Source organism: Mobula hypostoma, chromosome 7 (assembly GCF_963921235.1).
Source record: "Mobula hypostoma chromosome 7, sMobHyp1.1, whole genome shotgun sequence".
Taxonomy (NCBI): Eukaryota; Metazoa; Chordata; class Chondrichthyes; order Myliobatiformes; family Myliobatidae; genus Mobula; species Mobula hypostoma.
Window position 1 is genome coordinate 75,560,914 of NC_086103.1, and position 72,089 is coordinate 75,633,002.

The 72,089-nt window shown below is 42.1% G+C and overlaps 1 protein-coding gene across 4 annotated transcripts; it reads right to left on the bottom strand.

The window, feature by feature from the left end:
- Window positions 1-4,767: 4,767 nt before the first annotated feature.
- On the bottom strand, window positions 4,768-32,938 carry emx3 (empty spiracles homeobox 3). Of its 4 annotated transcripts, none has more exons than XM_063052762.1 (4): window positions 32,541-32,895; window positions 31,477-31,982; window positions 14,974-15,158; window positions 4,768-5,670 (listed from the first exon to the last, which is right to left on the bottom strand). In XM_063052762.1, the coding sequence occupies exons 2-4, from the start codon at window positions 31,826-31,828 to the stop codon at window positions 5,503-5,505; spliced, it is 705 nt and encodes a 234-aa protein (XP_062908832.1). In that variant the 5' UTR covers window positions 31,829-31,982; window positions 32,541-32,895; the 3' UTR covers window positions 4,768-5,502. The 4 variants fall into 4 exon arrangements, with proteins under 4 accessions (XP_062908832.1, XP_062908833.1, XP_062908834.1 ...); XM_063052763.1 differs by lacking the exon at window positions 32,541-32,895 and adding an exon at window positions 31,983-32,129 and having other exon boundaries at window positions 31,477-31,851; XM_063052764.1 differs by lacking the exon at window positions 31,477-31,982 and having other exon boundaries at window positions 32,541-32,938.
- Between the last annotated feature and the right edge of the window lie 39,151 nt (window positions 32,939-72,089).

Below are 72,089 nucleotides of genomic sequence, written 5' to 3' on the forward strand. Positions count from 1 at the left end.
ACCCAGTTAAACTAATTTCATTTTCCAGCATTTGGTCTGTAAATTTTTATGCCTTGCTGGTTCAAGTACTTGTCTAGGTTCTTCCACTGTGAATCTGAGTGAGGCATTGTATTCTAGATTCCAACCACCTTTTGAGTGAAAAATAGTTTTCTAGATCTCTTACCTCCTTTACCTTAAATCCATGATCTGTGGTTTTGAGTACTACTATGGGCATAATTGTCCTACTAGCTACTCAGTCTATGCTCCTCCTAATTGTATCTTATCTCAATTAAATTCCTTCTCCAGTCTCTTCTGATCCAAGTCCAACTTATACAGTCTCTCCTCATAACTGAAATGTTCCTTTCTAGACATGTTCTAGTGAATCTCCTCCGCACCCATTCCAGTGCAGTCATGGCAATCAGAAATGAATATAGAATGAATACAGCACTCCAGCTGTGGTATAGACAGTATTTTATTCAGTTATGCTATAACCTCCTCGTTCTTTTATTCTAAGCCTGATTAATGAAAGCATATCTGTATGCTTTCTTCACCTCCTTATCTACCTGTGCTGCCATCTTCAGGGATTATTGGCCATTTGCACCAAGGTTTCTCAGTTCCTCAATTGAAATGTTATGCTGTAGCCTTACTAGTGCATCGTTACACAGGATGAAGATTAAATTCCAGCTGCTGGTGCTCTGTCCATCATACTAATTATTGTCCTGTAACCTATGAATAACACCACTAGTTCTTGTGTCATCTGCAAAGTTACTAATCACATCTCCTACATTCAGATCCAACTTACTTTGTATTCCTCATAATTCCTTTATTGCTTCTCAGGGAAGTTCTTCAGGTCACTCTTTCCAGGTGAAGAAGATGTCTGTATACATTTTATTGGTAAACAGGATGCAAGACCCCTTTAGCCTTCCGAATAACTTTTAGTATGTATACAACAAACAATATGGTCTCAACCCAGATCCCTGATCACAGACTTTCAATCACAAAGCAACATTCCACTATCATCCTCTCCCTCCTGTTACCAAGCCCGTTTTCATGCAGTTTTCCATAAAAAATCTGCTGGAATAACCTCCTATGTGGGACCTTGACAAAGGCTTAACCCATATCCATATAAACCATGTCAATTTTACTGACCTCATCGATACATTTTGTTATATCTTCAAAAATTATTATCAAATTGACTGACGGACTCTGTCACTACCAAAGTCATGGAAACGATGGTTGACTAATACCCGTCTTCTCAAGTGTAAATTATCCCTGTCCTTCAGGGTTTCTTCCAATTTCTTCACTACAACGAACAAAGCTTAAAATAGTCTGTTTTTTTTTCTCTCTCTCTGCTGCCCTTCTTGACTAAAGGTAGCACACTCGCTATCCTCGGTCATCCAGCACCTCACTGATACCAGTGAGGATTTAAAACTCTCTGTCAGGGCCCCATTGTTTTTGCTCTGCCTGGGACGCATTTTATTAGACCTGGGGATTTCTCTGCCATTAAGCCACTGTCACACCTAATGCCGTCTTTTTAATGATAACGTGTTTTGAATTTCAACATCCTCTTCCCTGAATTCTCCAAATACAATGTCCTCTGTAGTGAATTACATACAGGTGAGTGTTTTGGATACTGATGGGATGGATATGCTGGCTGCTGCAGGGCTCCAGGCATCTTCATTGTGGGAACTCAGCTTGTGGTTGCATTCAACTTGTGAACTATTGAGTTCACAATGCTTATAAATGCTTATAAATTATATATATGGCTTATAATGTTTTGGGGTATAACTTCATCCATCAATGATATTTCATGATCCTCTTTCCCCCATAATTTATTTTTAAGTACTGCCCTTTGAACTCAGTATTACTATTGGCCCCTCCTATTTCAGCACTCTAAATCAATCATATGCTTCTTTGTTGTTGTCGTTGTTTTCCAACCTTTGACATCCAGTTTTCCTTGGACATTGTCCTTATCCTTCACGCTTGTATGTTAAACCTGAGCTCTCACTATTTCATTTCTGAATGCCTCCTACTTGTCAGTTGTGGACCTTTCTGCAAGTACCTGCTCCCAGTCTACATCTGCCAGACCCTGTCTTATGATATTGAAAATGGTCTTTCTCCATTCAGAATCTTAACTTTCATCTTTATCTCTTTCCAAAATTACGTCGAAATTTATAGAGTTAAGTAAGTTTCTCCAAAATGCTATCCCGCGGAACTTCATACCACTTGTGTAGCTGCAATTCCCTAAGATTAGACCCCCTTCTCTGGTAGGATTAGCTATGTACTGGCTAACAAAAGCAGTTGAAAAATTGCACCCTTACTAAGCCTTTCACTAAAGCGTTACTAACTAGTGTAGGGAACGTTGAAATCTCCTACTAATATAAATCATCATTCTTGCGCCTCTTTGATTTATCTATATCGCTTTTCCTTAAAATCCTGCTCAGTGTTACACTAGGCGGCACGGTAGCGTAGCGGGGAGAGCAATCACTTCACAGTGATAACCATTTCCCGCCACTCTCTGTGACGAGTTCGTCTGCTTTCCGTGACCGCGTTTGTTTCCTCGGCTACTCCGGTTTTCTCCCACATTCCAAAGACGTACGGTTAGGGATGGTAAATTGTTGGCATGTCGTGTTGGCGACACTTGCAGGCTGATTTTCTTTGACGCAGACGACGCATTTCACTGTATGTTCCAAAGCAAATGTGAATTAAGGCTAATCTGAAATATGAAGATAATCTTTGAATCCACTTTTGATACACCTAATCAATGTGATTGTCCCTTGCTTGTACCTAAAATCTACCCATTCGGGCTCAGTTGAAGAGCCTTGCAGGCATCCTCCCTTATCTTCTGAATAGCGACTTCTTTCATCAGTATGGCAATGACACCTTCTCTTTCACATCACCACCGAACCCACTCACCCCACCCCACCACCACGAAATCCCCCTATCACAACTAGATTCTATACCTTTGAAGTCTAATTTGCTAGATCCGTGTCCGTTATATATTCCCGTGTGCTGATAAGTCTCTCGGATCATTAGGCTTTTTGCATTAACAATAGTTGCATTTTAGCCGCGCATTCCTCCCACAGCGCTTATCAAGCCTACATGCGCTGTGCCTACTGCGTTGACTTGATATTCCTTCTGCAATTGACTGTACCCTCCCAACTTTGCATATCTGCCCCCCTGCCAAATGAGCTTAAACCTTCCTCATCAGCATTAGCCCAACACATCCCAGTGTAGGTGTAATCCAACCTGCTTGTTCAGGTCGCCAAGAATTGGTGACCCAGCAATCCAAAGCCCTCTCAGTGACATTATCTCTTTTATTGCGTCCTTCAGTTCCAGTTTTCACGCTACACCTGAGATTAGACATAGCAAGAGGTCCCCAGATGGATCCAAAAGAAACATGGTATGTAATGAAGGACCAGGTTTGCACTGACTATGGCTGGGTAGGTAAGAATGGAACCAAGTGGAGTACTTTCCATCTAGTGGCTTGTTGACCACATCATTATCCTCCATCTTGAAGGAAGTCGGCATGATGGACTAAGTTAACGATTGTGGACGAATCAAGAAGGCCAGTAAAGAATAGTCTGTTATTGCAATCCAAGGGGGCGGTTTGCAGTTTTGACTGTTTTCGTGTTGCGAATGGGCACAGCCCTGACTGGGGAAAATGGAAACACAAGAGTCTGAAAAAGGAAGGATATGGAGCTACAGGACCAAGATCAATGGGTTTGGCAAACCGTTTGCAAGTTGAATACGGAGTGTCAATTTGCAGGAAAAGTGTCTCTGAGTTGTTTATTGAGAAGGTGTTGACGGATTGCTAAGATTGCACCTGAGGAGTGAACACCTTTAACAATACCCAGTAACATGAGAACCAGGAAGGTCAATGTACTGACATTAGGGTTGAGGACAATGGGAAGTTGATGGCATGAAGAAACTAGAGAACGTGCAAAATTGGAGAAGCCTTTTCTCACTCGGAAGATGACGTGTCATTTTTCCCCTATCACCAAGGGTTAAGTCGCCTTCTTTGGCCTCCTGACAATCTTTCACTGATCATGCTCCATCGACCATGTGGGACGTTTTACATTAAAAACGTTATCAGCATCTATTTTGATTAGATTCCGAAACATTATAATCATTTGAGCGTCGATGTAACTTTACAATGCGGAACACGCCTTAGGTGAATGAACTAGAATGGGGTGACTGACCTCTCTTAATACCTCTATTCCCCGGGTCATCTCCGTAAGGTTCATCATGCCTAAGTGTGCCATGCCTTCTAGACTGACTCAATGTACCTCTCCTCAACTCTTTATACCTATTCCCCTGCAAAATAAAATGCCTTGGTCATGTGTGTTAGTTAGGGCAATCCAAGTTCTGCTGTTCCTTTCTCTCGGTCCCAATTGGAGATGTTGTATTCATTCATCCCAGTATATTTCGCGCTACGATCACTGACCATCGGAATATGTTCCAAAACTGTAGATAGCGGATATTCCCCGAATGATTCACAACCACCCACCGTGTCAATTTTCCGCGTTTGTGTTCGTGTGTTCACTTACGTGAATGTGTGAATGCGCCACTAATGTACCAGAGGGAATATTAAAATTGACACGGTTTTATGACAATTGCGAGTGCCGCAAACCAGAGTTTGATGTTACAGGAGGTGTCAATCGGTCTGTGGTACTCTGACCCAGCAAAGCCCTCCACCGCCTGGCTATCGAGAAAACTTGTTTACCTTTATAAAACACGCTTTTTTCCAATATATTTTATTGTGGAAAAAATATTTCCTTATTATTCTGTAGTATGGACATGCCAGTGGTGACACACATTTATTTACAATTGACAAAGACCATTATAAAACAGATCTATGGGGAGAGGCGAGATGAGACATTAACATCAAGAAACGGGGATCACACGGTACCGTTCACGTACACCAGGTCCTCGGCGCTACACTCCTACAGACCATCTTTTTCTCAGTTTAAAACCCGTAGAAACTTGCAAATGAGTTTTTCTCTCATTCGCACACATCCCCTTGTGTTCAGGCTGCGCGCAAGGCCACACCGGGCCTTGCTGGTATTTTAATGTTTTTTTAAAAAAATCCTCCGACCTAAAACGTGAAAAAAAAACACCATCCCCGTAACTCTACCTGCAAAGACGCCGGACGCTACCAACTCCTCTGAAAAGAATTAAATTCTCAATGAGCGGCGTGGGGGCGGAGTGGGCTCTATCCCGACTAGCGTTCCAATCCCAAGGTCATCTTCAGCGAGGACGATCCGCTTTCAACTTGCTGCACTCGAACAGATTTCTTAACAAAGATTCTCGTTAATTAAACTATAATCACACTGTTGAAGTTTGTTTTTAAGTCCACCTTTGTGCCCTGTGACTTGATCAGAAGTGGAATCGGTAATTCCACAATGGGCCAGTATAATTAAGCGTGTGAAATTAATAACCTCAGTCCATCTGTCAGGCTGCTCGCAGTCATCATTGCACGAATTATACTGAAACATTTGAATGTTTTAATCCAGGAGGCCTCTAATCTTCAGAAATCACATCAATGTCCTCCGGGCTGGTCTGTCTGGTGGCCATTCTCCACCTGTTGACGTGCTGTGTCCCTTTCCTTTTCTGCTGTGTGTCGGGGCTCTCCTCCTCCAGTTTCTGTCGCTTGTATTTAGTCCTTCTGTTCTGAAACCAGACTTTCACCTGGTGGGAAAAGCAGGAAAATAGTTAAGTGTTTTCCTACATCCTATTTCAGTTCGAGTTTAGAGCCGCTCATAAGTACGGTGAGCTCTGGGTACAATAAAAAAACTTGCTTGCAGCACCGTCACGGGCGCGTAAATTCAAACATACATGACATAAATTATACAAGACATTGGAGAATAAGACCGTGCGAAACAAGACATTGATGCAAAATCCATCTAACTTAATATTACATAGAAATCAGGATAGCCCGGGGATATTCCCAGACCCTGGGAGAATCCAAAAACCGGCACGGTATGCGGGAGAACAGTATTGTGTGGTATACTTACCTACCCTGGGTTTGCACAACTATCTATTTCAATCACTTTTATCGAAACCGGCTATAGTGTCCTGAGCTGAAGGGAGAGATGGACAGAATTAGCCGCATTTTCCACCCCTCTCTTCCCTGCTTCCCTGCCTTCTCCTCCAGGTGTTTGTACGAGCACGGGATCTTTATTCTAAATACCGCCCATCCTCTCACTTCTTTAAAGAAAAACAATCTTCGTGCTTTTTCTCGACTGCTATTCAAAGCTGTGCAAGTTCCAATACACTGACTTCTAATATCCACACACTAGTCGTGTTGATTTGAAAAGCTAAATGTAAATCGTCCTGCTCTTCCTTCTCAAACCCGAGTAAATTAGCAGAATCTGGAAATCCAAAGCAACACACGCAAAATGCTAGAGGAACTCAGCAGGCCAGGCAGCATCTATAGAAAAGAGTACAGTCGACGTTTCGGCTGTGTACTCTTTTCCATAGATGCTGCCTGGCCTGCTGATTTCCTCCAGCATTTGGCTACTGTTTCTTCCCTCCAGCTACGACCCTCAGTTCTCACTCTCCCCGCGATGTTCATGGATCACGGCGCCCTTTTGGGGTCAGCTACCTCTATCGGCAGCGAACTATATGCAACAGTCCACATGTGCAGGGTCCTCGTACTTTGACGGGGGCAGGATGAACATTATGTGTCTCTGCAGCTGGGCATCGGTAAATTCAAGTGTCCCTTATCGATTTTCTTTTACATTTGCGTTACCCAGTTAAACCTGCCGTGTCTCTATCGGTTCCATATTCCGAGGCAAACCGCTTTAATAAATATCAAATTGTCCTTCAGGTGCCCGCAAAGTCTAATGTTTTGATATATTGGCCGGCAAGATGAACGCTGCTTTTTTTTCCATTTTATCTACAGGAGTTTCCTTGAACTGTATGGATTTGCATTTATATGGCGCTTTTCGCAACCTGGGGACGATATATGTTCAACTAGAAGGAAGAAAGGAAGCGACGTTTGCTCTCTGCGAAGCGCATTACCATCAATGCAGTTCTTTAGAATTGTAATCACACTTTTAATGTAGGAACCTCAATAAGTGGTTTGGATACAGCGAGGTTCACCTGGTAGAAATACAGAAGGTTACAGCCTGGGGGGGGGAAAAGTCATTCCGCTGGTTGAGTCCGTGTCGGCTTTACACAAGAGCAATCCAGTTATTGAGGACCATTTATCCAGAGTCCTCAATAAGGCAATTGGACAGGTGAATGTTTGCATGGTCGTTGTTCGGAAATTTTTAAGAAAAGCCTGTGGAATACTAATCACATCTTGACCATCAATCCTGTTCCAATTCCATCCTTGGTCCTTACTTCCCCGTTTCTCATTTTCCTTCTCCTCCCAAATCTATTTAAAACTCCGCATGTGACGACTTTGTAACTCTGCCCGTTATTTGAGATATCGTTGCACAGAGGATTCCATCTGGAATTATCTGCGTTTTTATTTCTGCTCCTTCTTGAAGCTTGACTTTCTCCGCTCGTAAAGTTCGTGACCCCAAAGTATCAACTAGACTTCGCAAACGTGGATTGGCCTCTCTTCGGGGTGGAAGTGATTTATAAACGTGAACTCCACATGGATATGCACATCCAGTTGCCAAAAACCAATAAAACTACTACTATGTTCATTTTCTGACTTACTTGTCTAAAAGTTTCTATCATTACTGAAATTATTTACTAAAAATCGAAGAATTACAAAAACCTTTTTTATTGTGATGTTGCTGCTTGAGTTAACGCCAAATTGTGTTTTTTTGTATGAATTCCGTTTCATCTCATTGAAATCTGCTCGGATCTCCCTAGTTATCCAAATACGTTGACTTTGCTTGTTATACTTAGAGTCATGTCCGTGTTCACGTGAACTTACTCGATCTACATCAGCTCAATTTCCCCACCCACGCCTCCCCAGATCTTTTCCCAAAAGAGTGGTAATATATTAGCTATTCTCCAGCTGTCCTCTGCATAACCCGACTTCTCTAACGGCACATAAAAAAAATTATGTATTTCTATAAAGCCAAACAAAATGTGTTCCTTAACCGGATAGTTTTATTTCGGAAACCACGCTGGATTTCGGAATTTATGACAATTTCAAGGTTTTCCGTGCCATTTCTCCGGTGATGGGCCTGAGCTACTTTGGAAGCAATTAGTCAATACTTAAACATTGAGAATGGAAGTGTCAATGCAGTTGCCAATACATCAGTCCAGGAGGATCCGATCTGACTAAATTTTACCTACGATGTTCACAATGTTCATTTGTATTTAATATTTGGGATTCTGGAGCATGGCGTAGGTAGAGTTCTCTTATCACGAGAATAATATTGAATGGGAAATGCGCTGAGATTACGAATATACGCTTCTATCATGCCAGGGTGACATTAAACAAGACCCCATTCTTAGCGTTTTAACTATAGTGTTAATCGAATTTTAAAACCGAGTACAGAGGAAATATCAATGTTTATGTTCTGGAATAACCAAAACAAGGTGTATCATACAGTTCATCTAAATAATGAGTTATCAGATGAACATTGTAGACAAGCATGTATAAAATGGCAGCGCTAACAGAAATGTAAGGATAGTATTTTTTATTTGGCAGTGGGTACTGGCGATTCACGATTCTCCTCCGCAGGAAAAGTAAATATCTAAGATGAAGAAGGGAGTTCAATGCGGGTTGATGAAGATCGTCGTGGGCTGCGGTCGGTTTGGCGAAGGAAGTCCCATCTTTTTATCGTTTTAATCCCAATTGCTTTGATCTCCAAATCAATATCAAAATAAACGGAACATGACACCCCGCCCGCTCTTCTCTCAGAGCTTTGCTTGTTTGTTGCCAGAACGGCCTGACTGCGGTTCTACTTACGCTCCATGGCGCCACATTCAAAACTTAATCCAAATATCATTTCATCGGCAGCCTACTGAGAGACGATGAGTCCTTCCCTCTGGTTAATATAACCAGGATTTGGTCTGTTTAAATACTGCAAAGGAAATGTGCTGTTAATCCCCGCTGTCAAATTGGGTTTATTGTCATGTGAGGGACGCGTACACCTGTACTCCTGCAGGAGAACCACAGGCTTGGAGAAAGGGAAAGCGCGAGCTGTAACTAAAAGAAACGGAGACTTGATTTCCTAAAACAGAATAAATAGTTGATCTTTTGCCTGGACACGCATACGGAGCCCGCAAGTACGTTTTAACGAATGGAAAACATTTGTTTTTACTGCTTAATTTGCGCACAGATTCCCCAATCCAGAGAGACAGAAAAAAATCCTGGCTGAGAATTGCCCAATATGACAGCAGGATGAATTAGGAGAAATATTTTTAGTTCTGTCACAATGCAACGAATTCCTCCTGGTTCTTCTGGTTAATGGCGATACTAACTAAACAGGTTGCCAGCGCTGTTTGTGTTACGTGTATGCTTGTGATATATAAAGTATTTCCCACTGTATCTGTACATCGATGGGCTAAGGAATTCTATTGCATAATAACGCTGGACATAAACCACGTTGGCCTTGTTAGTTTTCTTTACTCAAAGAACTTCGAGCTCATAATATGTGAAGAGATTTTGCAACATTTATGAGGGATGTTACGTTTGTATAAAACTCTCCCTGTAAGAATATTCTAGCTGAAAATGATTGTTTTGTGTTGAACATCGAAACACAGAATTGATACAAACAAAATGAATTTATTATTTTCAGGGGATGTGACGGGTTTTCACATTGAAATCCACGGGTACAAGCTGAATTTAACCACAACTCACAGGGGATATCCTGTCCTTGACAATGGGTCGGGGCAAGATGGCAAACTATGGTTTGGGGCATGAAATTATACAGAAACCCAGCAAGGAGTGGAAGCTAATATAGGGAGCAGAAAAACGGAGCAGTAGCAAGAGATTTGATTCGGCCCCTTTAACTTCATTCGATTCACTGCAGACATTTTCTATTAAATAATTTTAATGATACAATAAATATATCGGACAATTTTCCACCAAACCGAACCCAAAATACATTCTCACTTCTACTACTTCGCTTCATCCCATTCATCAATAGGGTCTCCACACCCACCAATCTCCTTCGTGCCCGTGTTACAAAGAAATGGAACTGTGGGGGACCCCGGCGTTTTATTTGAAGAAGGCCACATTACCGTTAAATCGAGTGAATAGTGGAGGGGATTAGCCACATCCCCGTCTTACTTTCATTCCAGAATAAATCTTTATCTCACACTGCACCGACAAGCTCTTTGAGTCCCCGGCGCTTACACGCGATTCGAAAACTTTTTATTGTCCTAAAATTGATCGGACCCCACAATTACCCAAATCTAGGGCGCATCGGCGGCTCGTTTTGTTTATGGTTGTCTGGAATTATGGTATTGTGGAACAGATGAAATGTAAACGGGTTAGTCGTCAGTGATGAGAAGTGCAAAGTGCTTGTCAGCACCCTTGGCATGACCTCTGGTGATGGAGTACAGTACACAGTGGTGAGGAGATTTTCCATCCTCTTCGGCTCCGTAAAGCGGAGGTATATTAGTTCCAGGCAACGTTTCTATCTTGGCCCATTAACTCCATATCCACCAGAAAACATTCAAGTTGATCATTAAAACGTAACCTGCCTCAAACACAAATCGGATTGAAAGACCAAGAATATAAATAAAAGCTAATTTTCCTCAAGAAAACTCTCCTCAACTCAACTAACGCAATATCCAGCTGCATTTCGAGGAGTGAATTCACTGAGATATTTTCCTCGGTGGTCGTGTTGCATTTATGTAATATATGATCAAATATGGATCTCAGATCATTTATAGACATTGCAATTTGAAACTAATGTTGACAGACATTATAGTTGTGCCTGTTAAAACCAGTGATCTTATCGCAGTGTCGAAACACAGTGTAATTTACTTTTAATTTATACTCTCTGAAAGTTTGGAAGTATGTGTTCATTTTTTGTGATATGTCAACAATCAGTCGACATGGTGAGAAGATGTCAAAAATAAAATAATTGACTGCGGTGAACGAAAACCTGGAATAATCTGTCTATTTTGGCCACAGGAGAAAATGTACTTTTCGCATACTTATGTTTCTCAAATAGAAGGGGGTCGGGTCTCTGGATCTGCGGCTGTACGTACATGACAGCGATCCATTTAAAGGGGATTAGGAGATGTGCTCAGAAAATACTTGACTAGACCAGGCCAGGCATGTAATAACCATCGATGCTTTAACACGCCCGAACAATATTAAGTATTGGGAGCTTAATTCCTCTTAAAACAAAACTCCGAAGACATTCCCTTTTATTTAAATCTAACGACGACAGAAATGGAATCAAATTTACACGAAGGCACGCACGCATCTCCATCATCGAGTAACAATACCTTTCCCTTTGGCCCTTGAGCCTGTGGGATTGGTGAGAGTAGGAATGTTCATTATATTTACGGTGTATTTAAATATAATCTTGTCTCCCGGTGTTTTAGTATACCATTATAGTTTAGATGCTTTCATTCTAGTATACAGTACCCTGAGCCAGGAGGACTCTTTTATACTTGGGCAACAAATTCATTCATTACTTAGCTGGATCAATTTCAATGGGCAAAATCTAATACGACTAAGGAAATGTCAGAAGCATTCTCCCGTCGACACTGGGACGCATTACAACTCCTTGACTGCTCCACGCAACACTGGACTCCGTATGTCTGACTTTGATCCTGTACCTCTATAATCACATCAATATTTCCTTGCGTCCGGGCAAAGCGTGTCTCAAAGAACTATGAGGACGAATTCTTCCCTCTTATTTTGTAAAATTTAAGCGATCCATTAATCGTGACACTGTCAATGGGGAAAAAATTACGGTCAACCCACAAAATCTTAAGTACTAATGGGTAAATGATTGGATTTGTAATTCTCGATTGAGAGATACGTATTTGATTCGTTCAGCCATGGAAAAGAGGAGGCGTGAGCGTTTACTAGGAGGGGTTTGAGAGCCTGGGTTAGATTTTCTTCCAATCGGTGGTTATCTTGTTCAAGATGAATATTGAATGATTTGGGAGTTAGTTTCGTTTAGTGCAAGCAAGGAAAATGGGCCGAACCTCTAATAATTATCCTATAAAAGACGAGGGCAGCAATGGCCGAAAATTTGATAAAAATTCTAAACCGATATTCCACACCACATATAACAACCTGAATTGATGATTGTACTGTAATTAAATGCATTCTCTTGCTTACTGAATATGTTTATAAACGTACTTAAAGAAATTTAACTTCTCTTAAGCATGCGCATTGCTCATCTGATTCCTCCAAAAGTATTTTATTCAATTAGGAATCGGATATAAAGTGACTGGATGTTATAACCCTGTATAGAAACGACAAACAGCAAACCAAACTTAATCTCCTTCCGCCCCCCTCCACCTCTCTCTCCCTCTCTCTCTCTCTCTCTCTCTCTCTCATCTCTCTCTCCCTCTCCCTCTCTCTCTCTCTTTCTCCTCTCTCTCCCCCTCTCTCCCTCTCTTTCTCTCTCCCCCCGCTCCCTCTTCCTCTCCCGCTCTCTCTCCTTTCCCGTCTCCCTCTCCCTCTCTCTGTATAAGTATAATGGTAGGCTGATTGTGTGTTTGTTTGTATGGACGAATGTATATTTATGTGTGCGTGTCTATAAGCCTGTTTGCGTGACAGTTTCTCTCGCGTCTGCATTTGAGGCTTCGTATGTGTATGTGTACCAGAGTAGTTCTATGAAAATGTCAGTTTGTGTCTATGAATTTGCATTCTGTTCCCGTACGTACTCAGCTAAATGGGTCCATAGTGTTTGCTATATACGTCTGAGTATGACTCGCCGTGCGGGAAAACATATGCAAACATTTACTTTGGTGTGTGGAAAAAAATATATTATTTTGGAACCCTCTCTAAACTGACGCAAATGATGACAGGAAATTTTAACCATTTTTTTCTCCATAGATGCTGCCTAAACTGTTGAGAATTTCTGATCCAGAATCTTCTGTTTTACTGTCAAAATGTGTACGGCCTTCTCGCGTTACCCAGCGTCAACCTGATATCCGTAACTGTACACTTAACCTCTAAAACGTTTTATTAGGTGGGTCCTGCATCTCATGTATCCGCTAGGAATAGTGTAAAATATCTAAGAAAAGATATATTCAGATTATATGAACGACTTACAAGGTCCCACTCACATGAATCTAATTGTCGGTGATATATACTTTTATAGAGCAGTAACTAATTGCTATGTGCTTGAGACATTCTATTATCAAAGGATAAACAATTAGAACGTAAACATGTGATGAGCTTGACATTATTGTTGCTTCATTGTGAATGGGACGTGGCTTTTAAAGCAACAACTGGAATCAAGTAACTAATGGATTAAATTACCAACGCAGATTTGCATTTTAGAAACTGACTTCAAAAGACAACCGTGTTAAGCAGTTTGCAGGATTGAAGACCTCACATCCTTCCATTTTAAAACAGTTTCCTTGAAGTAGCGTGCTATTCGATCTAACTATCATTGTAGTAAGAGTTGTCAGGGGAAAAAAATTACATCCCAGATTTATAATGTATCAAAACTTTAAATAGAAATCCAACTGTCATGATGTTTTGGTCAGCTTCGTTCACCCCAGACGCAGTGAAAAGCGATATCAATACAGGGCACGGTACCTTTAATTAAGCAAATTCCTAATGCATGATAAAATGCAGGATTTCAGGGCAAAGTTAATTTGTGTATTGAATTCCAATACATGTACCGCATCCATTGCTGCTAACCAAGTATTTAAACATGTATACAAACAAATTTTCTGATTCGTTATGCCTACAGTTCTCGGCACAACGGATATTATTGTCCTCACCACCCCTCAGGAGTCGGCCCGTTTCAAAGCCTTCTGTACACCACATTTAAACATTACCACCTCTGCGAGTTAACCTCTGGTAGATCATGTTGACGCACTACGGGTATAATTCAGATCTCACTGCAGTATCGCAGCTGATGCAGATTAAGGAGTGCATCCTAACACATATATTTGTTCATATGCAGTCTGTCCAAACGCCAAGCCAACTGACAATTACTAACGTGTCTTTTGTCAACACTGTATATTTCTATGAGCCTCGATCTATCTGCACCTCTCCGTAATACTCCTCCCTGACTGATTCTGATGATTCGTTCTTAATAAGATGTGACTCAATCCTGCTTGTTAATTTTTGTTGCTAGTGCTCTTATTTAGAAGCATGTGACCTGTTACATTAGTAAAAAGTGATAGTTTCCATTTTACACCAGACTGTGTATGGGGATGGCACTATAATGACCAAAAAAATCATTCTACGGCAACACTCGTGCATGCCGACAGAAGATTCCATTTATTACCACCTCCTAGTTATGTGCCTTTCGTGTTTGTAAAGACAAAAGCGTCCGCAGTTAAACATAATACAGCCTTCTCTTCCTAATTAAAACCTGAGTCGTCTTTACCACCGATCTATTTCACGGACTTTTATTTTCTTGTTTTTGAACCACAATCCCGAAGGCCCCAGAAACCCAGGTACAACAATAAGCTGGCGGCCTAGCATTTTGTCAAAATATTGTCGGATTGAAGGACAGTTCAATGCCGCGATATTTTCCTTCAGCCTTTCCTTCTGATCTTCCACCGAGCAGAAATGTTCTGACGATTTTTGATTTTTTTTCCGCTCTTAGCCCCTACCCCACCATCCACCGCCCCCCCAGCTCTTCTGTGTGTGTGTGTGTGTGTGTGAGCGAAAGAGTCCAATCGGCCTTTTGTGTTACGTCAACTAGAGTTATCCAATTAGTCCTACTCTCCCGCTCTTTTCTCACAGGCCCACAAACTTCCCCTTACCGAGCATGCATGTACTCTCCGGAATTATTGCTTCTACAGCACGGCAAACCGTTGCATTAAAAAAAACATTCCCCTCGCCACTCCGCGCCACAACTCCCAGTCGTCCCGTGTTTCCTTTGCCAGATGCAGGTATTCCTGCATTCTTACCTGCGTTTCCGTGAGACACAAGCTGCTCGCCAATTGTTTTCGCTCGGCTCCCACCACATAGTGATTTTTCTCGAAGGCTCTTTCTAGTCTCAGGAGCTGGGACGGGGAGAACGCTGTTCGAATCCGCTTAGGCTTCCTGGTGAAAGGGCCGTGAAGCAGGAGGCTTTCGGCTCCTCCCTCGCCGCCTGGAAACAGAAAAGAACAGGGGTGCATTTAATAGCAGGAATCGTTTCCGCTTTAATACCCCAGTATTTTAGCTTGATAGTTTTAAGTTGCTTTGAAAATACGATCAGAAATAACGATTTTATATTGTGAGTTCATATATAAACTGGCTGTAATTATACAGGCACGGCTGTTATTACACTTTAACATATTGGTAGCTGTACACTAGCAAAATTCTCACTTTAGCCAATATGTTTTTTCTCCGTGCCAATACTCGTGATACTTTTAACTTATCACTTCAAATTGTTCCACAGCCATCCTTAACGATAAACCTGTTAACAGCAATACATCACCCCCGCGCTGTACAGTTTAAACTGCTTTCTCCAAACACAAAGCACATTTTGAAAGACAACATTACCGAATCTTTTACCGGACTGTGTTAAATGGACATTATCGTTAATTTTCACGCTTCTGCTGCAGTACCACGCTGTATAACTACCGTACAAATATGCTTGATGTCAAAATGTAAATTTGAACTTTAAAAACCAGTATGTTTATTCAATATATTTAGCTGCGCTTATCTATCGGGTGGAAAGGAAGCGGTCCAAGTAATATTACTTTTGCAAGAAAACAGTTAGCATTAACGAAAAACGAATATTAATTGTGTAGTTATTAGTATATGTGCGGTCGCTGAAACGTAAGAAAGTGTTATAAATTAGATATGCACAGTGTAATTAAACACTATTACTCTGCAATTTGCCAACAAAATTCACACTTTAAAAGGAAAAGAAAAAGAACACTGATTTTGGCACAATTCCCATTTAATCAACAACATCACCATCGAAGTGGGTTCAGTAAAAAATGCTCCAGACTTATTTTGGGACTAACTTAATTAAACTCGCAATCTTTTGTTTAGATGATATGGTTAAGAGTCGGTTGAGGGTTTTCTGTAAATTATCCCCTCATTTTTTTTGAGTTTAGGATTATTTCGGCTAGATTTATGGAGGACGAAATGAGGAGTGCAAACGATAGACTTGTTCCGAGTTTGTTAGGCTTCGGTTTAGGAGTTGTAGAAAGTGTAGTTTTGTGTTGAGAATTAAATTAGGATTAGAATTAGGTTCAGTTTTTTTAGGTTAGAATTTGATTTAAGGATTAGGGTTCGATACAATGCTGATGGATTGGTTTAAAGATTAGGTTTATTGTTTGGCTTGAGACGTAGGGTTTGATTAGGGGTTAGAACTAGACATTGTATGGAGGGTTGGCTGGGGATTTGGATTTGGGTTTACGGAGTTGAGCTCAGTTTTAATAAAGTCGTGTAAGTTTGTCGTTTAAGATTTGGAGTTCGCGCTTTGTTTGACGTTAACAGAAACTGCAGAATGTTCCGCTGTCAACAACTAAAGACTGGGAACCAATGTCTCTTCCAGCTCCACCCCCCACTTCCCTCCTCCGCGCTCTCTCTGATGCCTCGTCCTTATCTTTGTGTTGAAATTATATCTGTCAATGAAGGAAGTTGTCGTCCATTCTCCCACACAACAGGCAGACACTGGGATACCAATCTGTAATCCGGGATAATTTGACAACTCGCTAATTTATATAGCCAGCGAAAACTATTATTGCTTTTCGAAAAATGTTGAACGGCGATTTGCAGGAGCCTCCTGCTGAGGCTTTGTGAGGAACCCTGCTACAAAACGCAGAGCGATTGTGAGGTAAAGTGAGGCAGAGCGTGACTCTGAGTGGGAAAGTCTTTGCCCTAAATGTTGGGCAACCCTCGTGCCTGACAGCTTCACCCTTTAAAGTCGAAAGTCATCTTCTCAACCTTCGCAGAAAAAAAAATTATGTTTTTACTTAATCTATGATTTTACTGAATGTAGACACTCTTTCTCTTTGCGACCAATGTCTTTCCCTGTATTTGAATCCATCGTAGTTTAATTGTTTTAACGTTAAATAATCTATATACTAATCCTTAAACCATACTGCTCGACTACAAACGGATCCACCCAATGCAAATATAAGTTTTGTTTTGCTTGGCACAGTTCAGTCTGCTCTCGGCGTTATGAGCATTAAACTACAGGCACGGCGTCAAAAGATACCTTTAACACCAACAGGTTTTTAGACTTGTATGATAAAACCATTCATAAGGCCACAAAGCATAAGAGCAGAATTAGGCTATTCAGCCCATCGAGTCTGCCCCGCCTGTCGATCATGGCTGATTCATCTTTCGTCTCATCCCTATCTCCTGCCTTCTGCCTTGACCTTTGATGCATTTACTAGCAAGAACTGCTTTAAGTACGCCTAATGTCTTGGCCTCTACGATCGTCTGTAGCAATGAATTCCACAGGTCCACCACTCTTAGTCTAGAGAACTTCCTCTTCATCTGTTCTAAAGGGACTTTCTTTCTTTCTGAAGCAGTGTCCTCTGTTCCTGGTCTCCTCCAATATTGGAAGCATCCTCTCCACGTCCACTCTCTCGAGACCTTTCATTGTTGGGTAGGTTTCACTGAGATCCACCATTACTCTCCTAAACTCCAATGAGTGCGGGCCCAAAGCTATCAAACGCTCCTCACCCGTTAATCCTTTCATTCCCGGAATAATTCTCGAGTACTTCCTCTGGATCCTCGCCAAAGCCGGAACATCCTCTCCTAGACAAGGGGCCCAGGACTGCTCACAATACCCCAAATGTCGTCTGATCAATGCCTTATAAAGCCTCAGCATTATATCCTTATTTGTGTAGTCTAGTTTTCTTGAAATGGATGCTAACATTGCATTTGCCTTCCTTACCACCGACTCAAGCTGCAAGTTAACTTTTACAGAATCCTGTACTAAGACCCTTGGACCTCTGATTTCCAAATTCGTGCTCCGTCTATGTCTTTATTCCTTCTACCAAGGTCATGACCATACCCTTCCCTGCACTGTATTCCATCGGCCACTCTCCTAATCTGTTCAAGTCCTTCTGCAAACTCCCTGCTTCCTCAACCCTACCTACCCTCCATCCCCGGTACTGTGCCACATATAGTTAGCATGTCTGACATAGCACAATATAATAACGTTGTGTATTGCACTGTACTGCTGCCGCAAAAAAAATAAACAAATAACATGGCATATGTGAGATTCTGATATGAGTCTCTGTTGTGGATTGAGAGTGGGAAGGGGCAGGGAGGTGGAAATCGTGGTTGGGAGAGATGGGGAGCGGGAAGCACCAGAGAGACATTCTGTAATGATCAATAAACTAATTGTTTGGAATGAAATGACCTTGCCTGATGCCTCAGGGCTGGATGTGTCTGCACTCGCGCCACCCCCCACCCCTGGCACTCCTCTGCCACTCTGCCACCTGCCCCGCGCTCCTCCCGCGGCGCTCCGCCCTCGCCATTCCCAACATGCTTCGCTCCCGCCAGATTTACAAACTCGCTCTCCGCTCCGCGTTGACAAAGATACAGAGCTGTGTAAACGTCTTAGGCATCCTGGCTATGTGTATGTGCCTAAGACTTTTGCACAGTACTATATCTTTGTTTATTAGATTTGGCCACAAAGCTATCAATTCTGTCACCTAGATCACTAACATATAACCTGCAAAATAGTCACCCCAACACCGACCCTTGCGGAACACCATCGTCAGGGGTAGCCAACGAGAAAAGACCTTCTTTATTCCTGTTAGTTTAAACAGGCCAGAAGTATTATTTTTTAAAAACTACTGTCAGAATTCATCTATATCTCAGGATCGCATTTGTTTCTCGGAATGAAAGGAAAGTACGCAGATCTCCCGTTCATTATATCTGCCGGAGACTCCCTTTAGTCACCGAGAAGACGACGACAACAAAAGGCGGGACCTTTAAAGCTTCTCGGGCAGTTTTGCAACTGTTTAACCACAATGAGCTTTCTGGAAAAGTTGTTGGACAGTCCAGATTCCGGAAAAAAATACACAAGGAAATAAAAAATAAAAACTGCCAAATATTATAAACCAGGCTCCGGAATTATCTTGTGGCGATTGGAATGATTGTACGGATAAAGAAAAATAAAAACAAAAATAGATCGGGGATACTGTATTGTAGCAGAGACGTTTTAGCACGAGTTATCATAATTATAAAAGTGACAAGTTTTACATTAACATGGAGGAGACTGCACATCAGGGAGGAACGGTCATGAGTCAGGTCGTTCTGGTTTCGTGATCTATACTTACAAGCACTCAAACAAAAATCGCCACTTGAAACTCTAATACTAGTTACTGAACCAGAGAATAGTTCGTTCCCGAGGAACAAGAGAGTGCACATCTGTTTAGGAGAAAAAGGTTAGAAGGCAATAAATCTATAGAAGGGGCAGTTCATTTAACATGCTGTCTAAATATTTCATGGTCTGCACGCTTGTGACAGGAGAGCGCGGGTATACTTAATAATATCAGAGTACTAAGAATGACAAATGTGATTATTTGCTGCCGTTGTACCATAAGCTCTTTTTTTGCAGAGTAGAAGAACCCACTGACTGGAACAACATAGCTTACCTGCACACATCAAGAGTCAGCATAAAAATTAAAGTTCAAAGTCCAATTATTAACTAACTATGTATGGAGCATACAATCCTGAGATCTGTCTACTTCACAGACAGCCACGCAACAATGATAACCAAAACAATTACAAAATAATGAGTGAGGAAGCAAGGGATGTTTCGACATGGAAAGGATAGGGATTTGGGGGCTTGTGTACACTCGGCTGATCTTGAATGGAGTCCATCTTGAGTAGCAGACAGGAAGATTCTACAACAGTAGTCCAACTGCCCAATGCATCACCAGCACCAGCTTACCCATTGTCAAGGACATACAGACAGAACAGTGCCAGAAAAATAACAACAATATCATAAAGGATCCCACCCACCCTGCTCATGGACTGTTTGTCCCACTCCCATCAGGGAGGAGGCTACATAGCATCCATGCCAGGACCACCAGATTCAAAAACAGTTACTTTCCCCAAGCAATGAGGCTGATCAACACCTCCACCATCTGACCCACCCCACCACCACTTTTATCATTTCCTGTCGAGTCACCTTATGTGCACACTCCTGCACCCAGCATCACTTTATGTACGTACGCACAATCAATCTAAGTTGTCTTATGTATTTATATTTATTGTGTTTTAGTATTATGTACTCTTTATATTTTCTTTTTGTGTTCCATCAGATCTGGAGAAACAATAATCTCATCCTCCTTCATATTTATGCACTAAAAAGGACTTTAAACGATCTTGAATCTTGCTCAGCTGTACAGCGAAATAGAGCGCGGGCTTTCTTTGAACATAGTATAATGCTGCAGCAGCCTCAGTGAGAAACTATATACCTCTTTGCGTACTTTGCAAAGCTGGTCATAATTGTGCGGGAAGTACAACATGTATTTCCAACCTATGACAACATCAAGCAACAATGGCAGATTGCTATTGCACAAGTGACATCCACAGAACCCTTCCCTAAATGGGTCTTAGGCAGAGCTGAAGGATCCCTCAGGCTTCCAATGCTTACGAGTCCAGACAGAGTAAATGCTCAAAGTATGCTTTTCAATCAGGCACATGTTCAGAATGGAAAAACTGAAAAATGTCATGACTTCATTAGCTCCTGTTAGCTTCCACACATGATGTTGAGTTCCAAGAGAAGATAGAGTTCAGGAGGTACATAGGAGGAATAGCTTTAAATTAACATGTCATATGTCGCATTGGAGGACATGAGCTGTCAACATTACTGAAATCCAGTGAAGAAAGAGCCCACCACTAACATGGAATATAAGACTGATAGCTGATTCAGACCCCTTTATGTCCAATAGATCATTCTTTGTTTTGCACCAGCACATCAATATTTTGCATACAAGAACTTACAATAGAATACTTGCAAAAATAAAATCAGGTTGCGCTTGCCTTACAGCCTATAGTTTGCTAGCTGTGTAGTAAAGAATATATCAGTTGTTTTGAAAGGCAAAGAATTTGATATGACAACTACAAATTTCCTTGATAGCACGGGTAGGAGTCACTAGCACTTAGTTGTATGGAGTCAAAATTCCATCTTCCTACTAGGATACACTTCATTGTGTTGCATGGTGTTCACATAGATTCTGAGCAGATCCAGCAGTACCTTTAAATGAGGTGGCGGCGTAGAGAAGTTGCAATATAGGACTACATATGTGGTAAAGAACAAAACCGGAATGTAAAAGACAAAATTGAGCAACTCCACAATCAGTGAATCAGATTGAAGTTCTTACTCTGAATGATGGTGGACAATTGAACAGTGAAACCAGAGAAAGTCCCATGGATGGTGGGACCATGCAGGTGAATGCTGAAGGCAGGGTGAAGGATTCACAAGCAAATCAAGCCAAAAGTGCCAGGTGAATGATTCCTCTTGGATTACCCCTGAAATTCCCCCAATAAACCTGGACTAGCCACATAAATACTGTAGGCACAAGAGTAGATCAGAGGTTGCATTTAGTGATTCATCTCCTGAAACCCCAGAAGGATGCCTATCATCTGTGAGGCACAAATAGAACATAGAACATCGAACCGTACAACAGAGTATGGGCCCAATGACCCAGTATATTGTGCAGACCTAGTACCTACTCCATGATCAATGTAACCCCTCCCTCCTTCACACTCATCATCCTCCATTTTTCCTTCAAAAAGGGGAGATGTCCCACTTACCTGTATGAAGGGAACTCCAATTACAGTCAAAAAACTCAGTCCTACATACCTAGGGCAAAGTAGTCCTCTTTTCTAACACCCTATTCATCACTGTTATCAGTTACTTTCTCTACTACAGAAATCCTATGGCTGTAATATATGCCTTCTACAAAAATTACCTAGGAAATGTCAGCTGCATATCTCAAGCTCATAACTTTTTCTACCAGGAAGAACAAAGTCATCAGGTGTCGAGGAACACCACCACCTGCAGATTCACTACCAACATACTCTTCAACCAGACTTGGAAATATTTTGCTGATCCTACATCCTTGCTCGGTCAAAGTTCTGGAACTTCCTCCCCAGTAATGTCCCGGAGCACCTTCACTGGAAGGACTGCAGTGGCTCACCACCACTTCTGAAGGCCACTGATGGGTGATCAATAATTGTTGGCCCTATAATAATGCACATATTACAAAAATAAACAATTAAATTCAAAGTTTAGAGTGCTTTTGAGAACAGTGGTGACTATCACTGGTGTAGGTCAGAACTTTTAATCGTAAACTCCCTCGTAAGTTGGAGCCCTTAACATTGTCGTTCTCTACCCTGATCAGGAACAGATTTCAATTGGCTCTCAGAATGGACTGGTACTTACAGTGAATTGTGGAAAACTTCACTGTGCCCCTCTTTTTTATTTTGTTCTTTGCATCAAATTGCTATTACTGGCTGGTGTCCCCCTTGGTAAGATTACTAATTCCAGCTCTAATCTGAATAGATGCAATCACCTGAATTCAATGTAATAACTGCAAGGTCTAACATTGTTCATTACTCCCACAAATACTAACTGATTAACATGTAAAAATCTATATTTTCTTGTTTTTTTGTCACTAAAATAACATTGAAACTTGAGACAATTATTTCACAAGTCTTTGTTACTAACATTACACAACTTTATTTCCATTGAGACTGAATGCTAAAGATAATAAAGAGAGCATTATATGCCTCTTTATCTCCAGTCAAACTATGGACTATGGTTTTATTTTCTACTGAAAATATATGTTGTTCATAAAATTACATTCCAATTGATCCATACTGCTTTATGCAAGTAGCCAATGACCCTAATTTAACACTTACGTTGCCATCTTTGCTACCGGAATCATTTGTTGCCCTTTACTTATCTTCCACTCTCCTTCCCCATTTTCTTGTTAGGATAACGTGTCCTTCCCTGCCTCTTTGTTTTATCTGGAATTTTTGACAGTGAGTATTTCTACATTCTTCAAGCTCTAAAGACATGACATCCAATATTGTATCTTATCTCATTTATTATTCAATCAGACAGGCTTTAGGAGAGTAAATTCAGGCTACCTTTGCTTTCCTTAATGTAACAGTAATAGAAACTATTGAATCCCTTAGAAACAATACCTTAAAATTGGTTAAACAGTCATTGTGAACTTGGGAATTCCCTGACTTTAACAATGCACATCAAAAATATCCTAAGCATAGACCCTTTCTAGTATGCATTGATGAGACTTCTGCCTCCTCAATGTTAACTTACACTCTGGAAAACATCCCCCTGCCCCCATTAACACAATAGTAATAACTGCTGGTTGTGAGTTATGCTGGTCAAGGTTTTATCTGCAGGTAAGAACTAATCACAAAGTCAGTTGTGGTATTAACAAATCAATTAATCTGCCTTAACTATACAATGTATCTGTTAAACAGATAATCCCTCTGCAACGATACTATTCTATTCATTTGTTAAATGCACAGAAGATATGCATAAGAGCAGTATACTGTATCTGGAATTTCTATGTAATAGCATAAAACAGGATCACGAAGCATTTACGGTTATCTCAGACTTGCGTATTGATGTAGATCTTTAGAGAAATTCCACTCTCTGTGATGTTTCACGCGGCTCTATTCACTAAGAATGTGGGAAGAGATGCAGTTCATCTACTTAAAGTTATATAATCCCAAGAATTATGCTTGTGGTGCAGTTGTATCAAGATGGTTTAATTTATGGAATCAATTTACTAATGTCCCAGATGATTTCACGGTCGGTATATGAGGAGAATGATACTAAGTTAAGTCGCTCAGGGGAGATAGAGCCATTGAGTCATAGAGTCATAGAAAAATAAAGCACAGAAACAGGCTCTTCAGCCCAACTAGTCCATGCTGAAGCATTTAAACTGCCTATTCCCGTTGACCTGCACCGGGATCATAGCCCTCCATACCCCTGCCGTCCAGGTACCGTCCCAAACTTCTCAAACATTGAAATCGAGCTCACATGCACCACTTGCACTGGCAGCTCATTCCACACTCTCATGACCCTCTGAGTGAAGAAGTTTCCTTTCATGTTCCCCTTAGATTTTTCGCCTTTCACTCTTAACCCATGACCTCTAGTTGCAATCCCACCCAATCTCAGTGGGAAAAGCCTGCTTGCATTTACCCTATGTGTACCCCATAATTTTTACACTTCTTTCAAGTCTCCCCTCAATCTTCTACATTCCAAGGAATAAAGTCCTAACCTACTCTATCTTTCCTTATAACTCAGGCCCTCCAGTCCCAGCAACATCCTTGTAAATTTTCTCCTTATGGTTCACCTTTCCTATTGGTAAGTGACCAAAATTGCACACAATACCCCAAACTAGGCCTCACCAACATCTTATACAACTTCAACATAACAGATGGGAAAGGAAACATGAAATTTATGTGCACAGGAAGATCAATTAGCAGGTATGCAAAAAAAAGTTTGATTTAACCTCATCAGGATCCGGGATGAGATTTGAATTAAATCAAAAACCAGGGATCATTCACTTTTATTTCATGGTGCTATCCTAAAGTTTATACTAAATGGCTACTGTTTTAAGCCGGTGCCTTTATGGGATAATTTAGAGTGGAAAAATGCATTTGAAGGGGATGACTGTTCATCATTCACATCCATTAGAATTTGTACAACCTCTGGCATCCTACCTCCTATTTTAAGACTGAATAACTAGTTAACAGATTAATTATTTCCAAAAGTATTATTTTAAATTCTCTACAACTGGATCTTTTTTATTCAAGACACAAGGGCAGACCATTTCTTGAACAAACTCCAATCTGAAGGAAATTGACTATTCATTCAATGAACCCTCATTTCCAAGAAAGATAATTATTTCCTAAAAGCATCCCCGATGCTGGGAGCAGTCCCTAACATGTTTTAAATAGGCTGATATACTGTAGTTTCACGGAATGACTAGAAGAAGAAACTCTGGAAATCTAAAGAAATTATATTTTGCTATAGAGCATCTCATTGCTTCTCTTATAAACATGAAAATTTACACTGCAAAGCCACCTGTGTAAAATTTGATCCTTTCCAAAAATTATCCAAATGACCTGATCTTCCCAATAGTTCTCTATCTCCTTTAGCTTTAAACTTATAACTAATATCAACAGTGTCTGTTTTAACCCAGTGTCTGTTTTAACTGTTTCATTAAAAAAGCTGTAATAACTGCAGAAAAATTGTCCATCTAAATTTTCACCTCATTTTCTACTCATCACTTTAAATTGATAGCCATGCATTTCTAATTCACCAAAAGGAGAACACAATCCATCAGCTTTCTAAGACACTTCATGTATTTTTAAATAAACCCACATCCTTCTCCGCAGCATCTTGGTATCTAGAATCTCCAATTATAGTGTTCACCTTTTTTATCACCTAGGTGAATCTATGCTCTACATTCTATTGGCTCAATGCCATTTCTATCACTATACTCCATCAACTATTCGCTAACCATTTCCTTGAACAAATTTATCATTATGGTTTTTAGGTTCTACTTACTTCTTTATAGAGTCTAAAAAATCTGAATCAACATTGAATTATCCTATTGCATGTTGAAGTTACTACTTGTTTTCTATTAAAATAATAACACCATAAAGTTAACAAATTGTATTCAGTTGAATACTAAACAACTTTCCTTAGTCTCTCTAAAATGAAAGCCTCAAACAGGAGCAGCAAATGAAGACACTTAGCAGCATCTCCAAGTGTTGCTGCTGACAAATGCAGCATCTTTCAGAGAAAGACTTTCAGGACTTTTAGTATTCATTCTAGAAAGATGGCTTTCAATTAAAGAATTACAGGAACGTTGTTTTAAGGAGGTTGTAGGAGGGTTTATCTTTCTTAGCTGTGGTACTGCTGACAGAGAGCCATTCAGTGTCACTTCAGGCCAAGCAATGCAAAAATCTGTACAAATCACACACACCTTTACGTACGATTCCTTCAGCAAAATATACTGCCTTTGTTTACATAACATCATCCATATCTGGCCTTGGCTCAATTCACCTCCTGTTGATTGTGTTCTTTCTTGTAAAACTTGTGTATAATTTCTGTTTATCCTTTCCTTTTGAATGCTGTTTATGCGATGCTATGTGCCTATGGTGCTGCTTCCAGTAAATTTTGTTGCACCTGTGCATAGATGTATTTGCACTTGTGACAATAAACTCGACTTTGACTTTAAAACATTCACTTACACTTACTTTTCTTATAACTCTTGATTATAACAACACAGCCTGGCAGGCATCTCTTATTTAAACATCCATTAAACAGAAGCCATCAAAAGTTCTGTTCCTATGTCCTAACTCACACCAGGCTTTCATCACCCATCACCTCCATTCTTGTTGGTGTGCATTTGTTCCTGGTGAAGCAACACTTTAATTTTTTGTCTGTTTTCAAATCCTTCCAAGATCATGACATGTCCTACCTTTTTCATAATTTCTTCAAGCTTCAAGATACAATGCTTATATTCCTCGGTCCTTCAACATCCCCAGATTTAACCTCTCCCTTAATGATGATCATAACTTTAGCTGCCATGTCCCTTAGCCAGGAATTTCCTCACAATATCTTCATGCCTCTCTACCCTATCTTGCCTCTTCAAAGAAGCAATCACGCCTATCTCTTTGTCCAAGGTTTTGGTCAACTATCCTAGTGTCTCTTTAAGTTCTCCATCATTACTTTTTTTCTCTGATATATGATCCATGAAGTCTCTGTACATTTCTTCTATGTTAATGGTCTTTTAAAATGTTATTGTTGTTATATTCCAGTGTTGGTGTTGCAAGCAATCTTTTAAAAATTATCTGCTTAATGAGGTCACTGCCAATTTGAGGACATCAGTCTTTCAATAAATTTTCTGAAATGTGACTATGTTATAAATTTTAAAATATTATATAATATTAATAGCTGTCTTTCTCAACAAAATTACACCACAAATGTTAAAATATTACTCATAAAGAATTCTCTGTCCAGTTTTCTTGCCAAGCTCTATTAAATGTAGAAGTAATTCTCACATATCAAATATTTAATACCTGAAGCTCTAATTACTAGAATGAATGTGTATAAATGACTTATCACCAGTTATTCAGTATTTGCTAATTTAAGTTTTGATAATATAATATAACAATACATATATAAAGATTGACATCAGGATTGAGGTGAAGTTTTAAGACACTAATTTAATTAGTAGGTCAACCAGCATCTGTGGAGGGAGAAGCAGAGTTAATGTCTCATGCCAATGATCCTTTGTCAAAAAGATGACTTCTGATGTAAGATCATCAACTTGTAACATTAACTTTCATTCTCACTCCACAGATGTCACTTGTATATTTCCAACATTTTCTATCTTTATTTTAGTTTAATTATACTGTATTTTGTTCATTTAAAATGTATTCAGGTTATACCATCAATAGAACAAACATCAATTCTCACGATGGCCTTTAGGCTTTACTGCAATATTATTGAAGTATTTACCAAACTTGTCATTCAAAGTTAAATGTTTCCACAGAGGGAAAAATGATATTGTTGCAATGCTGCTCATATTTGCGATAAGGAAAGAGACTGCTATCTGAATATAAACCTTTTGAGAGCAAATATTTTGTTTACCATCTCGTAAACACGTAGTACTTCAGAAACTACAAAGCTAATATCATACATTAAGTGAATAGATATGTTTCCAAACAAAATGCATTTACCGCTGACATTTATAAGTCAGATATTCACATTACAACTATAAACATTTTGATTCAGTCTCAGCAAATTTGAGATCATCCAAAAAATGTTGTCCAGGTCCTTACACAAACCAAATCCTACTCACCCACCCAGAAGCCTGTACAAAGTGTATACTGCAACCCTATTATCATTAGATGCATTAAAGATTTAGTGTATTTATCTACGTGCATAATAGGCATTTATTCAAGGTGCAGATCCAGAAATGGTCACATTTAAATTCCTGCATGTAATTTGGTTATCACCCACTTCTTTGTTGATGCACAAGGGATCAAGTTTAAGTAATGCCTCAGTTTAAAATATCCCTCCCTTACTTTCAAATCCTGCCATGATTCCTTCGCTCCCTACCTTTGTGATCTTCTCCATCCTGCCAGACCTCCAAAGTTTCAGTGCTTCTCCTGTTTTGGGGCCTCAACCCTGATTTCAATTGCTTACGCATTGACAGTGGTAGATTCTGCTTCTGTCCCTCAATTCTGGGATTCCCTTTCTAAACTTCTCCAGCATCCTTTCCCACCTGACTAGTTGACCAAGCTTTTGATCACCTGCCCTGGACAATTATAGTAGCTTTCAGTTCAGTTTTGCCTGGTAATGTTCCTCTGACATGCTCTGCGACATTGTTTTAAAATTCAGTTAATGGTGCTATGCTCTGTTATTGGTGAATTATCTATCTTGACGTATTTACAGCTCTGCACATATTTGACTATGGTATATTTACAAGGGACTCTGTATGGCGTCCTCGTCATCTGATAACATTTTTACTCTCTGATCGCGGGTACAGTCATACTGTGTATTTACATGCTGGGGTTCCATACTACAACTCACATCGTGTCGTGAGCACCCATATACGTGTAACACCCGTAAACGTTCTGTTGTTTGATGTAGAGGTCGCTGTCAACGCTGACGTTTATTGTCCATCCCAAAGTCCTGAAGTTCCCGTCAACTTGAAAGAGTTAGGTGTCAACCATATTGAAGTCTTAAACTGGATAAGGATGACAGAAATTCTCACCTGAAGATAATAAATGGATTTCTAATGATGATCCGCTACTGGTTCTACGTCTACTATTTGTCCATATTTATCTAATAATTCGATTTTAAATTTCCCATTTCAATACTGGTATGCGAACTCTTATCTCCGGATCAACTCCGCAGCTATCCTAGTAACTTCTTTGCTACACGTATGTAGCATATTTCACATACGTGACATGCTGTGCAAAAAAAATTTCTCTATGCAGAATCTGAATGTGCTGGTTTGTGGTACGTTCAATGCATAAAATACTACCCAGATTATGTACTTTACGTCACGTCTGGGGCTCCATTTTACGCCATATCCTACAGATAAATATGTAAGCTTCGTTCTCCTTGCTGTACAATATGTAAAGCTTTGACCGCACAGGTAGTTGTTTTGTAAAATGTTTAAGATCAAGTTAACCTTGAAGTTTAAATCTGGAGTTGAAGGTTCAACGTCATGTTCAGGAGTAGGGAGTGATAATTCTCTGCATGTTTTCTCTCGGTTGCAAGCTTTACTTTATGCATGTTTAGGAGGAGATGCATACAAAATCTTTTCTTGAAACCGAGGTGATTTCAGGTTATTCGAACCAAAGTGTCAATTTTTTTTTTCGTTTTCTAAACCGGCTACAACCCATATGACACAGCGTTCCACCTACCCTCTATCCTCAACCCTCATCCTCCACCCTACACCATAGTTTTCTCATCTCTAATTCAACCGCAGTTTCCAAATTCACTTTGCTCTTCGTCTCCCTCTTAATTCGTCTATTGCTCTTAATAAGCGTAATTTAAGGTCAGTTAGGATTTCTTCGTCCTTTCTTTCCGGAACAGTTTTAAGTTCAAATAACTTTATTACCGCGCTGCTGTTCGCATTTTCATCACGGCATTGTTTTTGTTTTAATTTTCAGTTTCCTTCCCATCGATTCAGTTTACATGTGAGTTGGTTAGTGAAGATGCAAAGCTCTTTGGATTCCGGTTCAGATTAGTTTACAGACTAGGGTGCAATTAAATTCCTTGCTTGCGTGAAGTTCACAGAGTACTACTCAAACTTGTAGCCTGTCTTTCGCGCCGTAAACTGTGGAAAAGTTGATTATCTGAACATTTAAAAGCCAAAATGGATTTTATGTACAATTTCATCTATGTATATAGATTAATCAAATAAACCAATTATACCAGCATTCAGTTAATCGTTTAAATGCCTGCGCAGTTCAGCGCCGATGCATTTCCATGCCAAACTTCATTGTTAGATTTCTGCAAAACCAGTGTTTGCACAAACTACCTGAACCAGTAAATTGTTATTGTAAATTCAAGGGGCTGATGCGAAAATCCCTGTTGATTTTACATTATCCAGACTGTACTTAAACGCAACACGCTTCCTCAGGTGTTCCAATCCAGATGTGTTTGTATAATTTAGTGTTTTAAAAAATCGTGCTTTGCACCTTCACTCAGAGGGAATATATAAGAAAGATTTCATGCATTTGCACCAAAGGATATCATCTTGAACATCTAGAAACAGTCTCTTTTAAGCAGTGAGCTTTCATAATCCTGTTGAAGCTACCTTTGATTAGCAATGAGCAATTGAATATTAATTATTTGATTTGTTTAGAAACGTTGGATTCTTACAGCCACGCTTCTCTGCAATCCTTCTTTTGGTTTTTGCTCCCTTCTTATGAGTAGTAGTTACAGAGACCCCGGCCTTTCGGCTTTACTGAACTACAAACCAGAGCCGTCTTTCCCGGATTAAACTGCGCATCAAACCCAGCGGCGTTATTATCACTCACCAACTTCTTGCATTTCTATTGTCAATTTTCTTTAAAAATCTATACCGTCGTGCTTAAAATAAAAATATAACTTCCTATATAAATTCAGTATTAAATCTGCAAAGTAACCATGTATTGAAGGATACATCTGACAGATGTACAAAGCATCGGTCTCGTTCTTCCCAATCCTTTCGGTGAATTTATTGCAGATCGCCCTAACTTTAAACCAAACTACCAACTTTAAACTAGGGTCGGGGTACTGAGGGAACGCCACTGGAAACTTCAATGCCTGTTTTCCCTATAAGCTAAATTTAAATCCACTTTGGGGGTTTTACGAAAACTGTGTCCTGTTTGTACGGCCGTAAATTCGGACGTTGCCGGGAATCTGCCCCGCAACAGACAGGCGCTACTGGAGACTCGGTGCAGACCAGGTTACTATAAACGGACTATGAACGGAATGCAAGAATCCTGATATAGTCTGGTTCTTCCGGAATCCTTTATTTCTTTAAACGATCGCCGGTTATCTTGATCCTCCGCGCTATGTTTACCTGTTAAACGTTTTCGCTTAACTTCCGTATAGGCTGACCTAGTTTCACTTCTCTGTTGCAGTCCAGCTTAGCATCTGCACACCCTGCTACAACTTAATTAGCTGAATTTAAATCATTTCCTTACATAGTTACTCGTGCGAAGCAAAAGTCTTAAACAGAATAAACACAAAATACGGCGACAGTGCGGTGTTAAGTTTAGCAAACGCCGGGATTTGGAGATAGCCTCTCCACACAAACATGGGGTGAAAATGAGAGGCAATTACACCAATCCAGAGTTGGTTAATCACCCTGTAGCATACTTATTGGCACAATAGTTGCAAACTGTTATTCCTTACAATCACGTCCATTTACCTTGAAATCTGTGACCCAGGTATCTGTTCCTTAAAACCCAGGGGTAAAAACTCAGTGCTTCTCTCTGCTGGGGCGCAAAGAAAGACTGAGCGGGTAGATGGTGCGCGTTCCCCGGGTGCATTGAGAGCGCGGGGCTGGCCGCGTGGGTCACCGGCTCGGGAAACAGGAGCTCGGGGCTGCTGTAGAGAGTCCTGCCGGCGTTCTGGAAGCCGCTCCCGAACGGGGAAGCGTGCACCGAATCGGCGTATCTCAGAGCTGTAGGTCGAAGCGGTTCATCCCCCAGTGTGGACGTGTTGTCTTTGCCTACGAGAGCCTCGATGGTGAAGCATCTTTTGGCCGTAGGCTGGAACATGGCTTTCGCCAAATGCGTTGGCCCTGACGGCGAAGATCGAGAAGATTTAGAAAAGTCCAAAAGAGGGTCGAAATAAGTTTATTTTCCCACCCAGTAGGCACAATTCCTTAGATCCAAAGTGGACTTCAATCTATTAAACAATCCATATGCGTACCTGGCAAAGTGAGATTCGGTTTAGGAAACTTGTATTGACGATTTGGAGCTGTATGATCTAATTAAAAGGGGGCTGACACTATGAATGCCAGCAGTTTCTCACCGATTGGCTCCATTTACCTGCCTTGTGCAGTTCGTGTCAGTTACAGGCGTGGTGGACATGCGCAGAATGCGAAAGGAAAACAAGGTCTACCCTATTCAAATGCGCAGAGAAGCCAAAATTGCACGTCCGCCTGTGCGGGAAATAATAACCCAGGGCACAATGAAATATCGCCGGAATCTGCCAGATCCTTCAGCATCATTGAAATTCGCCAGCTCTTCGGCCTTTATAATTAGAATAAATACAACATTTTTTGTTGTGAGATAAATACCCTAAATGTTCTCACTTGTCGCAAAGGAATATCTTTATATCGCATACACTGTGTTTTTGCAGTATACCTTTACATATATCCAGTACTCATTCCCACAATGCTTATTGCATCAACCTGTAACATTTGCATGTGTTCGTCTTTCTCGCAGTCTGTCATCTATACACAACTTTGAATAGCAGCTGTCTTACCGCAATGCACTCGTGACAATACTCGCAACTGCATTTTATGCAGTCTGCAGCCCGCTGCAGACTTCGCCGAAACATTGGTGTGTTGCGGGTTTGCAGGACCGTGTCGAACCATGCCGTGAACTTCAACCACACTGGTGATTCTCCGTTTGCCAAAACTATTCGGAACTACGGATAACAAACGTGTAAAGTATCTGCAGACGGAATGAAAAACAGACCGAACGAATTGAGGCATCTCGCTGAGCTGCAAGCATTTTTTTTGCAGGTGAAACAGCACTGATCCGAGAGCCCTCGGGGACATTGGAACCAGTCACAATTCATTTAACCCTTTGCCTCCTCCTGCTGGACAGTTTTTGCACATTTCACCGGCCAGATCTGAAATTTAAATTGAGACCGAAAAAAAAGATTAATCAAAGCTTTCTTGTCATCTTCCTTTACTCCTTCTAGCTGCGGTATTAATCTGTAACATCCTAGTTTCGCTGATTTAAGATTCGCTGATTCGTCTATTTAAGAGTGTGTTGAGTGAAAAATAATGGTGCTCTGCTGGGGAAAATTTACTTTAAAATAATCGAGTTGTTGGTTTACTATTTATGAGTTTAATCCACTATTGCACAAATTAATACGAGACAATGCTTCGAGACATCACGAAGAACCTGGATTTCAAGTTCCTTCGATTTTCTCTGCTCTGCTGATCTCGAGTGTTCGATGTGCGCTTCATCCCACAATGGAACAAGTTTCAGGAATTTGCGCTGAACTAAAGTGATGTCGGAAACCTGTAATGTTGCCTCTGTCTACATCAGCACTATGGAAATGAGCACTGTGTCCCGTTTCGTTTGTACTATTTTTACCTTGATAAGCAGCCCGATGTTTATTAACTCCGGTTGCGCATATAGATAATTAGGTGACAAGGAATAATATCCTTACATATTCAATATTGCTATCGGTTTTCATAGCCGCGTGAACGTGAAACCCCTTGGCCTGAATGCAAGTAGGCAGAAACTTTTTGCCGTGGGCTGGAATCAGTTTCTCTCCTTGTAACGTCGCTGTAGATAACCGCACTTACCCACAGCTAAATGTAACTTTAGGCAACCAGAATTTCCATCCCGTCAAAGAGTACAGCAAGTAACTGCACTTTCCTCGCTGCAGCTACCGTAACATCAGTCGAGTTAAACCGCACTTTCTTGTCAATGAAACATTGCAACAGTTATCTGCGCTTCTCTCGCGCGGAATCATTGCCGTTCAGGTGTTTCTCCCTTCGAAGCGCTGAATGCCCTGCTGCCTGTCCCATAAGCTAATAAAGTAATGTGGAAAAAATCCATTTTAATAGCAGGTTGTATCTCATGTTATTTGAAGGAAAACTTCTCATCTTAATTACGATAAACAGCACTTTGCTTTACACTGAACACTGCTCCGTGCATGATTTGAGTCGCATCTAGTATCTAACGAATACCAATTTTTAAATAGAAGAAAATTTGAATGGTTTACTTTTTAGAAGTCAAATGTAAGGCCTCTGCGCGTATTTCAAAGAGAGCTTCTGATTTCAGATTAATACAATTGACGTCAAGCGATATTCCCCACAGTTCTCCCTTTTTCTTTGTTTTGTTCTTTAACAAATTGCAATGTTGCTTTATTACTTTGGGTCAACCGTCGCCCCGAGTCATGATCATAAGATAGGCTTTCAGAAGTGAAACCTCAAGCGAGAGGCCTAGAAAGAGTGAGTGAATAAGGAAGCTGGCGGCGATGGGTGAGTGTATGACCGGCTTAGGAGAGAGAGGCAAGGCTGGGTCGTTTTGGAAATGTGGTCCGAAACAGTTCGACCGGAAGCGATTTAACGAGTACCCCCGAACTTCTGTCTTTAACCAGCTGTGAATAGAGCATGGATAGAATGAGTGAAGAGCAGGGACTTTGTCAGTTAACAACGAATCTGCAAACATACCACTTAATACAATGCTCAGCATACACATTCGCGCATAAGAGCACCATTTTGGTTCACAGGGCGCTGTCGAAAACGAAAACACGGGACATTTGCTTGAAGCCCTAGCACTAGGAAACACTTGCGGGTCTGGAAAAGAGTAATCGATGGGAAAACGCCAGCGGTAGCACCACTACCCTACAACGAGGCGCAAACAAGCCACCAACCACCAAACTGCAAAACTATTAGACATCGAAGTCCAAAAAAAGTTTCAATTTAGGTCATTTGTAGTCGGTTAACGTTCCAGCGTTCCTTGTTCAGCATTTCATCCATCAACATATACGCATACAGCGTGAATGATTCGCGTCTGCGTTTTGTGTTTCAACGGTCCAGAATAGTACCTTTAAACTATAAACGAACAGGTAACTTTTAAGAAGTTTAATTGCAAAATTATACATTAAGTGCAGGTATAGTGTGTTTGTTGGGATCTTGGTTTAATGAGTACCTTCCTCCCATTATCTTCAGAAGACCCTATTTTAATCCAAGTCCTCTATTTAATTACTGTGAACAAACATTGCAAGTATTGGGACAATTATTTGAAAATCTATTTTCTTCGGGTGGAGAAAGCTAGTTAAAATTTACAGTGTTTTAATGAAAAGTTAAATTATACTTATAACAGATGTTTCATTTTAAATGTTCCGCAACGCCTGGTGATACCCCACATTCACTGAGTGACCACGTTAAAAGCAACAGATCTCTCCCGGTCTCCATTGCACTGTTTCCCATTATACCTCACCGTGAACATCTTCAATTAATCTTACATTAACTTTCTTTATATGGATATCTGAGTTTACACAAATCTCAATATCTCCACAGCAATCTGGGGGTAAATCGATTTGAAAATTAAATTGTTTCACTGCATTCCGATTACGCTTTAGATCTTTATTAATCCAGTTGTGTTTCTAATGCTTTAAGTAATGAATATCGGTGATGTAATAGGTTTGCAACCGGGAGCACTGGCCGTGTTTGGCTACATTACAATAGTCAAGACACTTCAAAGTAATTCATTATGGGTGAAGTGCTTTGAGATGCCTGTGAAAGGCCTGATGAGGTCATATATAAACCCAGTCTTTTTACTGTTAGTAGGAAAATTACCATAAAGGGGTGAATTGACTACAGACTTGTCCTCCCTCCTTCTAAACCACCACTGGTTCAAAACTACTTATCACATAATGTCAATACCCTTATTATTTAAACTTAAGCTATTTAAATTAATTGCATTTTATAAAAATTTATGCCACTCTTCAACTCTTTTATCTTTGTAGGAATCCCTAGTTGAATTTGACTCCTGTTGAAAACTCTATACAGTTATCCTGTCAGACGTATAGTGTGTTACAATTTTTATTTTAGATACTTATTTCAGTGCCACAAGCACCAACAGAATACCGGGGGGGGGGGGGTGATTGAAAAGTTTGTGGCCTAAGGTAGAAGGAGTCAATTTTAGAAAACCTAGCACATTTATTTTTCCTACATTTGCACGCTTAGCCCAGCAGTCGTGGAGCATATGGATCCCTTCTTTGTAGAAGTGTTGGTGGCTTAAGGTAGAAGGAGAGGAATTATTAACTTCAAACTTTCTGTATTTTCACTCAAAGAGTTGAACTGCATGTGCCTGTAACAAGAGCTGTATAACTCATCTCCTTCTACCTTAGGCCACAAACTTATCAATCACCCCTGCTGTGGAACACCTGGAGGTCCAAGACGTTCTCGTTACATGCACATGAAGTTCAACTCTTTGAGTGATAATGCAGAAGGTTTGAAGTTAATAGTTCATCTCCTTTTACCTTAGGCCACCAACACTTCTACAAAGAAGGGATCCGTATGCTCCATGACTGCTGGACTAAGTGTGTACACGTAGGAGGGGACGATGTTGAAAAATAAATGTGCTAGGTTTTCTAAAGTTGACTCCTTCTTCCTTAAGCCACAAACTTATCAATCACCCCTCATACATGAGCCACACAATGGACAAACTCATTATATTTATGGTGCAACTGTAACGAAAACCAATTTCCCCCGGGATCAATAAAGTATGACTATGACTAGTGTTGTTGAGTTTTTTCAAATGTAAGATTGCTAGTAAGTGGTTTCTGTGTAATAATTACAACCTAGCCCAACCTTGAAAGCTTAAGTTTGACACACGGTAGACTGGGGTCCCAGCGCCAAGCTTGGTTGGAAGAAAAATGCACGTGGCTTTTTTTATCAGACTGTATGGAATTCTGCCTGTAGTTAATTTCAGCATGCACAGATTATTGAGCCCCCCCCCCCTCCAAAAGCACACCCTACAAACTTAGAGTTATGATACAGCTAGAGTTCCGGGTTGGTTGAGTTTCAGCCCATGATCTAGATATGCTACTGCTTGGCTTGCGTCTGCATTGGATCAACCAGTCTGAGACTAGACAGTCCAATGTAAATACAACACAAATTGACATTGGCTCTTAAATGTACTCGTCTGTGTGACTAACAGCTTAACCATGAAGCCCAAACCAGGCTCAGTCAATCAGATGGACAAGGTTAATGACCTCAGGCCTGGAAGCAAAATCATTACAAAAGTGTAATTCTTGGCTCAGTATTAGCAGTTTTGCCTAAGAGGCAAAAGACTGTGATTCAAGTTAATCTCATAACTTTAGTAGAGTCTTTCACTGAAGGAGTGCTGCACAAAGCGGAAGCAATAAACCATTGTAGAACACAAATCAATAATGTTCTTTGTGGAAATTTGTTATGAGTAGATTGGGTGTTGTGTTTCTCCACTTTATGCCAGTGATTATATTTCAGGCGTATGTCACGTGAACAATGACTGTGTTACATTAACTAATAAACACTTGTTAAACAATTTGGAAGTCACTATGGTTGTGAAAGGATGATACTAATGTTCTTCAAACAGGTCTAGGGAATGAAATGCTCAACTATGTTTCCTTCCTCATCCACTACAACTTCCTGGCAAACTCTACTCCTTCAAATAGACCTGGTCAGATACCAGATAGGCTGAATCGTATTGTTCTAGGTTTAATTATTTCCTGATGATCAGAACAAAAATTTGCACATTGACGGTATTCTTGTGAATCTGACCTGCCCTAGTCCAGTATGGAATGAGGAAAGAGACAGGGTAGAACAGGGTGAGAAACTCAAGGATAAGCATATTGGTAAGAAGCAAGAGCAAAACTGCTCAGAAACGAATCAACAGGAAAAGGAAATGGAAAGACAAAAAGGAGCAGTTGAAAAAATAAGGAAGCAGGAAAGTGGCAAAGAGAGACAAAGAAGTGAAATAAAATGCAAAAGAAAGTTTGAAGATACGAATCAAGGAAAAGTAATGAAAGATGAAAAGTGAGAGAAAACAGAAAATAACAAAATAGAAGAGGCAGAGTGAAAGACTCTGGGATCTAGAACAGAAACAGAGAAGCTGGAAGTGTGAGGAAATTAACGACGTCACTGAAAATACATCTGCTGAACCTGGATTAAATCCCAGAACGGTGACATTGAAACATACTCCAGCAACAAATGGACAATCATCAAAGACTTTAATCGAGGGTCCTGTCACTTACTCTATTAGAATTGCTAAATTTTGACTAATCTTGTCTCTGCATGTTCCCTTCCTTCAGTTTTTATATCTCTGTTTTTTCTTGTGCTTTGCTTTTTCAGTTGCATCTATGATTGAGATGTTTTGATGTGTACAGTCGGTTCCCACCTACATTTCTCACCCGACAACAGAATTATTCCAGAGCAGTGACATACAATGAATCAGTATCAGTACCAATCATTGTTACTGGTGAATTTGAGGACTGACGTCATTTATATCGAAAGGACCAGTAATATCTTTCTTGTCTACCTTATTAGTAGGGAATATCTAAAAAAACATGTGTCTTTCTCATTTCCTGTATGGGAAATAAGCAACCAATTATTTACCTTCCATGCATTGAGATGAAATACACTGTTTCTATTATTGAATTTCTTTATAGCCTGATTAAAAATGTGTAACTTATTTACTTATCTAAGTATTTAATTTTTATTCATTCAATCATTAATTCATTCTTTCATTGAGATACAGTGTGGGATAGGTCCTTCTGACCCTTTGAGGTACACCACCCACCAATCCCCCAGTTTAACCCTCGCCTAATCACAGGACAATTTACACTGATCAAATAACTGGTACACCTTTGCAGAATGGGAGCAAACTGGAGCACATGGAGGAAGCCCACACAGTCACGGGGAGAATGTTACAGGCAGTGGTGGGAATTGAACTTGGGTCACTGGTACTGTAGAGCATTGTGCTAACCACTATGCCACTGTGCTTCCCAACTTTATTTCCAGCTCCATTAAAGGGACTGTTAATAAAGTGCATTAGCCTCTGCTATGCATGGGCAGAATCAGCTTGGTAGATTCAGATCTTCTGCCTTTTTCAATCTATGATTTATTTGCCAGGTTTTTCCATTTCTCCTGTCATTGTCACTGTCATTCTCATTGTCATACTTTATTGATCCCCAGGGAAATTGGTTAAACTCCTACAGCAATGTTTATCTACTTTTGTGACATAATATTTGGAACAGTTAACTCAAATTGAGAATCATTATTTTAACATATTTCTTCAGCCAAACAACCTTCAATTTGACCTGTAAGTAGATCATCTAGATTGTAGAACCTTTACCTGGTACCCGAGGAACCCCATTACTATGGTTAAATCTCTCTAGGTCACACAATGGAACTTAGCTGCATTTGTCCTTTCCAGCCAGCAAGACCATCAAGCTTGATTTCAAACTGACGGAGCCATCGTTTGGGATCATAAGCATGTTCATGCACAGAGCTGTGGTTTCATTATGTAGGACAACATGGTTTGCCATAAGCGTGTGCTGTGTGCAGCCATGCTAGCTGGGCCAACTGCATTTCTCCGGAGTACCACACTGTTAGTGGACAGCTCTCCTGTCCTGTCTCCCCAGTATTAGAAACTCAAGTGTGAGGTAATTGGAGCCTGTAATTCTCACTCAGAAATCATCCAACTCACAATAGGAGTTAATGATAGGCTGATTTCTCTTTGTTTATCAGAATCATCAGAACTTCCTCAATTCCAACCTCTCATGGAAATATAATATTAGAAGGGGAAAGGTTTAAGGGAAGGCATAAATTTGTCCAAAATATTTGGTAGCCTGGTGTTAGCCCCCAATAGAGCAACAACAATAAATTCCTGGCAGTTGTCTCAGTAATAAGTACTTCAGCTGCTATTTCATTTCAATTGATTGCACGGTTATAAAACCAAACTGCTTCATTTTCTAGATTAGCTTTAAATGTTAATGGGAAGGTGAAATCACAGCAGTGCTATGATTGGGAACATTGCATTGGTGTCTCTGTGTGAGTCAATGACACATTCAGATACAATCTTTTCTCATTACAGCAAAATTATCACATTTCTCAAGCCTCAGATTAAAGGTGTGAAAGCTGGCTGCTGCTTGAAATTTCTTTAATCACTTGTGAGTAGGAGGACATGCTGTACTGAATTTCAGCTTTTAACTAATGAGGTCGGATATTATCAGAGATTCAACAATACAACACTAAACAGGTAACAAAGCAAACCATTCGAAAAAAGTTTTCAAACATCTCATACCTTGAATTGGAAAGTATCGCAACAAAAGTATTTCCCCAGATCAGTACTGTTCATATCTCTATTTTTACCATGTTACTATTGTTATTATGCTTTAGTCCTTCCCTGCATTCTGTTATTCTGCCTCTGTATTTCTCTACAATTAGTGCTCTGTCATTATCAACTTCTTTACTATTTTACCTTAACTTGACTCATTGGTTCCTTCACCTTTAACTCTCCTTTCTCAATAAGAGTTTGTTCCACATACCTTTGCCATGAATGTATAATTTCCACCCCATTAAATTTTATGACTGTACCTGTACCACGTATGTTTTCTACAAAATAAAATCTGAGGGTACCTACTAGCATTTCATACAAGAACCAATAGCCTAAGTTTTAACTCAACCATATTCCACACCAGTGTACTCCATAGAGTACATCACAATGGCATTCTATAAAAGTAAATCCTATTCCGTGTATCTTGAATGCCAGAATTTCCTACTTAACAAAGACTTTTCAATTAATTTTTAAAGAACTTCTGGATTGGAAATTGTTAGAAAACTGATTTTTACCCCATTGTAGCCTTAAGGCTTTTCAAGTATACACATGTCATTTTCATTACGTCCATCGAACAAGTATTATACACTAATGCATAATGATATCGCAAATGCTTCTGCAAACCAGAATTGGACTTCCAGTACCAAATTATGAAAGGAAAACTATTAGCAGTATGCATTTTGAAGATCTGTAGACTGGAATTACACCCAAGTTCATACCCAACTTTTCTTCCTATGCAAACTTGCCAGGATTTTCAATCATAAATTTCTTGGCAGTGTGAAGCATGCAAAACAAAACACAGGATGTTGTTTCTTCATAATAACCAGAATACCTGCTGCCTGGTGACCATCCAGTGTGGGGTCCACTTCCCAAAACCCCCTTCATAACTTGAGACAGACTGTCCACTGACATCTTCTACAAGCCCACTAACTCTCATAGCTACCTCAACAATACCTCTTCCCACCCCACCACATGCAAAAATGCCTTTCCCTATTCCCAGTTCCTCCGTCTCCACCGCATTTGCTCCCAGGATGAGGTTTTCCATTCCAAAACATCTCAAATGTCCTCTTTCTTTAAGGATCGTGGTTTCCCTTCTGCCGTCATCAATGATGCCCTCACCCCCATCTCCTCCATTTCCCGCACTTTGGCCCTCACCCCATCCTCCTGTCACCACAACAGGGACAGAGTTCCCTTTGTCTTCACCTACCACCCCACCAGCCTCCAGATCCAGCACATTATGCTCCGCAACTTCCGCCACCTTCAACAGGACCCCACCACCAAGCACATCTTTCCCTCTCCACCCCTCTCCGCTTTCCGCGGGGATCAGTCCCTCCATGACTCCCTGATCCACACGTCCCGGCCCACGGATCTCCCACCCGGCACTTATCCCTGTAAGTGTAAGTGCTACACCTGTCCCTCCACCTCCTCTCTTGCCACCATTCAGGGCCCCAAACAGTCCTTCCAGGTGAGACAACACTTCACTTGAGAGTCTGTTGGGGTCATCTATTGCATCCGGTGCTCCCGGTGCGGCCTCCTCTACATCGGTGAAACCCGACACAGATTGGGGGACTGCTTCGTCGAGCACTTCCGCTCCGTCCGCCACAACAGACAGGATCTCCCAGTAGCCACCCACTTCAACCCTGCTTCCCATTCCCATTCAGATATGTCCATACATGGCCTCCTCTACTGCCATGATGAGGCTAAACTCAGGTTAGAGGAACAACACCTCATATACCGTCTAGGTAGTCTCCAGCCCCTTGGTATAAACATAGAATTCTCCAACTTCCGGTTATTCCCTTCCCCTACCTTCTCCTATCCCTCCTCCGAGATGCAACACAGAGCATCATAGGAAGTCATTCCTGCCTGTGGCCATCAAACTTTACAACTCCTCCCTTGGAGGGTCAGACACCCTGAGCCGATAGGCTGGTCCTGGACTTATTTCATAATTTACTGGCATAATTTACATATTACTATTTAACTATTTATGGTTTTATTACTATTTATTATTCATGGTGCAACTGTAACAAAAACCAATTTCCCCCGGGATCAATAAAGTATGACTATGACTATGACTATGTCACTCTGCCCCCTCCCCCAGCTGCCTATCACCTCCCTCATGGTTCCGCCTCCTTCTACTACCCATTGTGTTTTCCTCTATTCCTTCTTCACGTTTCCTGCCCATCACCTTCCTGCTTCTCCTCCCCCACCCCTTGATCTTTCCCTTTACTGGTTTTTCACCTGGCACCTACCAGCCTTCTCCTTCCCACCTTCCCCCCACCTTCCTTATAGGGCCTCTGCCCCCTCCCTCTTCAGTCCTGACGAAGGGTTCCGGCCCGAATCGCCGACTCATCGGTTCCATGGATGCTGCCCGACCTGCTGAGTTCCTCCAGCGTGTTGTAGGTGTCCCCTTCATGCCTTTATGCATGGGGATTAATGGATTGAAATGCTGTCTCTTCTTTAAGAATCCATTTTTATAATTCTCACTAGATACTGCCACCCCAGTCTCCTTCCCTATCCCCATGCCCCGCACTGCAACACCACTCACAATTAAAAAAGTCTGAAGGCATTGGCCATAGTTTTACACTAGGACCTTTTTGAACCAAAGGGAAAAGAAAAGGAAAATGAAGGAATTGCATCTGTAAAATGACCTTCACTGCCTCTGTATTACAGCCAATGAGTTACTTTTGAAGGGGAAGTACTTGAGTAATTTGATCTGAATAACCCTCCCTGATTTTCTGCTAGGTATTTCTGATATGTAGGAATGGTTTGGAGTTCTGGTTTGAAACACCTGGATATCTGAATTTGGGAGGAACCTAATTCCTTGTGGCTTTGTCCCAGTTGATGTTCAATTAAAATCCAGGAAAATTGGAGATCTTGGTATGGTTTGAGAAAGAGAGCAAGATTTCTTTGTGCCACCTCAAGGACATTATATCTTACGTGCAGTATTGAAGAAAAACTGGGGCTCTATTCAAAACAGAAGTGCAACTTAATACACATTTAAGTGATTGTCTGAAAAGTAGCTTGAAGTTCATTACCAATCAGCATCCAGGAGATTTTGACTAAAAATGTTTGTATTGAGAAAGGAGATAAAAATTTTCCCGAGATCTCTCCTACAGTAGAATGATATGAAGAATAAGTAAGTGTTAGTGCACAGCATGTAGTAAAGAAAACAAAATTAAATTTTGACACAAACCATTTCAGATTTCAGAGCATTTTAAAAAGATATTATAATGATGATGTGCTACTTCAAACATGCCTTTTAAGCAATCAACACCCTGGAGCACATAATCCAACTACCAACAGTATAATTATATTTTACTGCTAAAATAAATGTATTCCAACATAAGTTTACATGCTTTACTGTGATCACATAAACTTATGTTGGAATACATTTATCTCTCTTTTATTACTCCAATAATTTTTTAATATTTAAAATAAAAATAGATTATTTTTCTTAATTTATCTTGTGCCTTTTTGGGGACTAATCTCATGGACAAATAGGTACACAAGAAACCCTGAGTGCATGTGGCAAATTAAAACCAATTTTGTTTATGTGCCTTCTGAGTGTATCCCAGATCCCTTTGAGGCAATGATCCCTTATCACAAGCATATCCTGTACAACCCTATTCCTTACAAATGAAGGTCTGTAAGATGCCTCCTGAATCCATTAAATACAAGTACGTCCCAGGTCAAAGTACTTTGTGCATTATCACAATAGTGTGTATGTGGGCTACACCCAGTGTGTGTGTATCCCATGTGTGTTTTATATAAGTGACAATACACTTGCACAATTAGATTGGGCTAATTTGCATTCTTTTGGAACAGGATGAAACGGAGGAAAGGATGATGTTATCCCAGTACCAACCTCTGCGCTGGCTGAACAGTAGTTGTATTTCAGCAGAGCTGTGCTTATCTGCTAATATTGCTTCCTTTTGGTTTCCTGCCTTTCTCTTGTCATATTTTCTATTTGGGCATTTTCTTCTTTTCTTTCCATACTTATTGTATTCGCAGATTGTACAAAATTATTCTTTCTTGCCTTTTATTTTTATCCATCTTCATCAATTTGAAGTACTTTCTACATTGAATTATTAAGACATGAAATTCTACTTGCAGAGAAATTAGGAAACAAAGTATGTCGTGCATATATTTGAATTATAAGCAGCTTATTGATGCACACATGTGTGTACACTCGACATAAGTGTGTACAGCTTAATGCCAACTCCAAGACATAGAGCCTACCAGAAAGGAGAAAGTCCATGACCAGCTAATAAATCAAGGATACAATTATGTATATTCCAGAATGGGATCGATAATTGGTTAAAAGGGAACCAAAGTTTATGACAGCAGGCAAGGAGGTATTGAAGGAAATTATTAGATCAGACATAACCTTACAGACTGTTGGAGCACTCTTCTCCTTCACCATTTCTAAGAGCTAAGAGCTGGTTTAATGTAAAACTGTCTCTTTCAGGGACTGAATTTTATAGAAATAGGACTTAAGGTATTTAAGGACAATAAGCTTGGCATCATAAAGATCACTAAGACATGCTCCTGATGAACAACTCCATCACGTCACAGAGTCATGGAATAATACAGCATGGAAAGAGCCCCTCAGCTCAACTCCTCCTTGCCGACCAAGATCCACATCTGAGCTAGTCTCCTTTTCCTTCATTCGCCCCTAAAGCTTTCCTATCCATGTTCTAGTGTCTTTTATTGACATAATTCTCAAGTTAATATTAGCAACCCTGATAAACTATAATACTCAGTTATAAATGATCAGCCCTGTCTTCTAATGGCATACCATTGATAACAATAGAGCTGCTGGCTTTACAATTAGTAATTCGCAAAATATAGTGGGATTAACTCATTATCATTAAAGTTTGGTGGGACGGAGATGTGGGACCGGAGTAAAATATCAGAAATAACTGGAACTTGCTAGGACCAGTAATAAGTGACAAACTTTGTTCAGGATACGAGGGATCACTCATCAAACATCAGGCATTCCAGTGGACTGGGATAACACCAAGTACAGTTTTTGGTCTGTATTTGGTTATCTGATCTGGACTAAGGCAGCAGTAAGATCCAGCTGCCAGCTTCAACACTGTTGATTTCGAGAAAGCAATGTCCAATTACAGATGTTCATCCAGATGGGTGCCACCTGTTCTGAACCTCAAAAGATCTTGTCCATTGCTGATAACCAGTACGCAAGTTCTCAGCATTCAGTAAATCTTTCTGGCACTAAATAGCATAAAAAATTTGCTGAGGTCAAGTCTCGACACTCATAGACCCTTTGGGGGTTTATAATCTAAATTTAAAATAACCTACTGACCCCAACAGTGGATCATCAGCAGAGTTCTAATATTTTGTCTGTTGACACCAACAGCTTGTCTCTGTTTCTTAAGCTGTGATAGTTTGTACGTGTGTTTCTGTTCAAAATCCATTAACTCTGGTCTAGGGTTTGATTTGTTCATTATGCATATGTAAGCTTTAAAAGGGCAGGGATATTCGATCACGTGGGGATTCACTATCAAATCAGCATCCACTCTTCTCCAATATCCATTGTCATATAGTAACAGCAAAGATCTGTGAATAATTATCAACAATTGGATATTCCCTTCCATAACATAGCAGTAATTGAACTAACTGTTGGATCTATTACTGTCTTGGTCAAGATCCGATGCTGAAACACAGATCTTACGTTGAACCAAGTACATTGTCATTCCTCTTCACGTATGAGGAGCGAGCTATCATGAGGAATTTGCCATGCCAGTGTAGAATCTATTTACTCCCATAATACTCATTAGATTATCTTGTTAACTCATTTTTGTGTTACTCAAACACATGCTAAAGCTAGGCAGTTATAACCAATAGAGTTTCTTAGACCCAATGCATGCAGTTACAGCTTTCTGGCAATTTGCACAAGTTCAGAATTGTGTCAGAAATTGATTGATGAAAGTGGGGAGGAAGGAGGCGCTGCCAACTGCTCCAAAGTCTGCTGTCTGCAAAATTCATATTTATCCAGAATCCCAGAATCTGCTATTTCAAGTCACCCTGATATCCTTAGAACAGACTTAATTTGACTAACTCTGGTCTCTTAAATGTTTTCTTCCTCCTCCTGAACAAAATGCAATGATTCCCTTGAAAAGTGCCTCCCTGCTGCTGATCACTATTTGGACCCAGCAATCCCATGTGAACCTGGCAGGAGAGGGATTGTCCGGGTGACCAAGTAGGATTACAATCCTGTCGGCTCCCTCTGTCTACCTCCTCTTAATTCCCAGGTATTTAATTAATACCTAACATGCTGGCTTTATATCAGCCATTGTTCAAATCATCAATTAACATTCATTACTTTTGCCTCCAGCAATTAATTATAAGCGAAGAGCTGTGGTCTGCTGAAAGAAAGCATTATGTGGGGTTTAGTGATTGGACTTTGCAAGAAAATAAAGGCGAACAGAGGCTGTGGCGCAGTTAAAAGTGATTATTTCCCCTTGTATGAGCAAAGCTTCACAGAACTAACTGTCTTTTAGTCTCTGTACAAAGAGGACACCTTAGACACCTATTACTGAGACCCTTGGTGGCAAGAAGCCATGGAGAAGGAGATTACAGGAGTTACGGGATCTGTATCTGGCACACAAATGAGGGCAACTAGCAAGGATTTTCTCATTAACCCCTTCCAGCATCTGTCTGCACAGCCCAATCCAGAACACTCGAGATGAAAGCATTAGGGAGATATCACTGATGTCATGTTAAATTAGTCCATCTTTAAAGGAGTGTGCGGCGCTGGGACGCATGCCATTTTACCCAGAGAGGTTTCCTAGTGAGACTGGGGTCTCATGGGTCTGATCGGTTAAAGTCAAAGGTTTTCATTCCCCATTGGGTTTTTGGCAACCCCGCAGTGTTACGGGGTTTAAACTAATACCAGATTTAGTTTTATTTCCAAAGAAAACTGAATTCACATTCTAAAGCTTCTGCACTACTATAACCAATGGCAGGATTTTTTAAAAAGATACACTTGGTATAACTGGAGGAAACATCACAGGGAGTCCTGATTTATCAGGCGTCATCACTGTGTGGTGTCAATGTGAATCACTCTTGGTGCTGTCAATTCTTGCATGGTAGTTTATTTCTAAATAACTCCTTCTCTTTGTAAATGTGACACATTCTGGATCACTTCCTGTCTTAGCTCAGTCTCCTCTTCCATCTCCTAAAATTGCTCATTCGCGATGGGATTCAATTCCTATAGCTCTCCGTCATCCTCATTCCAGGTGAGAACACTTCATTTGTGACCTTTATGAGTCTTCGTGCTAATCAAGTGACAAGCCTCTTCCTTTCCTCACCACATATCACGTATTTTCTGCGTACGGTCATCAGGAGCAGACATACAAGCTTCCCCCCGCCCCCCCAATTTGTCCCAAACCAATGTTAACCTTTCAACTTGACCATTAACTGAACTGATCTTAATCCAGGACATGTACCAAGAAAATTCTTATATTACATAACCGAGAACAAAAAGTACATGCGGACTAAATGCGAAACTCAGCAGTGCATTTGATTATCCCAGCTCCATTTGAAGTCACTTCTCTAAGTATTGTATTCGCTTTCTGGTTAACCAGTACAACCAACCTCAGAGCCCTTAGGTGAAAGAAAGGCAAAGAATATTAACCACAATAAACCGGTAACATACCCTGGCTGCCTTCCATGGTCACAGCAACATATGAACATGAGACATGTGAACGCTGTAGTTTAATTTGCTGAACGTTTGGGCACACAGTGAGGTGTGGGATGCTTGCTGATATGAGTGGGAGCTTTCTGTGACAGCAATAGTCTGTACAAGAAAGGAGGAGGAGAAAAATGCAGACAATTAGAGAAAACTTAGCAATGCATGAACACAGCCCTCTCAATGATATCTGATAGTTTGCTTCTAATCTGACTTTCATGGTTGACTCCGAAACAAAGGTCCTTATCGTACATGCCTCATTGAAAAACTAGTACATAATATCAATTTTCAGCTGTAGCAAAGTCAGGTTCATTGCCATATGCACAAGTACATGACACCAAGGTGCAGTATCACAGACACATAAAGGTGTATAATATGGTAAAACATCCAGGTTCAGCACTGGAAAATCACAGGACAGAAATTGATAAAGACACTACTATTCCGGGAGTGTCACAGTTTTGATCGAAGCGGAAAAGGCTTTGGGGAAGGAATGTTGAAGCACTGATTTTGGTCTGTGAAAGGAATGCAGGAGTTACAGGAGGATTGTGGGCTGGAGGAGATTATGGACGTGGAAGAGCAAGGCTATGGAGGATCTGGAAGAGAAGGAGTGGTCAAAGTGCACAGCACTGATAGCAGTGGTCAAAGTGCACAGATAGGTACATTGTGTGAAGCAGTGTAAACACGTGCTCTGCAGGGAATGGGAAGCACCCAGGTCAATTGCCCCAAAAACAACACCAGCCATCAAAGCTGCCCCACTCTGGGTGAGCAGCCACTGTCTGTAACAGCAGCAGACGTGAGAAAGATTCAGCAGAGAGTCAGCACCCATAAGGCACTGGCACAGACAACATCCCAGGCCGAGTACTCAGGGAGTGTGCGCACCAGCTCACTGACGTCTTCACAGACATCTTCAACACTTCACTCATCCAGGCTGCTGTCCCCACGTGCTTCAAATCAGCCACCATCATCCCTCTACCAAAGAAGTCTACAGCTTCAGAAATAAACAACTGCCACCCAGGTGCCCCGCAGGGCTGTGTGCTGAGCCTACTGCCGTACACTGTGCTCACACATGACAGCACAGCTAAACATCCACCCAATCACACTGGCAAGTTTACCGATGACACACAGTGGTGGGGCCCATCACAGTAACGATGAAATGGCTTATAGAGACAGGGTGCAAAGCTCGAGGCCTGGTGGAAGGTAAATAATTTCTTCCTCAACGTCGCAAGACAAAGGAAATGGTTATTAATGAAGGGGCGCCATGGTAGCTTAGTGGTTGGCATGACACTATTCCAGCCCGGGGCGTCGGAGTTCAGAGTTCAATTCCGGTGTCCTCCATAAGCAAGTTAACGTACCTTCCCATGTGCACATGGGTTTCCTCCGGGTGCTCTGGTTTCCTCCCACAGTCTAAAGACATACCAGTTAGTAGGTTAGTTCGTTATTGTAAATTATCCCATGATCAGGTTAGGGTTAAATTGGAGGGTTGCTGGTGGCAGGGCTTGAAGGGCAGAAGGGCCTGTTCCGTGATTTATAAGCCTCATACTCCTCTTTACATCAGCGGCACAGCAAGGGAATCTGCCAGCTCATCTCATGGTCATAGGACAGACACATTCTCCACAGTCAAGAAATCTCACTAACTTTCTGAGGAGGCTGGTGAGAGCTGGACTATGCACATCAATACCCACGACCTTCTATGGATGTGTAGTTGAGAGCATCCTAACATGCACATCAGTGTGGCACGGAAACTGCACTGCCTGGCAGGAGGTCTCAGAACTGCCCAAGGCATCACCAGCACTACCCGCCCACTACCACTACTTTTTCATTTCCTGTCAGAGTCACCTGATGTAGAGATATTCCAGTACACTTAACGTACATACAGTCAGCCTATGTAAGTACGGTATATCAGCCAATCTATGTATTTATATTTATTGTGTTTTTATTGGGTTCTTTGTGCTTACTGTGTTTTTAGTGCTCCATTGGATCCAGAGTAACAATCATTTCATTTTCCTTTACACTTGTGTACAGACAAATAATAGTAAACTGCCTGGAATCTTGAAATGTTGTCATTCCTTTCGGCGGCCTTTTCTCCCAAGTAGCAGCTGAAAGTAGTAGACAGGCTGGCAAAGTGAAAGCTGTGTTGCTTTCATGGTCAAATAAACCTGACATCACTCATCACCCACCTCACTGGTGGGAAACGGTCAGTGAGCAAAGTCCAATAATAGAATGGCAGCCACAAATTTAATATCAAATCTGTTCTGCATTCCCACAGCTGAGACCCATGTGACAGCCTTGCACAAATATGTAAAAAATCATGCCAGAAAATATCACAAAATAGGAGACTGCTGATGAAAATGTACCATTGACAATATAATTATTACACACCCAGCATTTCTTGCCATTAGGGAAAGTGGGGCATTTGGAATCTAAGGTACAGAGCGACACTACCATCTGCTGGGAACTGTTGTAACTACCAGTCAACATACAGCTTTACATTAATGGTTCCATTCCTGATTGATTTTTCCTCATCTTGTTTTGCTTTCTTTCTCTCCTTTCTTGAAATAGTGTGTCAGCCTAAGACACATAACCAGGAAATGGCATATGTCCAGAATAGGACTGAAATCTTCATTCTACGTGTTCACGCACAAGTCCAATCAAGGAATCATTCAATCCAACGGAAGTTAATGAATCATGATCAGAGGTTGGAAAGATGATAATCCTTTTCCTTCCCTTGGTTCAAATAAATTAATAAGCAATTCTAGTTCCCATGCTGTCATCCAGAGCAGGTAAAGCACTAGAGTTTCCCCTAGTTTTTTGATCCATTATCTCTCGAAACAACAAGCTCCAGTCAAAGACAGTCAAAAGTCAAATGGAGACACGAGAGAGACTGCTGAAGCCGGACACATGGAGCAACACACACAAAATGTTGGGGGAACTCAGCAGGTCAGGCAGCACCTATGGAAGCAAATGAACAGTCAATGTTTCCAGCCATGGTCCTTCATCAGGACTGGAAAGGAAGAGAACAGAAGCCAAACTAAAAGAGTGATTGTGGAGGGGAAGAGCACACGCTGGGGTGAGAGGGGGAAGGAAGACATTTCAATTTATTAATCTCCATGCATAAGAATACAACCAGGGGCTTTGTGATCGATTAGATATGTCTATCACAAATCTTGCAAGTTCTGTGCATTTAATTGTTGTAGGTGATCATGTGACAATGCCAGCCATATGCTGAGACAGTAAAATGGTCTGCAGACACAGCCAAAGTAACTATGCTGGTTTTATTGCCATTTTCTTCATGCTGAGAATTAACAGAATTACCAACAATATTTTACAGGTTTCTACAGTCACTGCTTCTGCTCAGTAACCAGATATCACAGAGTCATAGACTTTTACTGCAGGAAAACAGGCCCTTTACCCTATCAAGTTTATGTCAATCTCCAAGCCCAGGTATTCTTTCCACATTCCTATTAATTCCCCCCAGAGTCAACCACTCATTATGCACAAGGGGATCTTTACAGTGGCCAATTTAACCATCAACGCACACAACAAGAAACCACAGCACCAAGAGGAAAACTGTACAGTGACAAGAGCGTGCAAACTCCACACACACCACACAAAAGAGGACTGAACTCAAATCTTCAGAGCTGTGAAGCAGCTGCTCCGCTAGCTCATCTGCTTTGTATAATGAGGTAAGGCAATCTTTCTTGACAGTAAAACTTCTGAGAGACACAAGGTGGAGAAGTAATACAATTGTATTAAAGTTACAATGCAATTTAACAAGCACTAGAAGATGTGTCAAAAATATGATCCGTTTGCCTGGCCCTTCCCTATAGACCAAGATAAAGCAATTAAAAACCATCAATCTGAAACGACTTTCAGATTTCAGACTTCAACAATTTAAAAGGAGAGTTTAAAGGTACTGGAAATCAATATTGCCTAAATAACCAACGCTTCTTCCTGCAGTCACAAGAAGAACGTACAGGAGATTTCTCTTCCCTCACACCTTAGGAGAATATAAACATTTAAAAGACAACATTAATATTACATTTTATTGGCGACTTTTTTCCGATCTTACTTACCTGATTGTGTAATGATAGCACTATAACACACACGGTTCGCATTTGAAGTATAGCATATGTTTGATGTGAAGCCTGATTTAATAAAAAGAATTGAGGCACATTGCGTAGGCCTACTGCTTTATTTCAACAGCAAGGATTAACGTTGCACCAGGCTGTGGTATGACCTGTATGCTTCTTTTGTACTCACACCAAACTACAGTGCAAACTAAGTCTTTTTTAAAAAGTCATGCACCTGAGTCATCTTGTGAAAGAGATTGTTTTGTTCATTCCTTCTGGAAATAAATGAGTAATCAATTTTGAAATTGCATATTATACTTATTAATACACCAAAATGTCAATTCCTTTCACCTCATAGGTGCTGGAAACCTATTACATTACTATAACACATTGTTGCTCCGGACTCCAGCAACCACAGTCTCTTGCATCTCCATGTAAAAGATTCAGTGGCTCTACATGCCAATGCTTTTTGTATGTTTATGTTCTTAAATGAGATGTGTGTGGGGGTTAGGGGTTTGGTGGGATGGGGGGGGGCTCTGTTTCATTTCTTTGCTCAGGTATGTCATAATGTCTCTCTGATATCCAGTAGATTGAAAGAGATAGGCAGTTCAATAAAACACAGTTTTTGGCACTGGAGATCAAGGATCCACTTTATTGGCCATATAATACACTTACATGTATTAGAAATTTGCTGTGGTGTGGTGGTCAGTGTGTGACATGCAAAAAACAAACTCCAACATTCAATGATATAAGATGAAAGAATTATATAAAAAATAAAACTAGAAGTTAAAATACGGATATGGAACAATGTGTGCATTAATATATAAATATCAGCATGTATTTACAATGTAAACAGCATACAATGTATACAGTGGTTTGAAGTGTTTACGGTGTAGTGCAGTGATGGGGGTAATACCTAGAGGGGAGTAGGGGGTAGCTCAAAGGGTTGATCAGATAAATTTCCTGGGGAAGGAAACTTTGAAGATGGCATAAAGTTTTTGTTTTAATAACCCTGCAGTGCGTCCCAGAAGGTAGCTTCTGGAAAAGGCAGCTTGCTAGGTGGATAGTTTCTGCATTGATTTTTCCTGTCTGTTTCTTTATTTTATATGGCCAATAAAGTTGATCCTTGATCTCCAGTGCCAAGAACTGTGTTCCGTCAAACTGCCTACCTCTTTCTATCTACTGGGTATTTGAGAGACATTATGACATGCTGGGGCCCTGAGCAAACAAACAAAATGGAGAAAGAAACATCACGTTTTGAAGCGATGGTAAGCTGTAGCCAATGTCCTTTTCTGCTGTAGTTTTTGTATATGATGAAAGGATGCTGAACCAAACGAGACAGTTCTGGCTGACGTGAGAATGGCAGTAGTGTAGAATGGCAGCAGCACGTTTCAGAGAAGAAGGGATTTTCCCAAATCTGGCAAGAAGTACATCCTTTTACAAGCCTTTTTGATTAATGAAGGAGATATGGTTCTCCCATATGAAATAATATGGTTCTCCCTGTGAAATAATAATGCTCAGGAACCTGAACGTTGAAATGGTGCTAACTGTAGAGTTGTGGTTGATGAGTGGGTGGAGAGGAGACACTTTTATCCTAAGGTCAATATGTATCTCCACAGTATTGAGGGCGTTCAGCTCCAAGTTGTTGTGATTGCACCAGGACACCAGCTTGTTCACTTCCTGGTGGTACTTGGATTCATTGCCTCTGGTGAAAATATTCACCATCTGTTGAAAGTTATATATCTCTGAGAAACGTATCTCTAGGTGCACAGTAGCATAGCAGTTAGTGTGATACTAATACAGCTTGGTGCGTTGAAGCTTGGAGTTCTAGTCCAGTGGCATCTGTAAGGAGTCTGTACATCCTCCCATGGAATGCTCCAGTTTTCTGTAAGTCTGCTCCTCAGCTTTTTTTCTCCAGTCCTGCCAAAGGGTTTCAGCCCGAAACATCGACTGTACTTTTTTCCATTGTTGCTGCCTGGCCTGCTGAGTTCCTCCAGCACTTTGTGTGTGTGTTTTCTCTAAATCCTCTGGTTTCCTCCCAAGGTCCAAAGAAGCACCAGTTAATAGTTTGACTGGTCACTGTAAATTGTCTTGCGATTAGGCTAGGTTTAAATCAGGGGTTGCTAGGAAGGGTAATGTGAAGGGCCAGAAAGCCCTATTCTGCACTGTATCTCCAAATAAAGTAAAGAACCCTAGTTCACACCGAGGTCATTGAATTGGCCCCCAATGCACAGTTCACACACATTATCACATGCTAGCAAGGTGCAGTAATAACACAATTATTCAATCACCTGTACTGTATATAGTCAGGATGATGCTAACATAAAGAGCAGGCTGTAGATCATGTCCACAGCTTTTTCCCTTGAGCAGGACTGTCATACACACTCTGGGTAATGACATTTATTTTACAAACTGAGCGTGTGTGTCACTTGCTGTGACACCAAGCACCAGTGGACAGAATGAGCTCACCATGGTGAACATTATGAGCCAGTGAAACTGGAGTGATACTCCGTGATTTTAACAAAGTGACGGTACAGCCAAAGATCCATAACGGCTGTGACCAGAACTGCCTCCAGCTAGAACATTTTGCACTGAACAGAAAAGATATCAAACGCTTAGAAGTACCTGAGTTTCTTCCAACTATCCCAGTCACATTCAGTGCTAGGAAATCTCGATAACCAGGGCCTCGTTAACCTGCTCTTCTGTTAAGATAGTGGATTGGCTTCCACTCTAATCTATGATAAGGACTTCCTACCTTACGATTTAGTACTACTTATTTATTATAGCAATTTTTTTACATCTTTGCCCTGTACTGCTGCCATATTATCAACATATCTCACAACATATAAATCAATGGTAATAACCCTGATTCAGATTCTGACTGGCCAAACACGTTCCCAATTTTTCCATCCTGGGTTTGCATGGAGCTTCCAGCATAGATACAGCCCAGTGATGTCCAGCATATGCAGAGAGAGCTTTCCCTCTGCTGTGCCCATTTCTCTGCCTCCTCTTCCTTCTGCCTCAGGCTAAGTTGTAGCACTTGTGACTGCAAGATGGAGCAGGAGGCAGGAGAATACAATGATGACATATGAAGTCTTTTCCCGGTGGTACTGCAGGACACTGTCCCACACTGAACCTGCGTTGTGAGGACATCAGGAGGTCTGTCCTGCGCAATCACTGCAGTGTGCTCAGGTTGGCTTCTGGAGCTCAGCCAGGGGCCAGGAGTGTAATAGGTCTGATCCCTCAACTTGTAGGCCTCAATGTGGAGCAAGAACTGACAGGAACACAGACTCACTGAGAACCATGTAGGTATGTCGCTGACCATAAAAAAATTCTCCTCAATACTGTGTGCTCAGGAGAATGACAACTGTCAGAATTCCTGAGGCTTCCTCTTTTGGGAAAGGAATCCAAACCTCCGAGAGTCTAGAGTAAAACTTCCAGAAGCCTGGGGAAGGCCACAGTGCTGGTAAATCCAGCATGAATTTCTCTGCTTTATGAAAAAGAGACTAATCTATTTTCCTCATGGAGTACATCAATGATCTCCCCGAAGCCTAGACGGAGTAGTGAAATATCAGGGGAGGAGAGTTATCTGTACCTGGATGTGTGTTTTAGAAGGCAGTCACACCCATGAGATTAATTACTTTCATTCGATCTGTGATCAGGGACAAGAAAGATGGAGTGACTGCAAGTGAGGCAGGTAGGGGATCCACGACGTAGTGCTGGAGGATCCTCAGCCTTTGAGTTTGTCCAACGGGTCTGAGATTGTTGCGCCCAGTGAGGATGAAAGCGGTGCCTGCAGGAAGGATGAGCAACCAAACCATGACCCCAAGTTACTCAAAGTGGCAGTGTCGGGGTGGGGGGTAGAGAGAAGTGGATATTGTGAATAGCAACACGTGCGAAATGCTGGAGGAACTCAGCAGGCTAGGCAGCTTCTATGGAAAAAAGTACAGTCGACGTTCTGGGCTGAGACCCTCAGGGTAACTGTACTTTATTCCATACATGCTGCCTGGCCTGCTGAGTTCCTCCAGCACTTTGTATATGTTGCTCGGATTTCCAGCATCCGCAGATTTTCTCTTTTTTGTTTATTGTGGACAGTATAGTCAGGGGAATAGACAAAATTCTCCGTTGCAAAGAGTAAGTGTTCGAAGGCTACCTGCCTAGTGCACGAATTTGAAACATCTCAACCCACTGGCAGCAGAATTTGGAGTGGGAGGGCAAAGATCCAGTTGTCGTGGTCCATGTGGGCACTACCAATATAGGAACAACAAGGAACGAGGTTCTGCTCAGGGAATTTGAGCAGCTAGAAATTAAATTAAAAAAGCAGAACCAAAAAGGTAATAATCTCTGAATTTTTAACTGAGCCACGTGCAAATTGTGGAGGGATTTAAACTAACTAGTACAGGATTGGGTTCAACAGACTGGATAAAGTAAATTGAAGTCTCCAGAATAAGACAAAAAAATTTAGTACGGGTTAAGTGTTTAACATCTGCCCTGATGAAGACTCCTGGCTCAAAACATCAACTGTTTATGCATCGAAATGCTGCGTGACTTGCTGAGTTCCTCCAGCATTTTGTATGTTATCCAAGATTGTCAGCCTCTGCAGAATGTGTTGTGTTTTGAATTTTACTTCAGGCAACATGAAGACAGAATTAAAAATTATTTCCATCTGGCATAGTTTGCATATTGCTGTTTGATTGTTTGTGGTTTTTGTATTGCTATATTTATGCTCTATTCTTGGTTGGTGTGGGTGTAACGAAACCCAATTTCCCTTGGGATCAATAAAGTATATCTATCTATTTATCTATCTATCTAAAAGAAGAGTGGTGAATACAGGACTGAAGGTGTTACTTTTTAGCATAGAAAATGAGCAGTTAGAATACGGCAGGTATGATGTTGTGGACATCACAGAGTCATGGTTGAAAGAAGACACACTTCATATCAAAAGGACAGGCAGCTGGATAGAGGGGTTGGGGTGGCTTTGTACATAAAATGTTAAGTCAAATCCTTAGAAAGAAGGATCAGAAGATATAGAATCCTTGTCGGCAAAATTAAAAAAACTGTAAGATTAAAAAGACCCTGATGGGACTTACATACAGGTCTACGAACAGTAGCAGGGATGTGGGGTACAAATTACAATGGGAGATAGACAAAGCATGTAAAAAGGGCAATGTTACAATGGTAAGGGGGGATTTCAATATGCAGGTCAATTAAGAAAATTAGGTTGGCGCTGGATACCAAGAGAAGGAATTTAGTGCCTATGAGATGGTCAGCTTGAACATAAGCTGCTCTAAAAAGCCACTTCAAAGGCATTCTTTAAATTCCTAGAATGCTAGGGGAAAAGCAATTCTGGATTGGGTGTTGTGCATTGAACCAGTTTCAAGCAGGAAGCTTAAAGTAAAAGGAACCCTGAGGAGAGAGTGATCTTAATATGACGAAATTCACCCTGCAGTTTGAGGGAGAAGCTAAAATCAGATGTATTGGTAATTGGTGAAATTGGATGTACTGTGGAGTGAAGAGGCGTGAGAGAGGAGCTGGTCAAAGTTAACTGGTAGGGCAGCAATAGCTGAAGTTTCTGGGAGCAAAGCAGAAGATGCAGGATAATTGAACCCCAAAGAATATGGAGCATTCTAAGGGGAGGATGAGCCAGCCGTAACGGACCAGGGAAGTCAAAGATAACATAGAAGCAAAAGAGAAGGCATACAATATAGCAAAAATTAGTGGGAAGGTAAAGGATTCGGAAGCTTGTATAAACCAATGGAAGGCAACTAAAAAAAAAGCAATAAGTAGAAAAAGATGAAATACGAAGGTAAGCTACCCAATAATATAAAGGAGGATATCAAAAGCTTTTTCTGATATACTGTATAAGATTAAAAGAGAGGGAAGAGTGGACATCGGACTGCTGGAAAATGACAATGGAGGGGTAGTAATAGGGAACAAAGAGATGGCGATGAACTGAATAAGTATCTTGCATCAGTCTTCACTGTGGAAGACATCAGCAGCATACTAGAAATTCAAGAGTGTCAGGGAGCAGAAGTGTGGGAAGTCACTATTACTATGGAGAAGGTGTTTGAGAAGCTGAAAGGTCCGAAGATAGAAAAGTCACCTGGTCCAGATGGATGACACCACAGGGTTCCAGAAGATGTGGCTGAAGAGATTGTGGAGGCATTAGAACTGATCTTTCAAGAATCACTAGAATCTGGAAAGGTTCTCGAGGACAATAAATTTCATAACATATGCCAGTGATACTAAACCTGAATCTGATTCTGATCCTGAATGGAAAATTGCAGATATCATTGAACTCTTTAAGAAGGGAGGGAGGCAAAAGAGAGGAAGTTATAGAACAGATAGCCTGACTTCAGTGGTTGGAAAGATGTTAGAGCCCATCATTGCGGAGCAGGTTTCCAGGTACATGGAGCCAAGTTTGTGGATGATACGAAGATAGATGGAGGGGCAGGTAGTGTTCATGAAGCAGGAAGGCTGCAGATTAGGACAGATTAGGAGAATTGTCAGGGCATATGTGGTCATGCACTTTGGTAGAAGAAATAAAAGCATAGACTATTTTCTAAACAGGGAGAAAATTCAAAAATCTGAGTTGTAAAGGGATTTGATAGTCCTTGTGCAGGATTCCCTAAGGGTTCACTTGCAGGTTGACTTGGTGGTGGGGAAGGCAAATGCAATGTTAGCATTCATTTCGAGGGGACTAGAACATAAAAGCAAAGATGTAATTCTGAGGCTTTATAAGGTACTGGTGAGGCCTCTCTTAGAGTATTGTGAGCAGTTTTAGGCTCCTTACTTAAGAAAGGATGTGCTGGCATTGGAGAGGGTTCAGAGAAGATTCACGAGAATGATTGCGGGAATGAAAGAGTTATCATATGAGAAGCAATTGATGGCTCTGGGCCTGCACTTTATGGATTTTAGAAGAATGAGGGGGTGCAGTGGCAGGGTTCTCATTGAAATCTATCAAATGTTGAAAAGCCTAGAGAGTGTGGATGTGGAGAGGATGTTTCCTATGTTGGTGGAGGCAAGAACCAGAAGGTGCAGCCTCAGAATAGAGAAACGTTCATTCAGAATGGAGATGAGGAGGAATTTCTTTAGCCAGAGAGTAGTGAATCTGTGGGATTCAGTGCCACAGGTGTCTATGGAGGCCAGGTCATTGGGTGTATTTAGGGTGCAGGTTGATAGGCTCTTGATTAGTCAGGGCATGAAAGGTTACGGGAGAAGGCAGGAGAGGCGAATGGATCCGCCATGATGAAATGGCACAGCAGGTTAATTGACCGAATAGCTCAATTCCACTCCTATATCTTATGGCCTTATGGTGGAATAATGAGGTGGGGGGAGGGGAAGGAGTACATGCTGACATGTACCGGGAAGGATGAGGGGCACCAGAGTGAGCAAAGTGCCAGAAAGGGGAATGGAACAAGACAGAAGGGAGAGTGGGGAGACCTCACCAGAAATTAGACAAATTGGCATTCATGACATCGGGAATGGCCTTGCCAGCCAGTAGAAGAGGCCGTGACAAACATTTCAAAATGGGAATGGAAGTGGAATTAAAATGGATGATCACCAGGAAACCTGCCTTTTGTGAAAGCTGGAGCAAAGGTACTCGACAGATCTACATCAGGCTTCACCGATGTACAGGAGGTGGATACAGTAGATGACCCTAACAAACTTGCAGGTGAAGTATTGTCTTCCCTGGAAGGATAGTGTGGGGGTACTGAAGGGTAATGAGGGAGGTGGTGAAGGGGCAGCTATAGTATTTGTCTTGCAGGGATAAGTGCCAGAGGCACTTGCAGGTGAGGCAACTTTTCACCTGCCAGCTTGTACACCTTACCCTCCGCCCACCTACTGATTCCAGCTTCTGTCCCCTTCCCTTCCACGTCCTGATGAAGGGTCTCGGCCCAAAACTTCGACTAATTATTCCCTTCCACGGATGCTGTCTGACCTGCTGAGTTCCTCCATCAGTTTGCGTATGCTTTCTTGGATTTCAAACATCTGAAGAAACTCTGGTGTTTCTGATTTGGAGCGCTATGAGCAGTTTTAGGCCCTGTATCTAAGAAAGGATGTGCTGGCATTGGAGAGGTGCCAGAGGAGGTTTATGAGAACGATCCCGGGAATGAAAGGATTAACAATGAGGAGCGTTTGATATCTGCCCCGCATTCGCTGGAATTTAGGAAAATGAGGGAGTATTTCATTGAAACTTATTGAATATTAAAAGGGCTAGATAGAGTGGGCATGGAGAGGATGTTTCTGGTAGTGGGTGAGTCTAGGACCAGAGGGCACAGCCTCAGAGTAGAAGGACATCCCAAAAGAACAGAGATGAGGAGGAATTTCTTTAGCCAATGGGTGGTGACTGTGGAATCCATTGCTACAGATGATTGTGGAGGCCAAGTCCTTGAGTATATTTAAAGTGGAGGTTGATAGTCCCTCGATTCGTCAGTGCATCAAAGAATATGGAGAGAAGGCAGGAGAATGAGGTTGAGAGGGATAATAGATCAGCCATGATGGAATGGTGGAACAGATTAAATGGGCTGAATTGCCTAAATTCAAAAGTTCAATAGTTCCAATTAATATCAAAGGTTCATTTTATTATCAACATATACAACTCTCAAATTCTTCTTCTCCAGATAGCCACGAAACCACAAAAGGAGAGAACAGCAGTGTACACATCAATCCCCAAATCCCTCCTTCTAGCACAGAAACTAACAAAAACGGAACAGGCACATCGACCGCCAAAATCTCCCTCAACTGCACACAAAGAAATGAGAAAGATTGGGCGAAAAACACAGAATTTTAAAAACTATAAGACTGAATAAGAAGGCCGTAGTCCGAGTCCATATCCAAAACCCAAAAGCCCTGGGTAACATTCTGCGGGCACAGTGGCAGGAGAAGTGGCTGTCTGTAGAAGAGTGATATCACCAGCGATCAAAAGGCTGCCTCCCCTCTCCATAGCAGAGTGATCCCATCAACGATCAAAAGGAAGTCTCCTTTTCCGTAGCAGAGTGGTCCCACCAACAATCAAAATGAAGTCTCTCATCTCCATAGTAGAGTGATCCCACCAGTGATAAAAAATATGATTTCATAATCTATCTAGAAGATGTCGACCAAAGGAGTGTTGTATACAGTCGCCATCTTGACCGGTATGGCCTTCAATATGCAACCTGGGATTCTTGGTCTACACAGACATGCATGAAAACAGAAAAGAGCTCCAAAGAATGAGTGACAATAAAAATGTTAGAACCCCCAAAGACCCTTTCTCCCCCTCCCACGCACAAGCAGCAGCAAAGCAATGACCCTCCCCCTCCCCCACTTACTTCAGCAAAAAAAACATCAGCTCCTTCCATTCCCCAAGCAAGCAATAGCAAAGCCCCCAAGAAATATGATGATCTGCAGTACAACAAAAATTAATCGTTCACCCAACAATTCGACATACTACGGGCTCTCTTTCTCCCTAATAAAGGGACAGAGAGGTGTCTCAATTTCACAGCAAGTGGGGAGACCAACAAAAACAAACAAGTTGCTGACTGCGGTCTTAAAGTCTGCTGTGTCGCTTTCTTTTCCCCCGAGTTGTCCGACTGAAGAATTGGAAATGACCACTCCCTGACCAACGAGAGAAAGGGGAGAGTGCTCAATTCACCGAGTACAGAGCCCCCAACAACCAATCCACTGTTCCTGATGTTCCGTTTTCTCCGGCGATGCTCTTGTCGGTGGCACCCGTGTCCTCACTGCTGCAAAGCCATGTAACCCTGAAGGCACGCTCGTCTTCTGAGCCGTACCCTTGAGATGTCAAAAAATGGCCAGCTCTGAGCCCCCGGGAGTGGCTCCCATAGCCGCAAAAAACTGTTTGACTGTATCTCTATGTCAGGGTCTTCGACAAACCCCCAGCTACCTTGAAAAGGAAAAAGAAAGACATCAAAGGTAGAAATTAAACGGTTTCCGCAGATGAGCTTGAAGGAGTCGCTGTCGAGCGCCGTCGTAGCTCTGCCTCCTTTTTCACTCCCATGTCTCATGATCTTACATGCTGGAGAGATGCAGCAGTGAGCTGTCTCAGTGAGATGTAGTGGTGAGATCTTGCTTTGAGAAGTATTGGTGAGATGTAACAGTGAGATATAGTGGAGAGAGGTAGAAGAGAGATGTAATGGTGAGATGTAGCAGTGAGATGTAGAGGTCAGATGTAGAGGGAAGATATAGCAGTCATATGTAGTGGAGTGATGTAGTGGTGAGTTGTTACAGTGAGATGCAGAAGTGAGGTGTAGTGGTGAGATGTAATGCTGAGATGTAGTGGTGAGCTGTAGTGGTAAGATGTAATGGAGAGATGCAGTGCTGAGAAGTAATGGTGAGAAGTAGCAATGGCATGTAGTGGTGAGATGTAGCAGAAGGATGTAGTGTGAGATGTAGTAGAGAGATGTAATGCTGAGATGTAGCAGTTTGATGTAACCGTGAGTTGTAGCAGTTTGATGTAGCAGTGAGATGTAATAGTGAAATGTAGCAGTGAGATGTAGTAGTGAGAAGTAGTGGTGAGATGTTGCAGTGAGATGTAGCAGTGAGATGCAGTGGTGAGGTGTAATGGTGAGATGTAGCATTGGGATGCAGTGGTGAGATGCAGAGGTGAGATGCAGTGGAGAGATTTTCCAGTCAGATGCAGTGGTGAGATGTATCACTGAGACATACTGGTGAGATGTAGTGGGGAGATGTAGTGGTGAGATGTAGCAGTGAGGGGCAGTGGTGAGATGTAGAGGTGAGACTTAGAAGTGAGATTTTGCTGTGAGATGTAGTGGTGAGACGTAGTGGTGAGATGTAATGATGAGATGCAGCGGTGAGATGTAGTGGTGAGATGTCGCAGAAAGATGTAGGAGTGAGATGTAGCAGTGAGACGTAATGGAGAGAACAACAGAAATTCTGCAGATGCTGGAAATTCAAGCAACATACATCAAAGTTGCTGGTGAACGCAGCAGGCCAAGCAGCATCTGTAGGAAGAGGTGCAGTCGACGTTTCAGGCCGAGACCGAGGTCAGGATGAAGGGTCTCAGCCTGAAACGTCGACTGCACCTCTTCCTACAGATGCTGCTTCGCCTGCTGCGTTCAACAGCAACTTTGATGTAATGGAGAGATGTACTTTATACTTTATTGTCACCAAACAATTGATACTAGAACGTACAATCATCAATATTGATTCTGCACAGCAATATTTGATTCTGCTCTTTCCGCTCCCTGGATTACAAATATTAAATATTAAAAATAGTAAAAATTAGTAAATATTAAAATTTTAAATTATAGATCATAAATAGAAAATAGAAAAATGGAATGTAAGTTTAGAGCAAAAAACCAGAGAGGCAGGTCCGGATATTTGGAGGGTACAGCCTAGATCAGGGTCAGGATCCGTTCAGCATTCTAATCACAGTTGGAAAGAAGCTGTTCCCAAATCTGGCCGTACGAGTCTTCAAGCTCCTGAGCCTTCTCCCGGAAGGAAGAGGGATGAAAAATGTGTTGGCTGGGTGGGTCGTGTCCTTGGTTATCCTGGCAGCACTGCTCCGACAGCGTGTGGTGTAAAGTGAGTCCAAGGACGGAAGATTGGTTTGTGTGATGTGCTGCGCCGCATTCACGATCTTCTGCAGCTTCTTCCGGTCTTGGACAGGACAACTTCCATACCAGGTTGTGATGCACCCTAGAAGAATGCTTTTTACAGTGCATCTATAAAAATTAGTGAGGGTTTTAGGGGACAGGCCGAATTTCTTTAGTTTTCGCAGGAAGTAAAGGTGCTGGTGGGCCTTCTTGGCAGTGAACTCTGCTTGGTTGGACCAAGTCAGGTCATTTGTTATATTGACCCCGAGGAACTTAAAGCTTTTGACCTGTTCCACTTGCGCACCACCGATGTAAATTGGGTCGTGCAGTCCGCTACTCCTTCTGAAGTCAACAACTAATTCCCTCGCCTTGCTGGCGTTGAGGGATAGGTTATTGTCTTCGCACCATGCCACCAGGTTCTTAATTTCCTCTCTGTACTCAAACTCATCATGACCCGAGACACGGCCTACAATTGCTGTGTCATCAGCAAACTTATATATTGAGTTTGATGGAAACTTGGCTACACAATCAGGGGTGTACAGTGAGTACAGCAGGGGGCTGAGTACACAGCCTTGTGGGGCACCAGTGCTCAGAGTAATTGTAGAGGAGAGCTTGTCCCCTATTTTTACAGCCTGGGTCCTGTCTGTGAGGAAGTTGAAGATCCAGCTGCTGATCTGAGTGCTAAGGCCCAGGTTCCAGAGCTTAGGAATCAGTTTATTTGGAATGATGGTATTAAAGGCAGAGCTGTAGTCAATGAAATGGAGCCTTACGTATGCATCTTTATTCTCCAGGTGTTCTAAGGAGGAATGTAGGGCCAGAGAGATGGCATCTGCCATTGACCTGTTGCTCCGGTAGGCCAATTGCAAAGCACCGAGGTTGACCGGTAGGCTGTGGTTGATGTGTGCCATAACCAATCTCTCGAAGCACTTCATAGCAATTGATGTCAGAGCCACAGGTCGATAGTCATTCAGGCATGCCACCTTGCTCTTCTTCGGCACTGGGATTATCGTTGCCTTCTTAAAACACAAGGGGGTCTTAGACTGAAGCAAGGAGCAGTTGAAGATGTCAGCAAACACTCCGGCTAGCTCGCTTGCACAGGCCCAGAGAACCCATCCCAGGATGCCATCTGGGCCCATCGCCTTCCTTGGATTTATCTTCAGGAAGGCCCTTCTAACGTCCTCCTCGGTGACGATGAATCTCGATGCCACCAGGTCTGGTTCACCCGGATGGAGCAGAACGCTCCTCTTCTGTTCGAATCTTGCGTAGAATACGTTAAGTTCGTCAGGAAGAGAAGCGCCACAGTTACTGATATTCCCAGCCTTTTCTTTGCGCCCAGTGATCTCATTTAGACCCTCCCATAGTCTACTGGCATCCTTCTGGTTAGCCTGGGCTTCCAACTTGGCTCGATATTGCCTCTTGTGCCCTTAATGGCTTTCAGGAGTTCACGCCTGGATTCCGTGTAGCGACTGGTATCCCCGGACCTAAAAGCTGCAGCTCTAGCCTTTAAAAGGGACTTGACATCATAATTCATCCAAGGTTTCCGGTTAGGGAATACCCGGATCGTCTTGTGAGACACACAGTCCTCCGTGCATTTCCAAATTAAGTCCGTGACAGCTGAGGCATACTCATCGAGGTTAGCTGCTGAGTCCTTGAATACTAACCAGTCCACCAATTCAAAGTAGTCACGAAGGACCTCATCCGTTTCCTCCGTCCAACGCGACACTACTTTTGACACCGTGACCTCCCGCTTCAGTTTCTGTTTGTAAGTCGGGAGGAGGAGTACGGCCTGATGGTCCAATTTTCCGAAGTGTGGTCGTGGGACAGAATGGTAGGCATCCTTGACTGTTGTGTAGCAGTGGTCAAGTATATTCAGGCCTCTAGTGGGGCAGGAGACATGTTGGTATAACTTTGGCAGCGTCTTTCTGAGGTTAGCCTGGTTAAAGTCTCCGGTTGTAATGAGCGAAGCCTCCGGATACCTGGTCTCAAGTTCACTGATGTGGGCATACAGTATGTTCAGAGCACACTCCACGTCTGCCTGGGGGGGGAATGTAGACCGCTGTCAGTATGACCGAGGTGAATTCCCGTGGCAGATAGTGGGGACGATACTTCACCAACAGGTGTTCCAGGTCCGGGCTGCAGGAGCTTGTCAGTGCCACTGTGTCCGAGCACCACGCAGTGTTGATCAGTAGGCAGACACCAACTCCCCTCGTCTTGCCTGAAGACACTGTGCAGTCCATCCGATGGATCGAAAATCCCTCCGGTCGGATGGCACGGTCAGGGGTGGCAGGGGAAAACCAGGTCTTGGTGAAACAGAATACACAACAGTTCTGCATCTCCCTGCAGTAGGGGAGTCTCCCTTTAACATCATCCACCTTGTTCTCTATGGCTTGCACATTAGCTAGTAGGATGGTGGGCATAGGGACCCTGAAGCCCCTCAGTTTCAATCTAGCCAGCAGCTCAGCTCTTTTCCCACACTTCCTCGATAAATAGTGCATCTTTCCAGGTTTCCATCAATGCAGTGTGTCGTTGCGTCAGCTTTTAGTTTGCTGGACGCGTCCCGCGGGGATCGATCGGTGGGTCACGTCATCGGACGCTCCGGGTCAGGCCAAGTAATGGGAGAGGCTCCGCTGACACTTCCAGCTGCCGGGGGCCCGGGCTGTCGACTGCGTCGGACCCTGAAGCCGACATTTAATCCCAGAGGGCCGGGCTCCTGGCTGAAACAAGTCCGTAAACCGAGTCACGGTTGCGGAGGCCTCCACTGCAGCCGAGCCTCGGGCTCAATTTCCAAGGTCGGCAGCGGAGGCCTCACTTCCACCAGCTGTGGATGTCCACTAACGGGGCTTTACGGTGGTCACTCTGGGAAGCATCTGGGGCACCTTCAGATCTCCGCCATCACTTCTGTGTGGTTGGCTGCTCCGGAGAGGTGCTGGTCGGAGTGGGCCGTGTCTCCAAGCGCTCCGGCACGGTAGCAGACCGCGGGTCTCCAGGAACGTGGTGGGCCTCGCTGGTCAGGTCCAGGTGCGGTCCGGAGTATAAGAAGCAGTTCTGGCACGGTGGTCTCCAGCTGGGTCAGTAGCTTCGCCAGGGTGTTGTTGCTAGATGTAGCAGATTGGAGGTTTAGAAGGGTTTCTCGGGTATAGGATAGTAGAGATGGCAGTTTGCTTGGGAGAGCACGCGCAAAGTCACCAGTTATCGGCGCCATCTTAAAACAAAAACAGTGAGATGTAGAGGTGAGATGTAGCGGTGAGATGTAGAGGTGAGATGTAGCGGTGAGATGTAGCGGTGAGATGTAGTGGTGAGATGTAGCGGTGAGATGTAGTGGTGAGATGTAGCAGTGAGATGTAGCAGTGAGATGTAATGGTGAGATGTAGTGGTGAGATGTAGAGGTGAGTTGTAGAGGTGAGATGTAGTGGTGAGATGTAGCGGTGAGATGTAGCAGTGATATATAGCAGTGAGATGTAGCGGTGAGATGTAGTGGTGAGATGTAGCAGTGAGATGTAGAGGTGAGATGTAGCGGTGAGATGTAGCAGTGAGATGTAGCGGTGAGATGTAGTGGTGAGATGTAGCTGTGAGATGTAGCAGTGAGATGTAGTGGTGAGATGTAGAGGTGAGTTGTAGAGGTGAGATGTAGTGGTGAGATGTAGCGGTGAGATGTAGCAGTGATATATAGCAGTGAGATGTAGCGGTGAGATGTAGCAGTGATATATAGCAGTGAGATGTAGCGGTGAGATGTAGCAGTGATATATAGCGGTGAGATGTAGCGGTGAGATGTAGTGGTGAGATGTAGCGGTGAGATGTAGCAGTGATATATAGCGGTGAGATGTAGCGGTGAGATGTAGTGGTGAGATGTAGCAGTGAGATGTAGAGGTGAGATGTAGCGGTGAGATGTAGCGGTGAGATGTAGCGGTGAGATGTAGCGGTGAGATGTAGTGGTGAGATGTAGCGGTGAGATGTAGCGGTGAGATGTAGTGGTGAGATGTAGCAGTGAGATGTAGAGGTGAGATGTAGCAGTGAGATGTAGCAGTGAGATGTAGAGGTGAGATGTAGCGGTGAGATGTAGCGGTGAGATGTAGCGGTGAGATGTAGCGGTGAGATGTAGAGGTGAGATGTAGCGGTGAGATGTAGCGGTGAGATGTAGTGGTGAGATGTAGAGGTGAGATGTAGCGGTGAGATGTAGCGGTGAGATGTAGCGGTGAGATGTAGCAGTGAGATGTAGCAGTGAGATGTAGAGGTGAGATGTAGCGGTGAGATGTAGCGGTGAGATGTAGCGGTGAGATGTAGTGGTGAGATGTAGCAGTGATATATAGTGGTGCGATGTAGAGGTGAGATGTAGCAGTGAGATGAGGCAGTGAGATGCAGTGGAAAGATGTAGCAGTGAGATGTAGCAGTGATATATAGTGGTGAGATGTAGCGGTGAGATGTAGTGGTGAGATGTAGCAGTGAGATGTAGCGGTGAGATGTAGCAGTGAGATGTAATGGTGAGATGTAGCAGTGAGATGTAGCGGTGAGATGTAGCAGTGAGATGTAGCAGTGAGATGTAGCAGTGAGATGTAATGGTGAGATGTAGCAGTGAGATGTAGCGGTGAGATGTAGCAGTGAGATGTAATGGTGAGATGTAGCAGTGAGATGTAGCGGTGAGATGTAGCAGTGAGATGTAGCGGTGAGATGTAGCGGTGAGATGTAGCGGTGAGATGTAGCGGTGAGATGTAATGGTGAGATGTAGCAGTGAGATGTAGCAGTGAGATGTAGCAGTGATATATAGTGGTGAGATGTAGCAGTGAGATGAGGCAGTGAGATGCAGTGGAAAGATGTAGCAGTGAGATGTAGTGGAGAGATGTAGCAGTAGGATAGCTGGAATGGGTGACTCCGTGGCACAAGGCCAAGTCCGTGCTATAACTGAAGCTAAGCAGCTGTCCCACTTTCAGTCCCGCCAATAAACCAGTGAAGTGGACTTGCAGCATCCTACATCGCCAATGTCCAATAGACTCTAATGATCACAAGAAAAATGACTAAGACAATTATTCACTGTTAGACTGCACGCTGCCTTCGTGTACTGACTCCAATGCCTTTCTGTAGGAGGCAGTAACAAGGCCTGCACTAAGTTCAGCTCCTCTCCCAACATGCAGCTCGCTGATGGGGTGAACCTGCAGTACTTGAACTTCTTAATGTCCAGCAATATTTTGTGATCATAAAAAAAAACAGTAACACCTGTGGTTGGTCCACTAGAGGCCACTGCGTCCGAGCACGTTGCCATCCTACTGGAAGAAACATAGGTCTCTAAGACAGCAGTAACAAAGACTTCCGACCACTTGTGGGCACTAGCACAGCTGTACGATACACTTGGACCAAGCCAGTGAAGGTCGAAGACATTGACACTTTAAACATCCCAGTTCATCTCCATTGGGAGAAGCTGATCTATGTTATGTCTCACTGCTATGTCTTAGCACTACATCTCTCCACTACATCTCACTGCTAGATCTCACCACTACATCTCACTGCTAGATCTCTCCACTACATCTCACTGCTACATCTCACCACTACATCTCACTGCTAGATCTCACCAATACATCTCACTGCTACATCTCACCACTACATCTCACTGCTAGATCTCACCAATACATCTCACTGCTAGATCTCACCAATACATCTCACTGCTACATCTCACCATTACATCTCACCACTACATCTCACTGCCACATCTCACCACTACATCTCACTGCTAGATCTCACCAATACATCTCACTGCTACATCTCACCATTACATCTCACCACTACATCTCACTGCCACATCTCACCACTACATCTCACTGCTAGATCTCACCAATACATCTCACTGCTACATCTCACCACTACATCTCACCATTACATCTCACCGCTACATCTCACCACTACAGCTCACTGCTACATCTCACTGCTACATCACACCATTATGTCAGCCCACTACAGTTCACCATTATGTGTCTCTACTACATATCAATGTTACATCTAGCCTCTACATCTCACCATTACATCTCACTGATAAATCTCACCACTGCATTTCACTGCTACATCTCACTGCTATATATCATCACTACATCTCACTACTACATCTCACTACTATATTTTACTGTTGCATCTCACCTATACATCTCACTGCTACATGTCAGCTTTACATCTCACCACTGCATCTCTCCACTACATCTCACCACTACGTCTCACTGTTACATCTCACCACTACATCTTATTGCTACATCTCACCATTATGTCTCTCCACAACATCTCACCCCTACATCTCACCACTACATCTCACTGCTAGATCTCACCACTACATCCTTCTGCTACATCTCTCCACTACATCTCACTGCTACATCCTATCTCTATAACTCACTGCTGCATCTCACCACTATATCTCACTGCTACATGTCACCACTATATCTCATCACAACATCTCACTGCAACATCTCACTGTTACATCTCACCTCTACATCTCACCACTGCATCTCACTGCTACATCTCACTAATACATCTACAAACTACATCTCACTTCTACATCTCACCTCTACATCTCACCACTACATCTCACTGCTACATCTCTCCATTACATCTCACCATTACATCTCACTGCTACATCTCACTAATACATCTACAAACTACATCTCACTTCTACATCTCACCTCTACATCTCACCATACATTTCACTGCTATATCTCACTAATATATCTCATCACCACATCTCACCACTACATCTCACTACTACATCTCACCACTACGTCTCACTGATACATCTCAGCAATACATCAAACTGCTACATCTCAGCATTACATCTCACCACTACATCTCACTGCTACATCTCTCCACTACATCTCACTGCTACATCTCACCTCTACAGTGAGATGTAGTGATGAGATGTAGCGGTGAAATGTAGAGGTGAGATATAACAGTTAAATGTAGTAGTGAGATGTAGTGGTGAGGTTTAGCAGTGAGACGGAGTGGTGAGATGTAGCAGTGAGATGTAGCAGTGAGATGTAGCAGTGAGATGCAGTGGTGAGATGTAGCAGTGAGATGTAGCAGTGAGATGTAGCGGTGAGATGCAGTGGTGAGATGTAGCAGTGAGATGTAGCAGTGAGATGTAATGGTGAGATGTAGCGGTGAGATCTAGCGGTGAGATGTAGCAGTGAGATGTAGCAGTGAGATGTAGCGGTGAGATGTAGCGGTGAGATGTAGCGGTGAGATGTAGCGGTGAGATGTAGCGGTGAGATCTAGCGGTGAGATGTAGTGGTGAGATGTAGCGGTGAGATGTAGCTGTGAGATGTAGCGGTGAGATGTAGCGGTGAGATGTAGCTGTGAGATGTAGTGGTGAGATGTAGCTGTGAGATGTAGCAGTGAGATGTAGCTGTGAGATGTAATGGTGAGATGTAGCAGTGAGATGTAATGGTGAGATGTAGTGGTGAGATGTAGCGGTGAGATGTAGTGGTGAGATGTAGTGGTGAGATGTAGCGGTGAGATGTAGTGGTGAGATGTAGCGGTGAGATATAGCGGTGAGATGTAGCAGTGAGATGTAGCAGTGAGATGTAATGGTGAGATGTAGCGGTGAGATGTAATGGTGAGATGTAGCGGTGAGATGTAGTGGTGAGATGTAGCAGTGAGATGTAGTGGTGAGATGTAGCGGTGAGATATAGTGGTGAGATGTAGCAGTGAGATGTAGCAGTGAGATGTAATGGTGAGATGTAGCAGTGAGATGTAGCAGTGAGATGTAATGGTGAGATGTAATGGTGAGATGTAGCGGTGAGATGTAGTGGTGAGATGTAGCAGTGTGATGTAGTGGTGAGATGTAGCGGTGAGATATAGTGGTGAGATGTAGCAGTGAGATGTAGCAGTGAGATGTAATGGTGAGATGTAGCAGTGAGATGTAATGGTGAGATGTAATGGTGAGATGTAGCGGTGAGATGTAGTGGTGAGATGTAGCGGTGAGATATAGTGGTGAGATGTAGCAGTGAGATGTAGCAGTGAGATGTAATGGTGAGATGTAGCGGTGAGATGTAATGGTGAGATGTAGCAGTGAGATGTAGTTGTGAGATCTAGCAGTGAGATGTAGTTGTGAGATGTAGCAGTGAGATGTAGTTGTGAGATCTAGCAGTGAGATGTAGTGGTGAGATCTAGCAGTGAGATGTAGTGGAGAGATGTAGCAGTGAGATGTAATGGTGAGATGTAGCAGTGAGATGTATTGGTGAGATCTAGCAGTGAGATGTAGTTGTGAGATCTAGCAGTGAGATGTAGTGGAGAGATATAGTGCTAAGACATAGCAGTGAGACATAACATAGATCAACTTCTCCCATTGGAGATGAACTGGGATGTTTAAAGTGTCAATGTCTTCGACCTTCACTGGCTTGGTCCAAGTGTATCGTACAGCTGTGCTAGTGCCCACAAGTGGTCGGAAGTCTTTGTTACTGCTGCCTTAGAGACCTATGTTTCTTCCAGTAGGATGGCAACGTGCTCGGACGCAGTGGCCTCTAGTGGGCCAACCACAGGTGTTATTGTTTTTGTTTAAGATCACAAAATATTGCTGGACATTAAGAAGTTCAAGTACTGCAGGTTTACCCCATCAGCGAGCTGCATGTTGGCAGAGGAGCTGGACTTAG

Excerpts from the sequence above, each read along its gene's own strand:
- emx3 (XM_063052762.1), bottom strand. The coding sequence starts at position 31,828 with ATGTTCCAGCCTACGGCCAAAAGATGCTTCACCATCGAGGCTCTCGTA. Across the intron at positions 15,159-31,476 it reads CCTGGGTCACAGATTTCAAG|GCGGCGAGGGAGGAGCCGAA; the intron begins GTAAATGGACGT and ends TTCTGTTTCCAG. Across the intron at positions 5,671-14,973 it reads TGTGTCTCACGGAAACGCAG|GTGAAAGTCTGGTTTCAGAA; the intron begins GTAAGAATGCAG and ends TTTTCCCACCAG.